General features: G+C 45.2%; 1 protein-coding gene across 1 annotated transcript; it reads left to right on the forward strand.

The window, feature by feature from the left end:
• Positions 1–11,301: 11,301 nt before the first annotated feature.
• LOC130109953 (regulator of G-protein signaling 21-like) lies at positions 11,302–60,398 on the forward strand. Its single transcript, XM_056276918.1, has 5 exons — positions 11,302–11,362; positions 12,010–12,067; positions 57,857–57,930; positions 59,506–59,672; positions 60,222–60,398. The coding sequence occupies exons 1-5, from the start codon at positions 11,302–11,304 to the stop codon at positions 60,396–60,398; spliced, it is 537 nt and encodes a 178-aa protein (XP_056132893.1).
• Positions 60,399–70,085: the final 9,687 nt, after the last annotated feature.

The raw sequence follows: 70,085 nt of genomic DNA on the forward strand, positions 1-70,085 counted from the left end.
ATCCCATGTTGACTGTATCCTCCACTGACCTGTTTGCTTGGTAGGCAAACTGCAGGGGGCCTGTGATTTCCTTCAGGTGGACCAACAACAGTCTCTCGAAGGAATTCATGACCACAGATGTTAGGGCAATTGGCCTGTTGTCATTTAATCCTGTGATACAGGATTTCTTGGGGACCGGGATGATAGTGGCACTCTTGAAGCAGGAGGAGACTTCACACCGCTCCAGTGATCTGTTGAAGATCAGTGGGAAAATGAGAGCCAGCTGGTCAACACAGACTTTAAGACAGGAGGGCGACACGCCATCCGGGCCTGGTGCCTTCCTGGTCTTCTGTCTCTGGAAAAGTAAGTACAATTTTATTTATATAGCACTTTTAAAAACACGGTTGCAAAGTGCTTTCCACTCGATACAGAAAATACTAATAAATACATAAAATAAATTGAATGAATATAAAACATGGCATAAGGTGTAACAGACCAAGAAAAAATGAACCAAAACAGAAGGCAGGGCATGTGTACTACTCACAGAGGATTTAGGAATGTTTGCAATCGTAGCATTGTAAGGTGGCGAAAGGATGAATGCTGGTTTGAACGGGAAGTCAAAGAGGCCATATCTTAAGAGGGAATGACCATCCCTGAACCTGGCTGCCAGCTAAAACCACACGTGTATGACTATGCATTCAGAAGTTGAACAGTCATGAAAAAAGTTAGAGAAAAGAGCGAGCCACTATCCTACAGCTGCCGCCGCTTTCGAGTTGTGCCTCCGACCAAGACCAACGTGACCAAGCAGATTTTAGAATTTAAAATGTTGAATACATCCTTGGGCTCATAGATGGTATTTTAATTACTGATATATGTTCTTCAGTTAGGTTGAGTCACACCTCTGTTTGGCTGAAGAATGGACACTAAGTAAAAAGTTCAGGGTCAGAAAGTGGAAGCTGAGGTTCTTGCCAGCCCTGTTTAAAAATGATTGAAAATGGTTATATTTTTTTGAAAAGAAGAGACGGCATTTTATCAAGTGGAATGGGCCTATGGTGAAGGTATTGGAGGAATTTGGGCTTGAGAGCCAATTTTTCTTTTGGATTACAACATTGTCTGCTCACCCATCCTCGCAAACCAAGAAAGATCAGTGCCATTCTTATTACATTGGGGGACACGCCTGGGGTGTCCCATCAGCCCATTGCTCTTTGCAGTGACTATTGAGCCCCTTGCCATTAGTATTAGGAATCAACCTTCTATTGCGCTGCTCAGGCAGGTCTTTTTTAACTGTTCCTCAGCCAGCTCTATTACTAAAGGCTACAGACCGGACATTTTCTTTAAGAGCCCCACAGCTGTGGAACTCCCAACTGAGGAAATTAGGCTACCAAACTCAGCCTTCTTTTAAATCACTTCTTAAATCTTACTTTTACAGGAAGGTTTTTTATGGTAAATCCGTAGTACCATTTTTATATTTTTATATTTATATCTTAAACTATCATAATTTTACATTTTCATTATATTTTTATAGCCCTGTGATGGTTTGGCGGCCTGTCCAGGGTGTCTCCTTGCATACCGCCCTATGACTGCTAGGATAGGCTCCAGCATCCCCGCGACCCTTTGTTGTAACAATGCTTCTTGGCAATAAATCCTATATCAGGCACCTGATTGTCAGTACCTGGGGTACCAGAAGCTCAAAACAAGAGTCAATACCAAAATAAGCTGTTTGGCATTGGCAGAGAAGATTTGGCAAATTTTTCATGGGTGCAACCCACATACTCAGCTTTGCTGCTCATCCCACAAATGCATGTTCCTTACAAATGTGGCACCATTTAAAAGAGAAATAAACAGGCTTTCCAACAGTATAAGATTTATTGCCAAGAAGCATTGTTATAACAAAGAAATAATCTACCAAACACACATTTCCTTACTTTTTGTGCTAAGTATACATTGGTTTTTTTATCTTGACTGTGCATTTTATCCTGTTGTGTAAGGCACCTTGTAGCGCTGTTCAGAAATGTGTGATAAATAAAGTTTATTATTATTGTTGTTAATTTTGTTATTATTGAACCCATCCGATTGGGGAATGTGGCTCATCACATTTCCCCATACACGGATGATATTGTCCTCTTCTATCACAACCTGAGAAATTTGTTCCCATTTTGCTAGATCATGTAAGGTCATTTGGTGAAGTTTGGCAGAAGAGTGAATTTATCTCACTGGATGCTGAACTTAACACTGAATTTCTGCATAATCTCCCTTTCAAAAGTATTAAATATCTTGGAGTAGTTCTGCCGAAAGACCCTAAACTAATTTTTAAGATGAACTTTCTTGAAAAAGTGGAAAAACTGAGGGGACACATTGAAAAATGGAGGACTCTTTATCTTTCTATGGTGGGTCGTATAAATGCCATCAAAATGGTCTCTCTGCCGAGATTCTTGTCTCTTTCAAAATTACCCATCTTTTTTGACAGTCCTTTTTCAAATCATTAAACTTAATAGTTGCGCCTTTTGTCTGGGGTTTTAAAGCTCACAGAATATCAAAAATTCATTTCAGAAAACCAAGAGAGATTGGTGGACTAGGACTACTGTACTTCCTGCATTATTACTGGGCAGCGAATACGAGGGTCCTTATCTATTGGCAGGAAGGCTATATAATGGAAGTATCCACCGAGACTCCCTCTTGGGTTGCCATTGAAAAGAGTGTCAAAAACTGTTCTCTTCCAGCACTTCCTTTCTCAGTACCCAGATCCCCTGCAAATACTAAGGTGGATAACTTAATCATTCTGAATTGCTTGAAAATATGGCAGCAAATTAAGGACTGCAGATCACTAGGCACTTCTAGTCATAACCTAGTATATCACAATCATGCATTCCCCTGCTCTCTTAGAAGCATCTTTTGACAGTTGGAGGTTAAAGGTATGGTCATTTTGAAAGATTTGTATATTAACAAGCAATTTGCCTCATTTACTCAGTTAAAAAAAACAAGTGCTTTCTTCCCACAACACATTTTTTTCTGATACAGATTAGGAATTATGTCCGTCGGAGCTTGTCTTAGTCTCTCCCTGAAGGAAGAATGATTTATAGGCTTTTGTTGGGCCCACCTGAATCCAGAAAAAAAAATGGTCACAGCCCTTGTAAATATATTTTCTGAACAAGGGAATTATGCTACATACTCTCTGAAAAATGCCTGGGAGGAAGAACTGGGTATACAGATTGGGGATGATGTTTGGGAGGAGGACCTTAATGGAACCCGATCTTGTTCTATTATAAGCATCAATTAATCCAATTCAAGGTGATGTGCAGGTTTCATTATTCAAAAACTAAATTGCACGGAATCTTTCCTAGAATTTCCTCTATGTGTGTAAATCTGCAGATTGCTGTCAGACCCACCTTTTCTGGACATGCCCAAAACTATCATTTTTGGTGTGATATATTCAGGTGGTTGTCTGACATGTACAGCTGTGTGTTTGAACTTGATCCTGAGATTGCACTATTTGGGTTTTCTCTTTCTCTACTAAATCAGTGTATCCGTGCAAAGCACTATTATGTATGGAATGGTAATAACAAAGAAAGTAATTTTAAGGCTACACAATATTAGGCAGTTGGTTTAGGTGTTCTTGTGACTAACTGGCAACGAGTATGCCCCTGTGAGTCCTCTGTGTTTTCATCAGCAAGAGCCATTCTCATATCTAGGGTCAGTTTAGTATTCAGTTCTGTACCAGAGGATCTACTGTTTTCAATTTTTTTAATAAATGCAGGTGATGAACAGGCAGCTCATCTACTTTATTGATACTGTGAGTTCCCACTCAACACAATGTGCTCTCAATCTCATGAATGACTCCAGCAAACAGCTGAAGTACTATCCAGTATGTCATGCTTCCATGAAGCACTCACCATATGGTCAGTACATATTTTGAAAATGTAGTTTAACCAGCTCATGAATTCTTCAGATCATTAGCAGAAACCTCAGCCCACATTAATGTATGAATAAGCAATAGCAAGGATCAGCATCTCATTAATATAAGATTAGAATGGGAGCACTTTTCAGCTGATTGTTAATGCATTTTTAGTTTTAATTGAAGCACGAGAGCCACAATTCCCGATGTAACAACGTGCCACCAATAGTTTGTGGGAAGCAACAAATGCTGTCTTCTTCCACATTTTCTGAATGTCCTCTGCAGTTTTGTTTAATGCCTCTCAACCCAATTTTCCCAAATTCACATTCTCTGCACAGGCTCATTTTCAATCTTCATCCTTCTGCTGTGGCGTCCGAGGGAGGTTTTCTGTGTCCATTAAGCTTTTAATGCCCAGGAAACAATCTTTTCCCTTTCAGCAGTGTCCCCTTCACTGTGCATTACCTCTGACCCTTCTCAGCTTGACAAATTTCCTGCCGTGATTCCTGGAGTTGAGAGGTGTAGACGTAACGGGCTCTGGGAAGAGACCCAAAAAGGGTCACTGGATTTGACACCTCGGATTCGACAAAAGAATACGGCTCGTCTCGCCGTGAGCAGAATTCGATGTTAAAACAGTGGAGTGCCGATGAAAGACATTTGTTTCTTTATGTGGCGAGTCCAATTTGTAGTTCACAAAGTACATTGAAAGAAAAATGACTGCCCAGTTAAACCAGTGATTCTCGTGGTTATTAGTGATGTCCCTGAATGATACATACATGGTTTTGTTAGGCTGTAAAGCATACTTCTGGTTTTAGCCACCACTCCCGAGGAAACCTATAAGCCCATTAAAGCCACTCATTGAATGAGGCTCATCCTACGGCAGGTCTCCGAAAACAACTCATAACAGTGTTTTTGATGCTGCAGTACGCCTACTGTTCAAAGAAGGAAGTGATCGTTGCTTCAGAGGGACATTATTAGATGAAGATAGCTGATTTGACTTCCTGCTACCTAATCTTAACCCTAAATTTAACCGCTGCCTTAACTAAACCCAAAACTTAACCGCAACTTAACACTACTTATCATTAACGTTAACTGCTACCTAATTTTAACCCTAAATTTAGCCACTGTACTTGTGGCTGCTACTAGTCTATTCACTTGCCATGACAGCTTAGAAGGGGAAGAGATCGCCTCCTAACTAATAAGCATGGTGGGGTTTTTTTTGGGGGGGGGGGCAGATGTAATTGTGGATGTAATTACCCATCGTTTTTTGCTGCTCCAGACAATCTGTTTCGTAGAATTTATCCCCTTGTACTGAATCCACATTGAATTCACTTGTCTTCTAGACTGAAAATAATTCCCACCCATGTTAATAAGCCAAGTACATTAAACATGTTAAAAGGGCAAGGCTTATGGTTTGAATAAACGAATAGACAAGAGAATGATGATGAGGTCTGATTAAATGAGGGTTTTTTTGGGGGGTTTTTTTACAATTCACGATGAGGTGGCAAGTAGTTTGACGGCAAACACAATGTGAGGTGAAGCTAGACGACTAAATAAATACACAATTATGCCAAATTCTAATTATGCAAAGCACCCCTCTCCCACAACCTTTCCAAATCAGTTCTGTTTGCATTTGCCCCCCAAGCAAAAACAGGGTGTTTTGCAACTCGATTACTTATTGAAAGCAGGATGCTTGAGAATATGGGGCCTCTATCACCAGCTAATGGGCAGCTAATGGCTCCAAACATCCAAAACCTGGCACTCTGTTTCCTCTGCCTTTGCTGATGTGTGCCACTCTCCAGTGACTCATTTGTTATTTGGGTGACTGCAAGGAAAAGAGAACAGAATGACCTCTTTATTTACCCAAATACTTCAACAAGGTGATGTTCTGCTTCACAGCCGGTACACCATAGATGTGGTCTTTAAAATAGTATAAATAGGAAGAAAAATTGTTGGTTAATTTTTTGTGGAGAATATTGGATGCCTTGGATTTAGGGACTGTAATGGCAGCTATAGAACTTTGTTCAGTAGAACCTTGTGTGTGTGTGTGTGTGTGCACGTGCACACGTGCACGGATAGGGGTTTTTGCTTTTTCCCCCATACGTGTCAGCAAGTTCAGAGAAGGCAAGACTGAAGAAGGAACATGATGATATGTAAATCTGAATATGCACTTAAAGTGAAGAATACTGTTTTGCAGTTGATATCTAGTTTCTCAGCTATGAGTGATGTGACTTTTAAGCAGTTAATTTCCAAGGACGACTGGGTGGTGGGATTTTTTTCAGAGACACACACCATCAGACAGACAGCCGATATGGGCATATGTCACACAAGAATCTGTCAAAGCAATCTCTTATCTATAAAGACAAAATCTCTCAAGGCTTCCCGAAAAGCTTTGAAATAGGGGGAAAAAAGTGCAATCAGTATGAATCAAACGTATCCAAATTACACACTGTCACCAAGTGTGCTTACTCTCATCAATCTCACAATGAAGCCAGGATATGAAGTCAGTGATAGAACACACACCCTGGTGTACTTCCCGGCCTGAATGGAGAAAACGCACATTTGGATGTAAAGGGGGCTTTTCAATAACACCTTTTTTTTTCCATATTTTTTTCAGATTGGTGCCTGGATCCATTCCCATCAACATGCAAGGACTGATGAATCAATATCGTAAGGTGTTTATTTCATCGTTTACCTGTTAACGTTCATAGATTAAGGGTTATTTGATGAAAATGTGCTTCATAAATTAATATTTATAATGTTATAATATATTTGTATTTACAAATACAAGCGTGAACCCACAAATCAGGTGCATTCCCACTGAAAAATGTTTTGGAGGGAATTTCCTATAAATAGTGAGATCTGGCCCCGTGATGGCCTGGCAGCCTGTCCAGGGTGTCTTCCCGCCTGCCGCCCAATGACTGCTGGGTTAGGCTCCAGCATCCCCGCGACCCTGAGAGCAGGATAAAGCGGTTTGGATAATGGATGGATAGTGCATTGGTGACCTTGAAGCATGGACTCCACACAGAGCATCAGGCCTCTAAACTGGAAGAGACTGGTTTCAAATCCCACTTTAAAGGTGCTATACACTAGATTTTGAACATGGATATAACAGCAAACAGCTGTGTTCCAGCAGCGAATGAAGTCACACTCCCTCTGTGTGTGCTGTAATCCAGATTTCTCTGTTCTTTGTTTTGGAAGCCGGTCCAACCGCGCATGCATGTTAGTGCATGTGAGGTAGCTAGCGATAGCAGGATAGCTAGCAAGCTCATAATTATATTACACGGATGTAGGTCACTCGGCAGATCGAATAAATAGCTCATTACTATGCCGAATACATTACTAATGTTAATAGAATAATTCTATGCTGTAAAAATCCATATTCCCACCAAACGGAACAAAATAACAACCAAGAACATGAAGGGAACGGGAAGGTTTGTTTTGTTTTGGTCTGAGATGCTGGTGCTGACTATCATACACCTTTGAAAGCTCATCTATAGTCCCTCACATTTGAGTCTACTGATAGATGGGTAGGAAGCGTTTGTTGAAGCTGCCATTTGGTGTATCCGTGGCCCCTGAAATAGACCAGTGAAAACCGCATGAACTACTGGCAGGGCTCAGTGGTGTGGAACCCATCGCAGACGACTTACTAATAGCTGGCTGTGGGGAGACAGATGAGGACGCCATACAGGATCATGACACAAAGATGATAGCACTCCTGGAGAGGTGCAGAGGTGTCAAACTGAGACTGAGTCTAAAGAAGCTACACTTCATGGTCAAAGAGGTCAAGTTTCATGGGCACATTCTGTCGAAAAGAAGGACTCGGGGCAGACCAGGAAAAAATCAGGGCAATTCAAGAAATGCCCCACCCCACAGACACCAAGGCAGTGCAACGGTTCATAGGGTTTGTGACCTACCTTGCAAAGTTCATGTCACGCCTTTCTGAGGTATGTGAGCTGCTACAGAGACTACTAGACAAGGACGTGACATGGCACTGTCTACCCAAGCATGAAGCAGCAGTTGAGGAAATCCAGCAACAGCAGCCCCAATCCTGAGTTATTATGATGTGACCAAGCCATTAACCATACAGAATGATGCGAGTCAGAAAGGACTTGGCTGTTGTCTACTACAGGAAGGTCAGCCAGTTGTTTTTTCATCCCGAGCATTAACACCAACAGAACAAAATTATGCACAGATCGAAAAGGAGTGCCTGAGCATTGTGTTTGCATGCCAGCGCTTTCACTATTATATTTATGGGAGAGGGGAGATCACAGCAGAAACAGACCACAAGCCACTTGTCTCTATCTTTAACAATCCCCTCCTCAGCACACCAAGTGACTCCAGAGCATGCTGCTCACTCTTCAGGACTACAGCCTCAACGTAGTGTACAAGCCAGTCCTGGGCGTGCACATCAGCGACACAATGAGCAGAGCCACTGCACCATCAAAGAAAACAGACACAGCATATACACGTCATGCAGTTTGCAACCTACAGAGGGCACTGAACAGATAAATCAAGCTGATTACCTAAATGTCACCAGCCAGCACCTGATTCAAATCAGGAAGCATACAGAGGGAGATGAAAACCTCCAGATACTGAAAGCGGTAGTGCTACAGGGGTGGCCGGACCACCGAGAGGAAACTCCCCTAGCAATCAGAGAATACTGGTCAATCCAGGATGAGATTAGTGAACAAGATGGAGTGCTTTTCAAAAGGCAATGAGTGATATTTCCAAAATCACTGCGCGCAGAAATGCTGAGACCCATCCACGCCAGTCGTGTAAGAGGTGAAGTATGCGACAGACAGGCCAGAGATACACTGTACTGGCCCCACATACAAGGTGAGATCAAGGACTATGTGAGCCAGTGCTCAGCATGTAATGAATACTCACATGAACAACAGCGAGAAACAATGATGTCACATGCACTTCCCACACGTCCATGGCAGATCCTTAGCATGGACCTGTTCAGACAAACGGGCAAAGACTTTCTGCTCACGGTAGACCATTACTCAGATTTCTGGGAAATAGAGCTGCTCCCAGATCTCTCGGCAGAAACCATAGTACTGAGGTGCAAAGCCTAATTTGCATGACACAGGCAGCCTGACCAGGTGAGTACAGACCGTGGATCCCAGTTTGGCTGTGAAACATTCAGGAAGTTTGCAAAGGAATGGGATTTTGAACATGTTGCACCCAAATTCGAATGGGAAACCTGAGTCAGCTGTGAAGATGGTAAAAAAAAACAAAGCAATAAAGCAGCCAGTGCAGGTAATGACCCATGGATTGCCATTCCACCATGGAGAAACACACCCACAGAAGGCATGCATAGCAGTCCAGCACAAAAACTAATGGCTCGAAGACTGAAGACTCCTCTCCCAGTCTCTGACGCACTCTTGGAGCTAAGTGTTATCACAGGAGTCCCTGAAAGGCTGCGGGTTAAACACCAAATAGCCAAATTTGGTACAACAAGTTGGCCAGAAATCTGCCCGGGCTGTCTATCAGCCAAGACATCCAGAATGAAGCCTCTACCTCGAGACAGGATGGGCAGGTGGAGGAAAGGAGTATGCCTTCAACAGGTGGGCCCCAGATCATACCTGGTGGATGTAGAGGGGACACACTACCGATGCAACTGTGTGGATCTGAGACCAGCGGAGAGGGAGGCTCTCAGACACTACCCTGAGCAACACAGCAAGCAGCAGAGTAGTCCGGCCCAAACCACAATGGGCAAGGATAAGGACGGTGACACTGTGGACAGTGACACGAGCGACCAAGAACTCAGCCCAGTCCGGCAAACTGACCTGCCCCAGCCCATAGGCAGCTAGCTCACCACTCACAGCGCACTACAGGACAGCCGGTGGCAGGTTAGTGAAAGCACCAAACAGACTGAACCTACAGAAAAGACTGGATTCTGGGTTATGGGTTTTGTTAAAGTTAGAAAAGTTGAAAGGGGGGGGGAGTTCTGAATCTGAAAAATATGGTTTATTGAGAGACTTAAACTCAGTGTATAGGTGGTTTACTCTTACATTGGAGGCACTCAGGGAATCAGTCATATAAGGGTTAGTGTTAGCTATAACACTAACCCTTATATGACTGAACATGTTAGATGGGACTGTTAGATGGGACTGTTGGTCAAAGCCCCTCCCCGAGCGCTGTGTGTGAATTGTACACCCCAGCAGGGAATAGGGATTGGGGTGTTACGTTATACTCATGCAGCTAAAATAAAGCAGTCATACCTTGTACATAGTATGCTGCGGTCTCCATTGTGATTATTTACACAAACATCTACATGTGGCGCGATCTGTCATGTACCTTTACTGAGCTGTGTTCCATTTTATCCACGGCCTTATTTATTCATGTTGTTAAACATTTTGTCTCCTTTTATATTGACATTGTGCAGCACTTTGGTCAGCATTGGTTGTTTTTCTCTGTGCTCTAAAATAAACTTGACTTGTGGGCCCCACTTGATGCCTCGTCTTTACTCCGTTTTGACAAACACTCAAATCTCTGTGTCGACCTTCTCGATAACCCTTTTGCCTGCACGTAGGATGTTCTATTTTATTTATTTTTTGAACTTCTTTATCAGTTTGAAGCTGCTACGGGGAGTTCTGGACTACTATTGACTTTCCGTACCCTTGTGGACAAAAGCGGTACTGTTTTGCAGAACTATGACTTCATTTTACATAAGCGTTGCCTATCGCCACAAAGACCTACGTTCACCTTTTGTTAGCTTGTGCATTTGTTCTGAAGAGTGGGAGATGTAATGGTGTTTGGAGGGGGGGGGAAACAGGTATTTGCAAGATGTACAGCGATGAGTTGAGGCATATCCAGTCATGGCTTTGTATCCCGTCTGTGTGCCGTTAATAGTTTCATCAGGTTTCATTGGGGAAACTAACACAGAGACAAGCATTTGGTGTCATCATATAGCAAATAACTTACTATGGTCTCATTTGTTTATGTCAGTCATACAGAGGCATGAAAATTACACTGAGACTAATCAGTTAAAATGTCCTCATACCAGCAGTGTGTCGCTTTCTTAAAGGGGCAGTCAGCTTTTATTTATTTATTTACATTTTCAAGCAGAAAACCTGTTGGCGTTGCCCCAGAATGGTAGAACTTAGGGCTGGGAGATATAGTTGGAAATGTAACATGATAAAATGTTTCTTTTCAGTCGTTATTGATCATTTATAATGACCTATTTTTAATAAAGACCAGGAGAAAAAGGTTTGAATTTAACCACTTTATCTTTAATTTGACCACCACAGTGTTCTGATGTCAGACTTTAAAAACTAAACAAAAAAGCCATACCTGTCCTTTTTATCAACGATGTCCTCGCCGTCTGCACTCCTTCTCACTCCACACTGTTTCTGTTGCGTCACTTGTCGACGGTACAAACGAGCAACACACCCGTGAAGTGATTGGCTGTTGGCGTGTCAGTCATGGCACACTCCATTATCAAGGGATATGAATGGCTGTTTATGAGCCAGGGAGGGAGCACACGTATTGGCTATGTGCTTTTATGGCCCTTTGCATACATTCAAGTGAAACTATTGAATATTATATTGAACAATTTTCCCATCCTTATTGATGACATGTCTGTCACCAGTGTACATCACTATCGTTGTATCGCCCAGGTCTAGTAGAACTGATCTCCTTCATGATAAAATAAATAAGTGAACATTATCGAGACGCATTACACCGCTGCTTTGTGGGAGAAAATCTATGCTTTTTCTTACATCCGGGAGAAAACGTATACTTCGATTAACCCCCAACAAATCACCTTCATCATATTCGTATGGGTCCATGAAAGACAAAAGAGACCTGTGTGACGTTGGAGACACACATGGAGTGGAGGGCTTTAGACTAATAAAACATAAGGTGGATAGAAAGGTGACACGCCGTTGTTAGAGGGCTGTCATGTCTACAGAAAAGTGAGAAATTCGCTTTGATATCAGTTTTTCAAGGCAATCGAGGACGTCACGTTGTTTAGGGCGAGGTGGCGCCCCTCAAATTTAGGTTTGCTTCTCAGCTACTGGAGAGACATGAGAAGAAGAGGCGAGTGCTTGCATTGGACCTTATTTATAAGTGGGACACTGCCAAGATAGGGGACTCCTCCATTTTTGGACTTTTGTCAAGGTCATCCCCAGATTTCTATTGGCTGATAGCACAACTTCCCAAGTCAGAGTTCACCAACTTTGTGCGAAGGTAAAGGGGTGATGGTATTTTTTTTGCCTCTCACGTGGTTTTGGATGATAGTGAGTGGTTGGCAGAACTAACACCTATTTAGACAAGTAAACTCTCTGGTTAGACTTGTGAGAAACGGGCCGAGATGTTCAACTACAACACGGCCAGCTTCACAGGACCATCACTGTCCTCTACAGCCACACCGCTTTTTTTAATCCCTTCTTAAAACATGCATAAACACAAAGGCAGAAAAATCAGCGTTAACTTACTCTTTAACCGTCAATCCTAAAAAAATAGATAAATCATTAATTCATTTTTATGTACAGACTAAACAGAGTAAGTACAGAGTAATGCTCAACTCTGAGACACTTGCACAAACCGTCCCCTCCGAGGTTCGTGCACACAGGCACGTGCTCCCCCACACATAGACAGGCCATCTGCCATTTCTGGCTACTGTCAAAAGGTTTGCTATCTGCCATCACACGCTGTAAATCTTTCGACAAATTGGCAAATTTGACAAGTATTTGAAAAAGAATATGAATATGAATACTACTGGCCACTGCAGCATCCTCTGCGGGGTTGAACATTATGAAAGATAAGAGAAAAAAATGATTTGAGCAAAGATTATGAAGCATAATTAAAGAGAATTGTTTTGGAAGAAAAAAAACCCCTTTATTAAAATCTCCACCTAACACAAATACTGACCGACATGTTTTTGAACACTAGAGTGCAGAGGATATTGTGCTGGCGTGGGCCAATAAAATATTGTTTATGCTTGATTTGACTGTTTGTAGTATTTGCATATTTATTATTCATAGTAAGCACTGTAGTTACTTTAGGACTTGCTTGCTGTAACTTGGCTTACTGGTTATTTCTCTATAACATTATCGCTGCACCATCACTCATCTAAGTGACCTCTTCAGTCTCAGCTGACTGCAGGTACCCCCCCCCCACCCACCCTTATAAACAATACATACAGTGGCATAACAACCGAAAACAATGATCAGTTTCATGTGCAAATTGCCATGAGCATTAACTAGAGTTACAGTGGCCATGTGTACTATTGATAGAGGATTGGGGAATAGTTGCAATCACAGCATTGTAGGATGGTGACAGATGTACTCTTCACCCCCACCCCCCCGTCGGTTCAGGGATGGTCGTTCCCTCGTCACATAGATGGCCTCTTTGACTCCCCGTTCTTCCCTATCAAGGATGTGCACATCCTCATCCTTGAAAGAGTGGCCACTGGCCTGTAGATGGTGTGTAGACTGCGGAGTCCTGGCCTGACGTGTTAGCTCTCCTGTGTTGTGCCACCCTCTTGGCCAGCATGTGTTTGGTTTCCACGATGTACAAGTCACGGCAATCCTCCTGGCACTTAACAGCATACACAATATTGCTCTGTTTGTGCCGGGGGACCCGATCCTTGGCCATTGTAACTCTAGTTAATTGTCATGGCAATTTGCATGAAACCGGTCATTGATTTCAGTCATTAAGCCACTGTATTGTTCATAAGGTTGGGGATACCTGCAGTCAGCTGAGACTGAAGAGTTGTGTCCACATGAACTGATTCAACTTTCTGTTATTTCCTTACCTGGATTATTGAGCACGCATAAAGACATTGTCACTGCTAGCTGCCCGCCATAAGCGTGAACATAAAACTAAATGTAGAGGTGAGTTTTTTTATCGTCATTTAAACTGACAAGGGAGCACACAATTGGCAGTAGGAAGCAATTACCCTCTCATCGTTTTCAGGGTCTGCATGTGGAATTTCTCAGTAATACTATGTTGCGATGCAGGACCTCATAAAAACCCGTGGGATCCTGCTGACATGTTATAGCGATTTGCAGCTGGGCGTTGACACGGCGGTAAATTGATTGTGAATAAATTTTTTTATTCATATTCAAAATCCATACAAGTCGGCGCTTGTGTCTCTCTTAATTTGAAGCTGCAAGGAGAACGGAGAGAGAGAGACAGAGATAGATAGAGTGTGAGAGAGAGAGAGAGAGAGAGAGAGAGAGAGAGAGAGAGAGAGAGAGAGCGAGAGAGAAGGAAAACAGCTCCTGTTCCCCTAGTGAGTAAGACAAATTGATTTTATTATTTTTGCCTCTTGGCAGTCGGTTTGACATAATGTTATGAAATATAAAATACAATGAAAACAAAATACATCCATAGGAGCAGCAGGCAGTAAATGCGTCACAGTAGGGTGATGTGATGATAGTTACCATTTTGAAGCGAGCATATACATTTAGTTACGATTCGGTCCATGCCAGCTCTCCTACAACCGTGGAAATGACAGCTGCGGGGATGGTATTCAAAATAATAGCAGGGGGAAAAAAAAGTCAAAATAATATAAATTTGTGCTGTTTACATAGCTTCAAAATATGATGGAAGGCAGCGGGGATTGGAAAAACGATTACTCGGTGAAGGCACTTTCACAAAGAGTCTTGAATGTAGGGGAGCAAGGAGAACACTAGCACTCACGGCTGTAAAATCAGATTTTGGAAATAACATTCTCCATGCAACTAGACTACAGTAATGTCACAGTTAAAACAAAAGGAGCTGGATTTTATATGTATCTATGGCACGGTGGCCCAGTGGTTAGCACTGTTGCCTCACAGCAAGAAGGTCCTGGGCTTGAACCCCAGGCCATCCCAGGTCCTCTCTGTGTGGAATTTGCATATACTCCATATGTCTGCGTGGGTTTGCTCCGGGTGCTCTGGTTTCCTCCCACCATCAAAAAGACATGCATGTTAGGGTTAATACTCCTGCCTGTGCCCCTGACCAAGGCAATGGAAAGAAGAACTGGAGTTGGTCCCCGGAAGCTGCAGCTGCTGCCCACTGTTCCTATATAACAGGGTGGGTTAAATGCGGAGAACACATTAATTGTAAGAATACAATTCGTTGTAAGAATACAATGACCAAATAAAGGTGCTTTCTTCTATACATATATATATAAATCTCCATCTCACTCTTTTTTTCTGGTGGTGTGTCTCTTCCTCAAGGTCAGGTCCTCTACCAGAGGTCTGGGAGTTTGAGGGTTCTGTGCTGTATCTTAGCTGTTCCTAGGACCACACTCTTCTGGACAGAGACCTCAGATGTCGTTCCTGGAATCTGCTGGAGCCACTCTCCCACTTTGGGGGTCACAGCCCCTAGTGCTCCTATTACCATTGGGACTACTGTGGATTTCACCTTCCACATCTGATCTAGTTCTTCCCTCAGCCCTTGGTATTTCTCTAGCTTCTCGTGCTCTTTCTTCCTAATGTTGCCGTCACTCGCGATTGCTCCATCGATCACCACTGCCGTCTTCTGTTCCTCATCGACCACCACAATGCCTGGTTGGTTAGCCAGCACCTGCTTGTCAGTCTGGGACTTGAAGTCTCACAGGATCTTAGCTCTCTCAACCACCTTTGGCGGTGCCTCCTGTTTGGACTGCCAGTCTGTATTCAGTGCAGATATTCCTGTACACTATCCCAGCCACTTGGTTATGCCTTTCATTGTATGCTTTTCCAGCGAGCATCTTGGACCCTGCTGAGTGCTGTACTGTCCCATATATATATATATATATATAGAGAGAGAGAGAGAGAGAGAGAGAGAGAGAGAGAGAGAGATGCACATATCAATGAGTTTGAGTGACCCGGTGGATTATGAGATTGAGTGAAATTATCAAGAGGCAATCTATAATCTTAGAATCCCCTTCAGCACCTCTTAAAATAACAGCAATGCATCCGTTTAACCAGAGTGGCCCAGAACCCAATCGGCGGGGGTATTTATTCAGCTCATCGGTTCTCATGTAGCGCGGTGTAAACTCTACAAAAAAAGGAAAATTTTATTAAAACGTCTCCTCGGGCCATAATTTAACATCGCCCAGCAAGCGTGGAGAAAGGCCAATGTGTTTAGGATTCATTTTCTCACTCGCAAGCGCCCATTCAAAACAATGGCGGTTCTGATCCATCTGTAATTGGCACAGGCAGTTTTAAACCTCTTACATTTGCCGTACAACCTAAAGGGATCAGGTGATTGACCCTGGGTACGCGGCGTGTACGTACGCTGTGGAGGTTTGTTTGTGTGCGGTAACTGCTGTCGAGAGGAGGACTGAGTCATGTTGTCCCAGCGCTCATCTCCGCCGCTGCTGTTGTGCTGACACGAGCCCATGGGAGCCGACTGATCCCGGGCATGAATGCAGGAAGTGTCACGGGTGAAATATGATTTGAATGCTTGTACTGAAATGGGAAATATCACATTAGAAGCATACAGTATTTGTTTCCATGCCCTTAAGATACAGGGGTTCATTATACACCAGCTTTGATGCATTTGAATCTCAGTGTTTATAGTTGTGTTTTCCCTGTCCCAAAGTGTGCATTAATATCACACGCTCTTGCTGTTGTTTCTGCTGCTGAACTATATGGCATGGATAACCGTGGCCCCATTTATCTGCCACGCCTTTCTCTTTCTTGGCTCAACAGAAAATAGAAGGTGAATTGTGTCCAAGCACTACGAGTTGGGGATTTGTTCCAATTTGTAAGATAGAGGAAATCAATAGTTTATTCATTTTCTGAGGGGAGATGTAGCTTCAGCAATAGACCCGTGGGTAAGTGAGCAGTGTCACAAAGAAAAAGAAAAAACGAGACGAAGATTAGGATTATACGTTTTGCCTCATGCATTTTGCAGCCTGATAGGTCCAATCATTGCAGTTTAAGGGGGTTTATACACTCAACACAGCCAGCAGACCCACATCAACAGTGCTGCATCACTGAGGGGAACAAGAGCTTGCAGCTGAGACAAGAAGCCCATTTTAAACCACTTGAAAAGAAAAAGTCCCTCTCTGCATACTAAACCAAAACAGTTTCATATAAATACATATATATGTATATTTTTTTAATTTCAATTTTATATATATATATATATATATATATATATATATATATATATATATATATATATATATATATATATATATATATATATATATATATATTAGCAGCTGATGAGTGCAAGACGCACGAAACAGGCCTGTACTGCTGTGTATTAAAATCTTTTTTCCTGTATCTGTGTTGATATTCCGCTCCTCATTAGTCGAGCACTCAACACCATTGATGGTTTCGGAAAAAAACGCTATATATATATACACATACACACACACACATATATATACATACATACACAAACACACACACATACTATATATATACATACACACACACATATATATATACATATATACATATACATGCATGCATGCATGCATGCATACATATAGCTATGTGTATGTGTGTGTGTGTGTATGTATGTATGTATGTATATATATATATATATACACACACACACGCACACACAGTTAAGGTCAAAATTATTAGCCCCCAAGGACCTATGGAACATCTCCCTAAAATTCTACCCAACGTTTGCATCATTCATAAAACTTTACATAGTAAAGCATTCATTAATGTTAAGGCCCCTATTTGGCACATTTTGGAATGTAAAATAAATCTTCAGGTTTGCTTTATACCAAATGTAATGAATATTGAGGTTGTCAAACTTATTAGCCTCCATGTGATTTTTTCGCTTTATAAACACCTCTGAACAATCAATCAGCTTTCAAACCACACCTGAACAATCAATCAGCATTGAGCTTTACTTAAGGGACTCCAGTGAACAGGGCTAGTGGCACTTGAACACTTGATTGAGAGGGACTACTCTTAAATGCTTGGTAAGAAGTAATTTCATCATGCCAAAAAGTAAAGATATCAGTCTGGAACTCAGAAAGAAGATGGTGGATGCTCATCTTAAGGGGGACGACTATATTACCATTGCCAAGCGTTTCACAGTGTCTAGAACAGCTGTGTGTTGCATCATTGCAAAGCACAAGGAGACAAATTCTATTAGAAACAAACCTGGGCCTGGTCCAAAGTGCAAGATTTCAAAAACTTTGGAGAGGAAAACAGTCCGCAACAATCCCCGGATCTCTGCCAAGATGACTGTTGCTGAACTGGCCTCTTCTGGACTTGATGTTTCAAGGAAGACTGTTGTGAGGGCTCTTCATCGTGGTGGGCTTCGAGGTCATCGTCCAAGAGAAACTCCATTGCTCACACAGCGGCACATCAGAGCCAGACTGAAGTTTGCCCGTGAACATCTGAAACATGGGCATGAGTTTTGGAAGTCTGTGCTTTGGTCTGATGAGACTAAACTTGAGCTGTTTGGGCACTTGGATGTTGGTTTTGTTTGGCGAAGGAAGGGAGAGGCCTTCAACCCTAAAAACACAGTTGCCACAGTTAAACATGGTGGTGGGAGCATAATGCTGTGGGGCTGTTTTGCTGCTTCAGGCACAGGGAACCTTGTTCGGGTGCATGGGATCATGAAGAAAGAAGATTATGTTGACATTTTGAAGGCTAATGTAAAGAAATCTGCTGCCAGTCTAGCTTTATGTCGCTGCTGGGTCTCCCAGCAAGACAATGACCCGAAGCATACATCCAAGTTGGTCCAAAACTTTTTGAAGGACACCAAAATCAAGGTTCTGGAGTGGCCCTCTCAGAGCCCAGATCTCAATCCTATTGAGAATCTGTGGCGGGAGCTCAAGGTTAATGGCCATGCTGGAAAACCACACAATTTGGATGAGCTGGAACAATTTGCCATGGCAGAATGGGCTGAGATCCCTCAAGAGACATGTGCCAACCTAGTTAGGAACTACCATAAGAGGGTGTTGTCAGTTGTGAGTCAGAAAGGTTACACTATTGACTATTAATTGTCAGAGGGCTAATAATTTTGGCCTTGTCATTTTTTGTTTTTTCTTGTTTCAATTCAGCGCATGAGTAAAATATCTTAATCAAGCTTAGTGGAGATTTGGTCTTTGTTCTTTTGGAAGCAAACTATAAACCATAACACTTTTTGGTTATGGTCATTGCCATAAAGGGGACTAATAATTTTGACCTTAACTGTGTGTGTGTGTATATATATATATATATATATATATATATATATATATATATATATATATATATATATATGTATATATATGTATATATATATATATATATATATGTATATATATATATATATATATATATATAGATGTAGGAAAAAACTTTTAATATATAGCGGTACAAGCTTGTTTCGTGCGTCGCGCACTCAGCTGCTAATGTGATTAAACAAAGAAAACACATAATATAGATCGCCCCGCCCCCACGTCACGCCCCTAATTTCAGTGGACAGCAACCAATGAGAGGAGAAAACATTTTAACTATTACAACCAATGGGGTAGGTAGTTATGGGTACAGGTAGTAGGTAGTCACTTTTATCAACACCATTGACAGTTTCCGGGGGGGGGGGTTATACAGCATTTCTTATGGTGTTGGTAAGAGTGCTCAGCAAATGAGGAGCGGGATATTAAGATAGATGTAGGAAAAAACTGTAATTCATAGCAGAACAAGCACTCATCAGTTGCCAAAATGGTTTATATATATATATATAGAGAGAGAGAGAGAGAGAGAGAGAGAGAGAGAGAGAGAGAGAGAGAGAGAGAGAGAGAGAGCGAGCGAGCGAGCCAGCAGCCATACCAACATGTAGCCTAGTTATGCTGAATGACAAAAGCTAAGCAGATGTGGGCTTGGCTAGGAGACTTTCTGGGAAAACTGAGGTGCTGCAGGAAGTGGTGTTGGGCAGGTAGGGGGCAGTCTTCCCTCTTGCCCTAATAAAAACAACAAAAAAAATTCCAATGCCTCAGTGCAGTGACGGGGACACTGTGCTGTAGGAGATACTGTCCTTCAGTTGAGAGGTCAAACCAAGGTCCTGACTCACTGTGGTCATTAAAGATCCCATGGCACTTATCGCAAAGAGTAGGGGGAGGGGGGGTCCTTCCTGGTGTCCTGGCAAAATTCCCAACCTGGCTCTCTCCATCTGGCCACCTAATCATCCCCCCGTGTAATTCACTCAATGATTCCTCCCTCTCCACCTCAAGCAGCTGTGTGGTGAGGGTTCTGGAGCAAAATGGCTGCTGTGCATCACCCAGGTGGTGCTACACATTGGTGGTGGTTGAAGTGAGTTACCCCCTGCACTGTGTAGCGCTTTGGGTGTCAAGATAAAGCGCTATATAAATGTAATCCATTTTATGTATATTAGTGCTGTCAAAAATTAACACATTAATTTGACATATTTAACACGTTAAATGAATTAATGCAATCAGCCCAACTACGTTTTGTTTACTTCCTGTGGCGGCTATGCGAGGCTGTTTCACAGGCATATTGGGGACATCGTTGCCAGATGTATGATGCTTATCTTATTTGTATGATAAGTTTGCCCTCTGTACGATCAGTAATGCCAAAAGTCCCATAATGTATGATAACTTGATCATTTTGTCACGTTTCATATCGCTAGTTTTAATCCGTGTAGGCGATCTCATTTTAATTCATTTTCCGACATGGTGAGGATTTTAAATATGGATCCTACATCTGTGTTACGCAGCTCTCCAATGTCTTTCCAGCCAATTAAGAAACTCATCATTGTACATACTACCGCTTATCCTGCTGTCAGGGTTCTGGGATAATGGATGGATAATGATGGAAAAAATTCCAACATTAATTCTTAAGTGAAAATATCAGCCTTCGTTATGTATATAATAAACAAATTTAAAACAATGACCGCAAACTTCTTTGTAGTGGACTCGGTGCCATCGCTGACGGGTCCGTCGCAGCCTCTGTCTGGCCAGTGCAGCCCAGTGTGATGTCCAGGAGTTATGAGCGCAGGGCCTCAGTGAGTTTGCCTTGCTCCGGGGCCCCTGGCCAGGCACGCCAAACAGTTACAGCGAGAAATGCATTTGCACGTCCTTGCTGTACTAGAAGCTTGGCGATCAAAAACACTAAACACAATGAAATGACGGAAAGATAAATTATGTACCACCTACTGCTGCTGCATGACTGAAGGCAAACCATTCTGCATATATTATGTGTCGCAATTTATATTCTGACAGAGCGCAATAGTAGGAAAGTGGATGACATGACGCTGCTAAAATGTTGGACTCTCCCTAGCAACCGTTCCGTCAGAGCCCAAAACAGTCAAGGCAGTTTTGCTATTGGTGGAGGGTGGGAATAAGCATGTTAAATTACACCAGAGTTAAAGGTTTAGGCGAAGGCATTGCACAAATTTACTTGAGTAAATGAGTTGATTTCAGTGCAACATATCACTGACGTAGTATTTGCTGGTGTGACCGGAGCCTTATTAAGGCCAGCTGTATGCAGCCTGTTCCTCACTGTCCTGTCTCTGATGCAGGCATCGTGTCTGTCGGTAGTTTCAGTTTCAGTGAAGTTGCAGATCTGAAATGGTCTATCACATGGTCTGATGTTCTGGTCCCGCCCTAGTGTAGTCATTCAAAGGCAACCAGATCTTGTACGGTCTTCTGTCATGCCAGCCTTGTCTTCAGTCTGCAGCATGCCAATGGCCCACTCCCTTACTTCTCATGATATTCAAGGTATTACAGGGGACTAACTGGGGCCGACTTCTTGCACTGACCCAAACTTTTGAAATAAGTTCTTTTAAAGGAGACCTTAATGAGGCATTGCTCCAGCTGGAGCTTGTTAGGGAAGAGTGCCTTTCGAGTTGCAATGGCTCACTGCACAAGATGTATTGCTGGTCATATGGTATAAAACACATTTACAACTTTCTGTAAAAGTACACAACCTATAACTATAGTTTTCTTGTTCCAGAAAATGGCACGTTTCGTTTTCCATCAATTTAGAGAGAGAGAGATGAGTTTGAGCAACCCAGTGGATTATGAGACCGAGTGCAGTGGCGATGCTAGGGTCTGTTGGGGCCCTAAGCAAAAATTCTCAGGATGGGCCCCCAACCAGTGTTCATTGCAATTATGTTATATGTAATCCAACAACAACAAAAAATATACAAAATATGAACTTTTTTTTATTCCAAATGTGCACATAATGTAACTTTCAAAATATAAAGAACAATAAAAACCAGAACATTGTCACACTATAAATATATAAATTATACGGCTAGCACAAATGCTGCCACTCACATCAAAATAAAATAAGAAACAAGTTGGCACAATATACATATATAGAACAATAAAGCACTCAACTTAACCACTGTCTTTCTTTTTTCCTCTTCATTTTTTCTGCTCCCGAGGGATGACTTCTCTTCATTTCCCTTTATTGACTTACCTTGGTGTGGACGCAGGGAGTAACTTCCACTTTCGAACAGCGGCAGGCAGTGCACTTGCAACGCAATGACATGGGGCCCCTATAAGGGAGGCTTCCTACTGTGATGTGATGTCATTGCAAATTGTCCATTGGTTGTTTAAAGCAGAAGGGGGGTTGCGGTCACTGCTTTGGAGTAAAGTCTGTCAGCTCTTGGGGGCCCCCTACTGCCTGGGGCTCCAAGCAGTTGCCTGGCTTGCCTATTCAGAAGCTTCGCCTCTGATCTGAGTAAAACCAATCTCGGAACCCAGGGGGGGCTAGATCGTCTGATGATGATTTAGCCTCTGGGGACAATGGCCAATATTTCGGGGCTTCCTGTGTAGCCGCTGGCTTTCCTACGAAGACTTCCTCTTCCGTGTGCGCGCCATCGTTTACAGTCGGATTAGCAATTTGAGACTCGAGATTGGAGTTGGGGTTGAGAGACGTCTACGACCGGATTGTTTCACAAGTAGTCGACGCGAGTCAGATGTTTCTCCACACAATACACAAACAACAATACTTTTCGTAAGTGCTTTTGGTCCAGACGACATTTTGGACTGTTTTCTTGCATGCGACCAAAGCATGTTCTTGTGGAACTCTCCTTCTGCTCAAGCGTGATTGGTCAATACTACCCGGACTACAACGGAAACTGGAACGCTTCCGATACCAAAATCTTGTCCCGTGCCTACAGAAATTAGAGTGAAACTATCATCTGGATGATATGAAAAATATTATTGTGATGTTTAGCGCTACATATTAAGCGCTCAGCCCTGTGATGGCCTGGCGGCCTCTCCAGGGTGTCTCCCTGCCTGCCGCCCAATGACTGCTGGGATAGGCTCCAGCATCCCCGTGACCCAGAGAGCAGGATAAGCGGTTCGGATGGATGGATGGGTGGATAATCATAGGAGAGTTTACAAATTTGTTGTTTGCTGTTTGGTAATGTAAACCACAATACCGAACCCCAACTAGTTTTCAAATAATATTGTTTCAAACATTTTCAGACCACATTTCTTTTAGAAAATTCAGGTAATAGATTCTCATTCTCATTAATTTAGACGACAAAACTTAATTTCAAACTAAATTTCTGCCCTATACAATACCACTGAAAGAGCCAGTCAGACTAGCTTGGTCTAGTCAGAAAGGCACGAACTGATGAAGCCTCTTGGATGAGAGGCGAAACGTCTTCACGGATTTTTACCAAGTCCAGTTGCACTCGATTCAATTCCTTTGGATAACCACTGAAAGACAATAATGGATACTATTGAATTATTGCCCAGTCCTCATATCACATTTCTAGCTAGCTAGCTAGCTAGATCGATAAATAGATAGATAGAGAGTAATTTTCAATTCTTAGCTATCAGACCTTTCTCATCCAACATCCTACGGTCTCCTAATCTCCTTTCATAGTTTCTAGTGGTTTAACAGGCACATTTTAAGATGTAGCAGGATCAGCGCAGGATCTGCCTTGATGTGGAATATCTTCAAGTAGCGTTCAAGGCTTTTGTAAACTAACAAAATAGACCAACTACATGAGATTGCAGTATACATATGAGAATCTGATTTATTTATTTTCTTTCTTTTTTTTTTGTTTTTCCCCTTATTTTAATTAATGAAAACAACAGGGTAAGCGTTATCAGCCCGCCCGTCTAGGGGACTCCAACAACCACTTTGCTATCAGGGGGCGATCGAGGCACTGTGACCAGATTACATGGGGGTAACCCGGGAGGCTTCCCCTGTAATTACTTCGCTGATTGGAAAAATAAGAGCCTCCTAACAAGCTCTGTCAATCAAACATGTACCACTTTCCAGAACAGTTACGGAGGGTGTCTAGCATGCTGCTTGTTTTTGCTTTTGTACAGTCCGTGAACCACAGGGAACACCTAAAGATTGACCAGTTTACCAATTTCACCAACAAATCATGGATGATACATAAAACTCTGCATAAATAAACATGAGTTTCAGCTTGAGTGCATCTATTACCAAGCTCACATGCAAACAGAGTTTGTGCACATGTGTGTGTGTGTGTGTGTGTGTGTGTGTGTACAGTATATTCATGAGCACTGTTCATGCATGTCTATGCCCGAGAGTATGTGTGTGTTCACAGGGAATCTAGCGTTGGTCGGTGTGTTTGTGTATGAAACTTAATCCAAGGGAAAGTGTTTGTTTATTCATGTTCTACCCACAGTGGCGCGCTCTCATAATAATCCCTTTCTGAGGACGTTTCCTAGTCTGTTGTTTGGGGTCAGACTCCAGACTTCATAGCGAAGCTTAGCAGAAGAAAACCTTTCTCCCTCTTGCCAGATCTTCCATTGATGCATGCCGTTAGGAGCAACGTGTGCAATTGTGCGCAGGCAGCAGGGTGTTTCTCAGCAGACTGCATGCACACAGAAAAGCTGCAGCGTGAGGAGGTCACACACTGAACACTCGAGTGTCTCCGTGTTTGTCAGCTGTACTTGAAATGTGCTGCCAATAAAGTTTGATAGGGAATGTTACGTCACTTGGAAAAGGCACCTTTCCATTCAGCACCACTTGTGTATGTTTCATGGTGTCTCTGTGCAACCTCCACGTTATGACTTACAAACAGCCCACTGACAGTGGCAAGTGGTGTCCGTCTGGGATAGGACTTTGCCATGGGAGCTCTTATGTGCGGCCTAAAAGGAGAGGCTGTTTAGCAGCATTGACGATTTCTGGGTAATTCTTATTACTTGTTTCTTGTCCTCTCATCTTCTCCTCTTTTCTTTTTTTTTTTTCCTCGAAATGATTCATCGAGTCCGAATTTGTTAAGCAAAAGCTGCTCTTGTGTGTTATCGCGGCTCTTATCTCTTATGGAATCTTGAGTGCTCCCAGCCCGACCCACCAAACCCCACGACAACTGCACTCACACACACACACATGCACACACAAACACATGCACACGCACACAAACATGCACACACAGACATACTCACACAAACAGACACATGCCCACACACACAGCACACATGCACACACACAGTCACACACACAGACACACACAAACATGCATGCACACACACACAAACACACACACACATCCCCCTTTGGTGCAGTCATTTTGGCTATAAATAGTGACACAAAATGCTTTGCCCTTGAAAAGGGGGTCTTCGGCAAGCGGAGCAAGTGACACAAAGAGAGTGCTGTACTCCTCAAATGTCTTGGGAAGCACTGACAGCCACCGGTCCCACAGAAAAATTCATATTACTCTGCCAAGACCGCTTTAAAAAGGACACAACTCCCCGACAAACAAACATCAGAACGCGGCTAACCAAAACAACTGATGAAATTGAGCAGCAATGAAGCCTAATTCAGACAGCAAGCAGGACCACAGACGTGGAGAGACTGCGCTCACATAGTTAGTATTCACACTTAGATCTTCCTCCGCCGAGACTGCTTCTGCCACGTGCTGTTTGTTCTCCGCAATGGGGGAGAGAAAAAGGAACATTTGCACAAGAGAAACTTTTGGTCCCGACTTCCTGACGATCAACCCGCTGTTATAAGTCGAAACAGCAGTTTCAAAGGACAATGAAAACACAACACCCCGGCACTGCATCGTGTCTGTGGCACGGATGGAAATGGTTCCTGTTGTCCAATGTGGACCTATGGACCTTACGGTGGATCTAGAAGTAAAGCGGATCATCATTTGGTGCAAAGGCTTGTTACATATTTTTCGCTGTGGTCAAACACAGGTCAACTTTTATCCAGAAACGACAATATTTCCAAAGCCCCCCCCCCTCCACCAATGGCAGAAAAAGAGGAAGAAGACTTTATATTGCGGAACCACAGAATCTGAGTGAGAAGTCTTCAGTTTGTTTTCCGGTAAAGACAAAGAATACCAGTAAAGGGAAATTTAATTGACAATTAATTACAATAATATTTGATAATTAATTGGTGGCATGGTGGCCCAGTGGTTAGTGCTGTCACCTCACAGCAAGAAGGTCCTGGGTTCGAACCCCGGGGTTGTCTAGCCTTGGGGGGAGGGGTCATCCCAGGTCGTCCTCTGTGTGGAGTTTGCATGTTCTCCCCGTGTCTGCGGTGGGTTTTCTCCGGGTGCTCCGGTTTCCCCCACCATGCATGTTGGGGTTAATACTGCTTGTCTGTGCCCCTGACTGAGGCATGGCAAGACGAACTGGAGGTGGTCCCCGGGTGCTGCACGGTGCTGCCCACTGCTCCTAGCTACACAGCTAGGATGGGTTAAATGCAGAGGAAGAATTTCCCTACGGGGATCAATAAAGTATCTCAAAATTTAACAAAAAATCAATCCTCTGAACTGCTCAGTTGTTGCCAGGACAAAAGTGTTGATTCTACTCGGCTGCTATTAACCACTACATCACCACCCCATCCACAAGCATACTTTATTTTCTATTGTTTAAAACTGTGCCAATTATGTCATTCATTCATCATCAGCCGCTTTTCCGGGGTCGGGTCGCGGTGGCAACAAGCTAAGTAGGCCACTCCAGACATCCCTCTCCCCAGCAACACCCTCCAGCTCCTCCTGGGGGATCCCAAGGCATTCCCAGTCCAGATTGGACATGCAGTCCCTCCAGCGAGTTCTGGGTCTACCCCGGGGTCTCCTCCCAGCTGGCCGTGCCCGGTAAACCTCCAAAGGAAGGCGCCCAGCAGGCGTCCTAATCGGATGCCCGAACCACCTCAGCTGGCTCCTTTCGACGCGAAGGAGCAGCGGCTCCCTCTGGATGTCCGAGCTCCCTCACCCTATCTCTAAGGCCGAGCCCAGACCTCCCTATGGAGGAAACTAATTTCAGCCGCTTGTATCTGCGATCTCACCCTTTCAGTCACAATTATATCATGTTGTGTGAAATTGTGTTTGAGACTGTTGCCACAATCACAATATATGTCACAGATAAGCCCGTTGTTAATCACCTAAGTGTCACATGATGACCTTTTTTTCCTTCATTGAAGACATTTTCAGTTGTTGCATCCTTTTTACTATCCCCACCAAGCAGATAGACTGGTTTGTGTGTGTGTGTGTGTGTGTGTGTCGGGGGCGAAAAGCTGATATCAGCTTTGGAGGGGACAATTACATGAAATTTTCTCAAGCACAATTCCTGAGGGGGGCACCAAAAGTAGTGTTGTAACACACAGCCTACGTTGTAATATGTTAAATGTATATTGAGGAACCACAATTACTACTACTGGATAATTGATAGGTAGTTAATTAAAGGGTTGTCCCAACTTGTTCAAACGTTTAAATCACTGTACTACTACTAATAATAATAATAATATACTAAGCACAAAAAGTAAGGAAATTTGTGTTTGGTAGATTATTTCTTTGTTGTAACAATGCTTCTTGGCAATAAATGCTATACTGTTGGAAAGGCTGTTTATTTCCCTTTTAAATGGGGCCATATTTGTAAGGAACATGCATTTGTGGGATGAGCAGCAGAGCTGAGTATGTGGGTTGTGCCCATGAAAAATTTGCCAAATCTTCTCTGCCAATGCCAAACAGCTTATTTTGCTGTTGCTATTGACTCTTCTTTTGAGCTTCTGGTACCCCAGGTGCTGACAATCAGGTGCCTGATATAAGATTTATTGCCAAGAAGCATTGTTACAACAAAGACATAATCTACCAAACACACATTTCCTTACTTTTTGTGCTAAGTTTAGTTATAGCAGTGTTCCTTACCAGTCCCGTATGTATGCAGGTATTTGTATTTACAACCAGCAATACCAAGAAAGTCCAGTAGGTGGCAATGATCCAGGGGTGTCAAACTCCAGGCCTCGAAGGCCGCAGTGTCTGCAGGTGTTTGTTGCAACCGTGCACTACACCACCTGATTTCACTAATTAGCTCACCTCCTGGATCAAGGAGGGAAAGGAACTAGTTTAATCAGGTGGTGTCGTGCATGGTTGCAACAAATACCTGCAGACACTGCGGCCCTCGAGGCCTGGAGTTTGACACCCCTGCGTACACTGTATGGGTGCAGTTTTCGTAAATATAAGCATGGTGTGAGCTCATCTAAAAGAATCTCCATTGAGAAACTTCACAAAGTAGGTCTCAGTATTGGGGGGGGGGGGGATATATCATATTTTTCCCAGGATGGGGGGGGTATCATGTCCCCCCGGTATTTCCGCCTATGGTGTGTGTGTGTGTGTGTGTGTGTGTGTGTCCACGACTCATCTCGCAAACTACCGGACCTATCAGCCAGATCTTTTGTGCCCACTTACGACTATATGATGAAGAACCTCTCGTGGTTGCGGTGATTCAAAGCCTTCGAAAAAAGTATGTTTTCGCTATCGCCGCTCCCTCTTTTCATTCACTCTCTAGCTCGCTCGACCAACGCTGCTCTCCGGCATGATCAAAAGTTGTTAAAAATGGTTGATAATCAAAAAAATGCAAAAAATTACAAAGGAACGACTTCCTCTAAGTTGCAGTCAAAACAGGAAGTGCTGCATATTCTTGTTGCTGCCCGATCTGAGTCAACCGTAGATGTGAGTCGTGCACGCACGAGTCTAAGCGGTTTACCCAGCTTTATTATATCATGAAAATAAAGACAGGGTTAGGGTTAGACCAGAATGGCTGCCAAGCAAACCTTTTCATTTTGGAAAGTGCAAGTTCATAGTAGACTTGGTCACATTCGTGCGAGGGTCCGCCTAAGAGGCTGCACATCCACAGACTGACAGGCAACATGTTTTTATGTGGTAGATTTGTTTTGGGGTTTTTTTTAGCTTGAGTGCTGCATATTAAAAACTCATTTTGTTTTCCATATTTTCCATTCCATAGACTTGGGCTGTGTGCAAAAGTGATATAATGCCAGGAAACTGTGTGTATCTGTCCACTACTAGGCTGACATGCTACTGGGCCTGTCAGCCTAATAGTTTTTATGCACAGTTATGACTGTATGACCGTGGACCTGTCGAGGTTGTGGTGATTAGAAACCTTTGAAAAATCCGTTGTATATCACAATTGAGTACTAAGTCCGAGCACCACAGAAGGGGAACCATGCCTGGCGGGGATCTGCATTCGTCTGGTCGTTCATAAAATAACACAAAATGATTTATTCCCTACGTTTACATGATAGGGGCTTCTAATCAAATGTCCTTTGTTCAAAGCAGCCCACCTACTAAGCTGGAGTTATGGGGGAAAACAGGTAAGGAAAAGACAAATACGTGTGATTTGTGGTATGAAATGGTCCTTATTCAAGACAGATTGCAAGAAAATCTCTAATTAGATGGCTGTATATGTGCTATTTTAGAATTTGCATGTAAATGCATGTTATTTCAATCAACACGAGTGTAGCGAGCCAGTCAAATAGTTCAGTGAAGTATACAGAATTTTTCCTTACTTGGGTTCCATTAGCAAGGGTTGTGATGGCAAAAAGAAAGCTAATATATAATTTTTTTTTTCAAAGTCCCCCCCTCCCCCCTACCATTGCTCTTACATGGCACTGCAACACTAAAATCTGCAGTAGGAATGAGCGCAGGATCCCTCAAGTCCTGTGCAATTTATCATGTTATAAAAAGCCCTTGATGAAAACTTTGCAACTCCATACATGTACTACATGAGGTTAGGGTACGAAGTTTATAAAACGAGGTAAGAATCGTGGTGTCCGAAGGTTGAATACATCAGGACTTAAGGGGTGCCATAAACATCGATGGAAATGTAATGACCCACATGTACAAATATGAAAACGTACACGACATCCCAACTTGTTTGGCTTCATGATAGGGTTCTTAAAAGAAATCAAGTTGCTCCCATACTTGGAAATTGCAGGGTGGGTGAGAAGTTGAATTGGTCTTGTGTGATGCCTTTATCTATCTGTCTATCTGTCTATCTATCTGTCTATCTGTCTATCTATCTATCTATCTATCTATCTATCTATCTATCTATCTATCTATCTATCTATCTATCTAGTATCTATCTATCTATCTATCTGTCTGTCTGTCTATCTATCTATCTATCTATCTATCTATCTATCTATCTATCTGTCTATCTATCTGTCTATCTATCTGTCTATCTGTTTATCTATCTATCTATCTATCTATCTGTCTATCTATCTGTCTATCTGTTTATCTATCTATCTATCTATCTGTCTATCTATCTGTCTATCTATCTATCTGTCTAATCTGTTTTCGAATTCATTTATTTATTAATCATTTTTTTCATCCTCCTAATTGATTCTGCCTAGCTAAAGTTTCAGGCGTATTTCAGCGATTATGAGAAAGTTGTGTTTTTGTATCATTTGTCTATTGCCACTAGGAGGCGCCATGCAGCCTGCTGGAAGAGTGACGTGTGCCGTCACATAGACCTTAACACTAAGAAACTTTTGAGAACTTTTGTTTTTTTTAGAATTTTTTTCCTTCTTCTTTGATTTGGTGGGGGGGGGGGTCTGTAGGCTGGAAGCCATGCCAGAGCCTACAGGTTACCTCACCATTTTCCGTCTCGTCCACCTGTGTTTTCATTTTTTCATTCTTATCCTCTTTGATTCTCTAGAGTTCGATGGGTTTGTAAAATATTTTATTTCCCTATTGGTTTAAATATACTGCTCAAAAAAATAAAGGGAACACCTAAAAACACAATATAGACCTCGATGAATGAAATATTTCAGCTGAAAATCTTTATTTATTAGACAGAGGAATGTGTTTAGAGCAAAATAACCTAAGAATGATCAATGGAAATCAAAATCATTAGCCCATTAAGGTCTGGATTCAGGATCATACTCAAAATCAAAGTGGAAAATGAGAACATAGGCTGATCCAACTTCTGTGGAAATTCCTCAAGACGATTCAAAATGAGGCTCAGTAGTGTGTGTGGCCTCCACGTGCCTGTATGCACTCCCTACAACGTCTGGGCATGCTCCTGATGAGACGACGGATGGTCTCCTGAGGGATCTCCTCCCAGACCTGGATCGGGGCATCGTTCAACTCCTGGACAGTCTGTGGTGCGACATCGCGTTGGCGGATGGTACGAGACATGATGTCCCAGAGGTGCTCGATTGGATTCAGGTCTGGGGAACGTGCAGGCCAGTCCATAGCATCAATGCACTCGACATACAGGAACTGCTGACACACTCTGGCCACATGAGGACGAGCATTGTCATGCATGAGCAGGAACCCAGGGCCCACATCACCAGCATATGGTCTGACAATGGGTCTGAGGATCTCATCCCGGTACCTAATGGCAGTCATGGTACCTCTGGCTAGCACGTAGAGGTCTGTGCGGCCCTCCAAGGATATGCCTCCCCAGACCATCACTGACCCACCGCCAAACCGGTCATCCTGGAGGATGTTGCAGGCAGCAGAACGTTCTCCACAGCGTCTCCAGACTCTCTCACGTCTGTCACATGTGTTCAGTGTGAACCTGCTCTCATCTGTGAAGAGCACAGGGCGCCAATGGCGAATCTGCCAACCAAGATGTTCTCTGGCAAAGGTCAATCGGGCTGCACGGTGTTGGGCTGTGAGCACAGGCCCCAATTGTGGACGTCGGGCCCTCATACCATCCTCATGCATTCTGTTTCTCACTGTTTGAGCAGAAACCTGCACATTAGTGGCCTGTTGAAGGTCGTTTTGTAGGGCTCCGGCAGTGCTCCTCCTGTTCCTCCTTGCACAAAGGACCAGATAGCGGTCCTGCTGCGGGGTTGGAGTCCTCCTGCGGCCCCCTCCACGTCTCCTGGTGTACTGGCCTGTCTCCTGGTACCTCCTCCATGCTCTGGACACTGTGCTGGGAGACACATCAAATCTTCTTGCCACAGCACGCATTGATGTGCCATCCTGGATGAGCTGCACTACCTGAGCAACTTCTGTAGGTTGCAGATACCGCCTCATGCCACCTCTAGTGGTGAGGGCACTAGCAAAATGAAAAACTAACCAAAGATCGGCCAGAAAAGATGAGGACAGGCAAATGGTCTGTGGCCACCACCTGCAAATCCATTCCTTTTATAGGGGGTGTCTTGCAAATTGTCTAATTTCCACCTGGTGGAAATTAGACAATTTACCAAAAGGTGAAATTGATTCACAAATCAGTGTTGCTTCCTAACTGGACAGGTTGATATCTCAAAAGTGTGATTGACTTGGAGCTACATTGCATTGCTTATGTGTTCCCTTTATTTTTTTGAGCAGTGTATATTGTAACGTGCATGGATAAGAAGACACGTTGGCCGCTAGCTGGTCAGTCTGACTCTGACTCTTTAGTCGAGCGGTTAGCGATGCCTCCTGCGGTGCGGGCGATACGGGTTCGCGTCCCGGCCGCGGCGCTTCCTGTGGTTGCGTTGTTCCCCCGAATTCGCTACAATATGTCTAATGTATTTCCGTTGTTTTTCTATAAAATAAAAGAGAAAAGAGAGAGATACCGCGTGCTAAGAAAGGGAAGAAGAAGAAATAACACTGAGAAACTCCACCTGTAGTATATCTCCAATGCAGAAGAGACTAAACGCTCAAGCCCAAATCCGTTTCCACACACAAGGCGGAAAGTGACCGGGAAGCGGTCCCGGGAGTAACGGGATACAGTAACGGGCGTTACGTAATCAGGATACAAAAAAGAATATATGCGTCTGTGCTCCAGTGTACAGTTACAGAAAATAAAATGACGTCATCAGATTACCGGTACAAGTTTTAAAAAACGGGGATTATTTTTCAGGAGTGGATTTAAAAAAATATGTAAAATAAATGTTTGCCCCCCCTCCCCGACCTCCCCCCCCCCACGGCACCGCAACAACCGAGGCTGTGAACTGTGCGTCGCAAACTGTGGTCACGCGCTCATGGACGACCTGAGAGCGACGCTTAGCAGGACACGCGCTTGTTAGGCTTTGATATATTAACTATATACATTTCAAAATTCCTCAGGCTGATAATAATCTAACTGAAATGGAAGGAGTCTGTCTGTCTGTCTGTCTGTCTGTCTGTCTGTCTGTCTGTCTGTCTGTCTGTCTGTCTGTCCGTCTGTCTGTCTCTGTCTGTCTCTCTGTCTGTCTCTCTGTCTTTCTCTGTCTGTCTGCCTGTCTCTCTGTCTCTGTCTGTCTGTCTGTCTCTGTCTGTCTGTCTGTCTCTGTCTGTCTGCCTGTCTCTCTGTCTCTGTCTGTCTGTCTGTCTCTGTCTGTCTGTCTGTCTCTGTCTGTCTGTCTCTGTCTGTCTGTCTGTCTCTCTGTCTCTGTCTGTCTGTCTGTCTCTCTGTCTCTGTCTGTCTGTCTGTCTGTCTCTCTGTCTGTCTGTCTCTGTCTGTCTCTCTGTCTGTCTGTCTGTCTGTCTGTCTGTCTGTCTGTCTGTCTGTCTGTCTCTGTCTGTCTGTCTGTCAGATCTGATCGCCTTCACGCTTGGCGGATGTGCTGTGGGTCTGGATGGTTTCGTGCTTGTTTATACCCCCCCGCCCCCGGTCCCTTAAATCCTCCTGTATTCTAGAAGGGAACTATTTGTTCCTCGCTGAACCTTAACGGAGTGTGATTTGTTCCGTATCCTCACAACCGGAGAAGGAGGAAATATGCCGGAAGTGCCTCCGTATTTCTCCCTTCTCCGCCACCTGAAGCCTGCGGCGGTTCGCCGGAGAAGTTCCCCCGGTGTACCAGGGGCACATGACCCAAGTCCTAAAACTCAACATTTATTAGTAAATCAAATAATATAATTGTGTTACGAAATAAAAGAGTACATTGTAAATGTGTACAATGGTGAATTATGTTGATTGAATTTATTTTGTGTGTTGCTTTTGTTTGCCAATGAGGCCCTTAGCTGAGACATGACGAGTCTGTTTTCCAGAGACGTGTGACTCTGGCAGGTCTACTTAGTGTAGGCGGGTGTGTGTCCAGCCTACTGTATATTCCCCTTTTACATGAACCCTTCAAGCCTGGCACATTCTGAACTACTACCACGCTGTGTGTGCGTCCATACAATCAGAGAAATTGTTTATTTGAAGAAAAAAAACCCCAACCTTTTCAATTGAGGCGGGGGGTCATGGGGTCTAAGTAGGGGCCGTGGGAGTTGAGATGGGATGGGATAGGGTTAAAGGTGGTAACCCCACTGATGGGCTGCCCAAATGTGTCTCTGTGGCACCTTCTCGTACTCTGGCTCGCATGCAGGGTGACCAGATGCCAACAAACCAGATGTGGGACAAATAGTGTGTTTGTGTGGGACAATGTGTGAGACGTATAGACATCACCTACACTTTAATGTGGAATCCATTGGCCTACTGTCTGAATCTATTTTATGATGTTCTTCTTGACACCTGGTTTGTTGATTTAAAAAAAACACCATGGCTACTCTTAATTCAGAACCAGAACCAGAACCAATTTATTGTCATCTCCGTCATGTGCTTTCATACACGAAAGAGACAGAACTCCGTGTCTCCCAGCCCACAGCGGTGCAACACAAAAGACAAAAAACACGCATCCAAAAGAAAACGACACCACCAAAAACACACACAACCGGAGAGAACAAGGTAAAAAACACACACAAACACACACAGTCCACAACACAGTCCATTCAGCACATTAGGCGGAATTCACACAGCAGGCCTCAGAGAGAGGGTGTGGGTGCCTTTAATTTGTATATTAAACCAAAACAACGTTGTGTGTTTGCCGTTTTGCCACATGTGTTGATGCTTGACCGCCCGGTGTCCCCCCCTTGTCCTTTCTAAAGCTGCATTGTGTTGTCGTCTTACAAAAAGCACGTCATTGTCACCTTTCCTTTTGTCTCCTTTCATAGTTGACATGGAGCCAACCCGAAACTAAGTGCCCAGATTGCGTTCCTCTGTTACTGCGGTGGGTGGAGTAAGTTCCTGAGTGAAATCTCCAACAGGTAAGTGTAACTGAACACATTTGTAACCCCGCCGGGGAGGCAGGAAGCATGAAGGAGACTAATTGCCCGGTCACACCGACTGCATTAATAAGTAACTCCACGGCGGAAGTTCATTTAGTGTCACAGCGAGGGACCGCGTTACCTCCGCGTCGCTGCATCGTCGTCGCAATGGCCTCTTGCTACTTTTGCGTTGAAAGTGTTGACGGGTTAACTAAACGCGTCGTAACAAAGTGACACTTTTCTTTGATGTTATTCCCATGTTGTTTTTCACGTTTCCCCCTTCGCAAAGAAAGATTAAGCTATATAAATCCAAACTGTGCAGCTCACCAGATGGCGACTGTGCGAGACTTTACGGCTCGTGTGTTATGTCACGCTCGTGCGACCGATGGATGTGTGTGACCGCGGCCTAACTGTCATTTAACTCGGGGTAACGGGTTTGTGTGATGTGTTACGATCTCATTGCCTCAAGTTTTATTTGCTGTGTGCTGAGCCGACACGATGTCAGAGCATTTACACAAGTGGTGGTGGTGGTGGTGTTGGGTGGGGTGGGGTGGGCGGGGGGGTTCTCTGAGCGGTTACACTCAAGACACTCTAATTCCTTACATTCTGGGCATTAGGGGAAAGTTAGTTTTTGGATGGAGACACAGACACTTTATTATTTGTCATTGTACATACATACATACATACATACATACATACATACATACATACACATACATAAATACATACAATGAATCTGAGAGTTAATACAACACAAGCAAGGATGCAGCCAGGAGGTGACAATGCAAGTAAATGTAAAAAAAAGAATTTTTTAAAAACTAGGTTCAAGTCCGATAGGACATAGGCGTTAACGGGCGGTGCACAAAAGCAATGCATAGGGTGCATAGGAGTGAACATGTTTTGTATTAGTACCATCAGGTGTGGAGGTGGTCGAGAAAGAGCTGGGTCTGTAGCGTCTTCTGGAGTTCGGTGACTCGTCCCACCACCGGGGAACTACAGAAGACAGGAGTCTGGCGAGCGACTTAGGGCCCCGCTGTGGCGGAAGGGCCAGGCGCCTTTCATTTGCAGAGCGTCGTGAGCGGGACTGAGTGTAGACCTGAATGAGGGAGTTCAGGTAGGCGGGAGCCGTTTTAGTTGCTGTTTTGTAAGCCAGCATAAAGCTTTTATCTATCTGTCTGTCTATCTAATCTATCTGTCTATCTATCTGTCTGTCTATCTAATCTATCTATCTATCTATCTATCTATCTATCTATCTATCTATCTATCTATCTATCTATCTATCTATCTATCTATCTGTCTGTCTGTCTATCTAATCTATCTGTCTATCTATCTATCTATCTATCTATCTATCTATCTATCTATCTATCTATCTATCTATCTATCTATCTATCTATCTATCTATCTATCTATCTATCTATCTGTCTATCTATCTATCTATCTGTCTATCTAATCTATCTGTCTATCTATCTATCTATCTGTCTATCTAATCTATCTGTCTATCTAATCTATCTATCTATCTGTCTATCTATCTGTCTGTCTATCTAATCTATCTGTCTATCTATCTATCTGTCTGTCTGTCTGTCGCATTTAACCCATCCTATAGTATAGTGTAATGTAGTGTAGTATAATATAGTGTAGCGTAGTATAGTATAGTGTAATGTAGTGTAGTATTGTATAGTGTAGCGTAGTGTATTTTTGCATACTATACTGTAGCGTAGTATAGTGTATTAGTATAGTATAGTGTAATGTAGTGTAGTATAGTGTAGTGTAGTATAGTATAATATAGTATAGTATATTATAGTATAGTGTTATGTAGTGTAGTATAATATAGTGTAGCGTAGTATAATATAGTATAGTATAGTGTAGCGTAGTGTAGTATAGTATAGTATAGCGTAGTATAGTGTAGTATAGGAGTATAGGAGTTGGTCCCTGGGCAGCTGCAGAGCCCGGGGACCAACTCCAGTTCTTCTTTCCATTGCCTTGCTCAGGGGCACAGACAGGAGTATCAACCCTAACATGCATGTCTTGTTGATGGTGGGAGGAAACCGGAGCACCCCAAACAAACCCACACAGACACGGGGAGAACATACAAACTCCACACAGAAGGGACCCGGGACGGCCTGGGGTTCGAACCCCGGGACCTTCTTCCTGTGAGGCAACGGCGCTAACCACCGGGCCACCGTGCCGCCCTGAAAAGCAACTGCCTCGTATAACTTGTGCTGTCTTACATACTTCCCTTTCCATGTTCCAGTCACACGTTCAGGAAACATTTGCCAGGGGACGCTGTCGGCTCTCAGGGTAACACAACAGTTAAATGATGGAAGTGCCGACAGCAAATTACAACATGACTCGGTGGAGTCCATGAGAGACTTTTTGACAAATGAGACAATCACGCTTGGCTCGCGAAATGAGCGACGCACAGACTGATTGAGATCAGGAAACAAGTGTGTGCTTGTTAGGGGGAAACAGACGATGTATCTTTTCTGGGTATCTAAAATCCAGCGCGCGTTAATTCGCCCCTTAACTCCTGATTTATGGGCCTCCCCGGGGGCCGCCATTGCGGCACGCCAGCGGCGGATCTCTCGTAAACTTTTAAGCGAGCCTTAATGGCTATTTTCTTTTAAAAAGCCCCAAAAAACACCCACAAGGTTTTATCTCGGTACTCGTGAGCCTCGCCAGTGAAATTAATCTCGTTGATACGGCGTCCAGCCTCTCTCTCCAGACCATCAAATTTGTGCTGAGGACTTGGTTCGGCTGTTGGCTCCCGGCGCCGACGGCTACTGGACAAGCTGACATTAACTACACAAAGACAGCTACTACTAATATTTACATGTGGCCCTGACAGATAAACACATGACTGATTACATTATTCCTCAGCCCCCGTCCCACTCACAGAAGCCATTAACGTGAGGTAATTAGTCGTGATTTGCATCATTAAAGAGAAAACAATAGCATAATCATTTATGGATACTCAATCAGAGGATAATTACCTAGTCAGGTTCTGCATCTTCAGGCTGGAGAGGAGGAAAATGCAAAACAGGGAGGAGACCCTTTGTTGTTTAACAGCAACAGTAGGAGACTCGCTCTCTCTCCGTTCTCTCTCTCTCTGTGTTCTCTCTTGCTCTCTCTGTTCTCTCTCTCTCTCTGTGTTCTCTCTTGCTCTCTCCGTTCTCTCTCTCTCTGTTCTCTCTCTCTCTCTCCGTTCTCTCTCTCTCTGTGTTTTCTCTCTCTCTCTCCGTTCTCTCTCTCTCTCTGTTCTCTCTTGCTCTCTCCGTTCTCTCTCTCTCTGTTCTCTCTCTCTCTCTCCGTTCTCTCTCTCTCTGTGTTTTCTCTCTCTCTCTCCGTTCTCTCTCTCTCTCTGTTCTCTCTTGCTCTCTCCGTTCTCTCTCTCTCTGTTCTCTCTCCGTTCTCTCTCTCTCTGTGTTCTCTCTTGCTCTCTCCGTTCTCTCTCTCTCTGTTCTCTCTTGCTCTCTCCGTTCTCTCTCTCTCTGTGTTCTCTCTCTCTCTCTCCATTCTCTCTCTCTCTGTTCTCTCTTGCTCTCTCCGTTCTCTCTCTCTCTGTGTTCTCTCTCTCTCTCTCTCTCCGTTCTCTCTCTCTCTGTTCTCTCTTGCTCTCTCCGTTCTCTCTCTCTCTGTGTTCTCTCTCTCTCTCTCCGTTCTCTCTCTCTCTGTTCTCTCTTGCTCTCTCCGTTCTCTCTCTCTCTCTCTCTCTCCGTTCTCTCTCTCTGTTCTCTTGCTCTCTCCGTTCTCTCTCTCTGTGTTCTCTCTCTCCGTTCTCTCTCTCTCTGTTCTCTCTCTCCGTTCTCTCTCTCTTTCTCTCCGTTCTCTCTCTCTCTGTTCTCTCTCCGTTCTCTCGCTCTCTCTCTGTGTTCTCTCTCCGTTCTCTCTCTCTGTTCTCTCTCCGTTCTCTCTTGCTCTCTGTTCTCTCTCTCTCTCTGTTCTCTCTTGCTCTCTCCGTTCTTTCTCTCTCTGTTCTCTCTTTCTCTGTTCTCTCTCTCTCTCTGTTCTCTCTTGCTCTCTCCGTTCTCTCTCTCTCTGTTCTCTCTCTCTCTCTCTGTTCTCTCTTGCTCTCTCCGTCTCTCTCTCTCTCCGTTCTCTCTCTCTCTGTTCTCTCTCTCTTTGTTCTCTCTCTCTCTCTGTTCTCTCTTGCTCTCTCCATTCTCTCTCTCTCTTTCTCTCTGTTCTCTCTGTTCTCCCTCACCGTTTTCTCGCTCTCTCACCGTTCTCTCTCTCTCGCTTTCTCGCTCGCTCTCTCCATTCTCTCTCTCTGTTCTCTCGCACTCTCTCCGTTACCTCTCTCTCTTGCTTTCTCTCTCTCTCTCCGTTCTCTCTCTCTCTCCGTTCTCTCTCTCTCTCTGTTCTCTCTCTGTGTTCTCTCTTGCTCTCTGTTCTCTCTCTCTCTGTTCTCTCTCTGTGTTCTCTCTTGCTCTCTGTTCTCTCTCTCTCTCTGTTCTCTCTCTCTGTTCTCTCTTGCTCTCTGTTCTCTCTCTCTCTCTCTCTGTTCTCTCTCTGTGTTCTCTCTTGCTCTCTGTTCTCTCTCTCTCTCTGTTCTCTCTCTCTGTTCTCTCTTGCTCTCTCCGTTCTTTCTCTCTCTGTTCTCTCTCTCTCTCTGTTCTCTCTTGCTCTCTCCGTTCTCTCTCTCTCCGTTCTCTCTCTCTCTGTTCTCTCTCTCTTTGTTCTCTCTCTCTCTTGCTCTCTCCGTTCTCTCTCTCTCTTTCTCTCTGTTCTCTCTGTTCTCCTCACCGTTTTCTCGCTCTCTCACCGTTCTCTCTCTCTCGCTTTCTCGCTCACTCTCTCCATTCTCTCTCTCCGTTCTCTCGCACTCTCTCCGTTACTTCTCTCTCTTGCTTTCTCTCTCTCTCTCCATTCTCTCTCTCTCTCTCTCTCTCTCTCCGTTCTCTCTCTCTCTCTCTCTCTCTCCATTCTTTCAGCTTAAACAAACAGTCGCTCAGCTGGAATCCTAGTTTAATGGCTGCTGGCCTTTTTTGGGAAGGGAAAAGTAAACAGCAAAGCGAGCCCTTTCTTCCTGTGTCGGAGGCGGTATGACTTGGCCTGACAGGATGACACCTTCTTTGTTGGTGCTGAAAGTGAAGATCATTAGCAAGCGAAAGCGAGTAATGAGAAAAGTACTGGACAGAGATACCGGGCCTCATTCATCAATCGTTCGTAGGTACAAATGTGTTCTTACCCAACCATGGCTTCTTTTTTTTTTAAATTTTATTTTTAGCTGTCAAGATTGTTTGACGGCCAGAAGCGAGGCCTAATGGTTATTTGTAAGTCCTTCCTCCTCACATCCGTTGTCTACCTCTTGCAACAAGCGATCACCCCGGCCTGCAAAGACGTCAGTGTTAGCCAGCTGGCGTCTAAATTCAGGGGTTACACAAGTTCGACACCGGTCTGTGAGACAAACTGCAGGGCTGAAAAACCCCGTGGGTGTGTAAGAACACATTTGCACAGACGACCGATGAATGATGCCCGTTGTTCTTGGCCCCCATGTGTGGTTTTCGAGTGTGTGTGTTTTTGAATGTGTGTTTACATGCAAATATGTTTATACTATCACCCACTTGTGCAGTATATGAACGTATACACGTCTATATGTCTGTTTCGAAGTGCTGTACTGTGTATCTTGTATACTGTATGCGTCTGCATATCTTTTGGTGTGCACAGGTATCTGAATCGGTATGTTTGTGTATGCGTTTCTGTGGGTGTGTGCTTGTTAATGTGCATCGGGGGGTCTGTGTGTGCAGCCACGGCTTTATCCATAGCCAGGACCCAGGTATAAAAGCTGAGGGGCACGGCTATACAGGAGGTTAATAACTGCATATGGATGGAAATTGACAGGCAAAATATGCCCCCTACACCCCGCACACCCACACACACACACCCCCCCGCACACACACATACATGCAACATGTGCATACATACAGGCTCACATTTGCATGCATGCCAAACCATCCACCCACACACAGTCACACACCCTCCCTCCCCCAAAACCCACCCCAGATGGCGCGTCCAAGCCACAGCTCCAGCGCCAAGCAGTAAGGCCATAGAGCGTCGGTCCAAGGGACACTGGCCCTCCCAGCTGAGCTTTTAACACGAGAAACAACGGCCCAAAGCCACTGCGTATAATACTCCGTGCCACGGAGGGCAAGGAGTAGGCAACACGGAGAGAACGGCGAGAGAAAGACAAGAGATATCAGAAGGGAGCGAGGGGAAGCAGACAGAGACACAGCTCCCCACAGTGGATGGCTGCGGTACAGTCTGTGAGATACGAAACGGGCCACGGCACTCACACAACAACACAAGTCCTCTCCACTGAACGAGCTCTCCAATACCCCCGCCACTCGTGCTCAAGAGGGCATTATTCGGCCTAGAAAAGGTAAATATGTGGAAAGGGTTGCATGTTTCCGCCGCCAAGCTCTGGCCGACGCCTCGTCTTTCCACCTGCTCACAGAATTTGATGAGATTTTCCTTTTTTTTAATATGTTGCTGATGCACAAACAGGCACACGTGGGGGCACAAACGTAACCGCCTACACAAAAGGGATAAAAATAGGATGCACGGACTGTGTGTTAAAAACACCCACATGCAAACACACACACAGGCTCACAGAGGCAGACACACACAGTTTCATTAACATCATTTATGTTCTGCCCTCTCATGAGGTCCTGCACAAAACAACATAGTCAGACTTCTCTCAGTGAGCCCCATTGGTTTGTTTATTGCAGCAGAGTTGTCCGACAGGTAGGGGTGTGTGTGTGTGTGTGTGTGTGTGTGTGTGTGTGTGTGTGTGTGTGTGTGTGGTCTGTTTGCAGCATGGCAATGATGAATGTGCTGCGAGCATGATGTTAAATGAATTATTCTCTGCCCTTGGAAAGTTTTCAATCCTTCACATATTTTTACCATTACAGACTAAATTCAAATGGATGTAAATCCTCTGACTGTCCTTGGTGTCTTTACAACTTTTTTTTTTTTTTTTTTTTGCAGTCCTTCTGTGGTCATCATGATTGATCAGACAGGAGACGCGGTATTTATTTAAGTACTATTTCGTGGCGAAGCGTGTTACAGAATGTCCGAGGAAAGCCGCGGCTCTCTGGCGGAGAGAGGCGGGCGACGGGGGTCACCGCTGCCTGCCCCAGCCGAGGTGCGAGCCCAGCCCGACCGACCCGGTTGTCCGGCGGTGCTGCTGCAGCCGTCAAAAGCACAAGTCCCAACCATTGCATCAAATTTGAAAATGATGAAACAATATAACTGTAACTTATTGTAAATTGAGAGAAATTCAAAGAGTTGGTAGAAAATGTAATAAAGGTGCAAGGTTAGCGAGTAAACTCTGTGAATGATGAGGATCAGCATATTGTAGCAATGAGTGCGGTTTCACAAGCTCACACTCAAGGGTGGGGCTGGGGGAGGTGGGTCGCCCACCTCTGATTAGAGGGCATTAACTTTTTTTTTTATGTTACGTAGACAAAGGCATGCAGGTCAGGGGAATCGGCCGCACTAAATTGTCCCTAGGTATGAATGTATGTGGGCCCTGTGTGATGGTCTGGCGGCCTGTCCAGGGTGTCTCCCCACCTGCCGCCCAATGACTGCTGGGATAGGCTCCAGCATCCCCGCGACCCTGAGAGCAGGATAAGAGGTTAGGATAATGGACGGATGGATGTTACATAGATAAGTTGCAACCGGCCGACTCTACGTCAGCATTGGCCTTGCAAGGTCCAGGGCTGATTTAAAACAGTAGATGGGGTGTTGAGCCATTTTCAAACCCTGAAATGCCGAGTTTTACAAATGTGGTAAGAAATGTCAATACTAACACCAGCATGGATGGATTTCATCACTGTACAGTTATATCATTCAGTTTACAGCTCAAAAAAACACATTTAATGGTTTAGTACTTTAAAGTCTATGCTCGCGTGCATCGCACAAGCCAATGGAGACACCGTAGGTTAATATAAGTAGCTAACTATGTGGCTATTTAATACACTTTATTATGTTACCTTCAAAGTTTCGGAATTAGATTGTGCCAAGTGTCTATGGATGAATGCTAACATTAGCTAGTTTCTACCTTTTGCCCCAAGTTACAGTTTAGCTAACAGTTCCCTTACCTAAAATTAGCTAACTAATGTTAGCTAGCTGAGAGTTTGACCTTTCATTTCCAATTTTGGCTTAATAGCTAGCTAGCTGTGCCTGTGGCTTGGCATTTCATTATCAGAATCAGAATACTTTATTTATCCCCGAGGGGAAACTTCCAATATAAAATGTCATATGTTATCTTATGTTAGCTAACACTGGTACTCAGTCATGAGCAGTGAGACAATGGAGGATTAGTTGTTGTGGAGATATGTTTTGACATCAATATAGAGTTTATTATTTCATTTAAATAGTCTTTGGTGTGAGATTCTGGGTATACTGGGAGAAGGATGCTGAATATGGAGCTGCCAGGGAAGAGGAAAAGAGGAAGGCCAAAGAGGAGGTTTATGGATGTGGTGAGGGAGGACATGCAGGTGGCTGCTGTGACAGAGGAAGATGCAGAGGACAGGAAGAGTGTGAGATGGATGATCCGCTGTGGCGACCCCTAACAGGAGCAGCCGAAAGTAGTAGTAGTAGTAGTAGTAGCAGTAGTAGTAGTGGTAGTAGTAGTCTTTTGTGTGGCTGTGGTGTTTAGTTAGTCTTTTGTCTTTTTGATATTGGCTTTTATAATAGGCACCCCCTTTGTTTTCACTCAGGAATGCAGGAGTTTTACCTGGTTGGGCAATTCAACAATATTACAGACCATGTGTGCTGAATAATTGCAGTAGTTCAAATGTGCTACTTTACTGAACTCAGATTAGATTTCATTCAAAGTCAACATGAGCGAGAGGAGATATCCGGCACTTCTTTTGGTGCTAAAAATGCAGCCTGTATTTTTTGTGATGGTCATGCAGGCTTAATACTGAGCAGGATAATATGGATGATGGTGAGTTTTATATTAATGTGCTTTTGTATTAAGGGGGCAGAGGGAGGTCAGGAGGATAGTTAGCAGACAGGACCTGGTAGCAAAGACGTGAGTTACAAAGGAGACTGCACTTAAAGGTGTATGCCATCATACCAGATATTTAGGCAAATAGTACTTTCAGAAACTGATGGGATGCACCCCAATCATACCCCACTGTTCTCAACTAATATGCAAGGACTTTTAATAAAGTGTTACGCTACTGATAGTAAAGAATGATGATGTTGAATGAGATGATGTAGAATGCTGATTAATTTTTTCTATTAGACTATTTTCACAGCAAGAAAACAGCTGAAAATCTTAGACCATTTGGGTGGTCTCTGCCTTTAATGTTAGTCAGGAACAGGCTGAGATGCTGTATGGTAATAACAGATCTGCCTACCTCTTTCGCATCTTGATACCGTCTTTGGTTCTGGTACAGCATTGTGTGGGTCTGTGTTTGAGCGGAAATGATGAGCTGCTGTTATTGGTGTGTACGCGTGTGCGTGGGTCTGACTTGTTGGCGGTTTTGCTCTAGAATACTTTGATGGTGACCCTTTACTGCAAAAGTTGTTGTGTAGTATGTGCCCCATCAGGTGGAGTAATGGGTTTGACTTATCATCATCTACAGACTGCAGATATTACGTTAAGTAAGCAAGATAAATTAAGGATTGTAAGACTTCAGTCCACTGAAGCTTGTGCCTGCACTGTACTGGGTTCCCTTAATGCCCTGGAGAAGAAGTTGCCCCCCCCCCCACATTGTATAATTCACATTCCGGCCCTGGAGACGGATTTGAGACGAGGCATAGATCTGAGAAGGGGTCTAAAATAATTTCTCAAGTGTGGAGGTTAAAAAGTACCGACGCTTTCGTTATTATGTGAAAGGAAAAAAATAATACAAAGCTATCCAGACTTTGACAGAATAACCCAAAGACCAATCCACAAGATCTAAAGAGCTGCTTGACTGGGGTGGGTGTTTTTGCCTGTAGGACAACAATCAGTGAAAGCCCTTCACAAAATCTGGGCTGTGTTGAAGAGAGGCCAGCAAGAGAACACGTGACAGCATGCCCGGAGTTTGTACAGAAGCACATGAAAGACTCCGAGAGATTGAGGCAAAACAATTCTGTGGTCTGATGAAACAAATCTCGATCTTGCCCGCTGTAATGTAAAGCGCTGTGTCTGGCAGACACCCGGCCCAGAGAGCACTGTCTCTTCCTTGCTCCAAGGGGATGCCGGCTTCAAGCCTCCAGGAATCTAAAGCCGCTTTCACACTGCAGGCAGTTGTGCTCCATTCCAAACTGTGGATTGGATCCGAAGTGTTGGGGTTTTTTTAGGTGACTTTTCCTTTCCATTTGAAAATGTGATTTATATGACGTATATCCAGGGCTGGGCAATAATTCACCATTATCGTTCAATGACTTTCAGTGCCATTGTATCAGGATGAAATCTGGATATTGTTACATCATGAATTTTTTTTTTTGTCTAAAATATTGATAAGAATTTAAAATTTCTCACAAAATTTGATCTGAAATAATTGAGGGAGTGAGAACTAATTTTGGTTTAACATATTTTATATTACACCGCGCAGTTCTATGTGAGGAACTTGGATGCTGGATTCTTAAAAGTGGTATTTTTGTATATGTACGCGGATATTGGGGTATATTGTCTTAAATTCAAGACGAGTATTATGATCATATTTTACATGTTACACAGCTCTGCCTATATCTGAAACCAATGTGACATTGGGTAGATTAGCAATAACAAAAAAAAGCCACATGACAAAACATTCATTTTGCCCACGCTACTTTGGCCAATCCTGGATGTTGCTAAATGATATGTCTTTATCTTCTGGATTTTGATGTATTTGCTTGCAAATCAGTGACAACTTCAATATCATTTCATAAATATCAATATCATAAATTCCGCTTCCATTGTGGGGAGATGGCGGCGCAAATTCATGTTTGCTGCGGCCTTACCCAGTACCAATGTGGGAAGATGGTGGCGTGAATTCACATTTGCAACGGCCTCATCCAGTACTGATGTGGTGTGAATTCACGTTTGCAGTGGCCTCACCCAGTACCGATGTGGGAAGATGGCAGTGTGAATTCACGTTTGCAGTGGCCTCACCCAGTACCGTCCATGCAGTGTCTTTGTCCACATCTAAGTTTGTCTTTGTTTGATGGCTGGGAGAGCCTGGTCTGCTGCGTCCTGTGGGCCCAGGGACCACGGCCTGCCTGTTGTGCCTGAAGAGGTAACACCAAGGGCGGTCTGACAGGATGCGGAAGCAGGGCTGGCTAAGATAACTGCTAAGCCCATACAGACAGGCAGTACCGACAGTCATCCTGGCTGGCTGACGTTCACGCTCCTGGACAGTGATTTTTTTTTTTTAGTTTAGTTTAGATATATGTGTTAAAGTGCATGAAATGAAATTACAAAGTGTTTCTGATTCTAAATATCAGGTGATACAGGCAAGAAAGATAACTTTGCAAAGGCCATAGTCCTCCCCATATGTCTTCTTCTCACTGCCACTTCTGTGAGGAGAGGCATCTGGGTCAGAGACAAAACCAAGAACGGCTGGATAAGAACCTAACAAGATTTTCTGAAAATGAACTCTACACCAACTTCAGAATTTCAAGGGCTACTTTCAATTTACTGTGTAAGCTCCTCGCCATGATATATGAGCAGAAAAATTCAAACTTCTGAGGCCCCTTGTCAGTCAGCAAACATGCGGCAGTCGGCTTTTAGTTGGCTTGCTGCTGGAGCAGCGTATCACATAATGTCAAACCTTTTTTGAATTTGGCAATTCAGATGTTTGTGTTTTTATCCATGACTTCTGCAAGGCGGTACAAAAAGTCCTGATGCCAGAGTGTACGGTGGGATCTCAAGTTCACGATGTAAAGTTAACTCATATCCATTGCTGTCCTGAAAAAAGTCCAGTGTCAATGTTCAAATTCAAGTCGCATCCCTGAGAATCAGAATTCACATCAGATATCAGCCTGGCCTTGATCAGATTTGTAAAAGTGTGACTCCTCTGCAGCTTTTTGCTGTTTATGTTGATTTTAAATAGATTTTTCTCTTGAAGGAAAGAAAAATCAGACTCGAGAGACTTTCAGCTGCAGTATGATTGCAGCATTATACAAAAAAAAACATGCTTAAATTACACATACGTTAATTCATTAAATTAAACAATTAAATAATCCATCCATCCATCATCTGAACCGCTTATCCTGCTCTCAGTCACAGGGATGTTTCAGCCTATTTTAGTAGCCACTGGCCGGCAGGCGGGGCGATTAAATTATAATTAAATTAAAATAAGAATCCAGCATCCAAGTTCCTCACATTGAACTGCATGGTGTAATATAAAATATAATATTAACCAAAATCAGTTCTCAGAAAAACTTAAAATTACACTTAAAGCTATTACACATAGTGGTTGCACAGAGCATTGTTTGCACACATCCTCAAAAATGAGTGCTTTATGTCCACAAGATGCAATACCCACATGAAGTGTGGGGACAGTATACAGGCAGTAACCATTAGTTTAGAGCAGTTCATGCAGTGTGACTAATATGTTGATGACAGATGGCAGAAACATTAGAAGAGAAGCTGACAGACCTTGTCCCTGACCTGCCCCCTGGTGAATATGCCATTTAAACCTCCAGACAGACTTTTAAGTATGAAGATGATGATGGGAACAGTGCTGCTTGCATGGTAACCGCTTTGCATAGTATGCATAGTGTATTTAAAGTATGTTTAATCCATTAGAGACTTCTACAATCAGAGGGAACAACGAAAATATTAGAGAGAGAGAGAGCTTCAAAGTGCAAATGACCTTAATCTGGGATATATTTTACAGTCCAACAGTACAGGGACCTTGGATTTACGGTCAAGGGGGGCTCAGGAGGTAGAGCGGGTCGTCTAGTAATCGGAAGGTCGCTGGTTCGATCCCCGGCTCCCGTGGCGAGCGTGTCAAAATGTCCTCGAGCAAGACACTGAACCCTTAACTGCTCCCGATGAGCAAATCGGCACCTTGCATGGCAGCCTGATTGCATGTATGGGTGAATGTGAGGCATACACTGTAAAGCACTTTGAGTGGTCGGGAGACTAGAAAAGAGCCATTTATACGCGGTCCATTTACCATTTATTTATCATAATACCAGAATGAATTCAGAACAAGAATGGGAAGGTATTTGAGCGGCCAAGCAAAAGGCTAGACTTAAATCCTTTTGTCAATATGTGAAATAACAGCGATAGGGGGAGGGATGGATATTCATTGTCACCCCTCCCCATTCAACTTGACTGAGCTGGAGCAAATCTACAAGGAATACCAGGAGAAAGTTTCCCAATCCAGATGTGCCAGCTGATACAGACATGTTTAAGAAGACTTAAACCTGTAATCGCTGCCAAAGGTGACTCTAGGAAGTATTGACTTGGTTGGGCGAATAGTTTCTCTTGGCACTGTAATTAAGAATAGGGTGACCACAGCCCAACTGGGGTGAGGGAGGCTAATCAACTCTCCAAGTCAGCCTCCATCACTACTCAGCAAGAGAGAGAGAGATTGATTTGATAAAGAAATCCCAAACCAATGAGCATTAGATGAAACGTTAATTAGGTTTAAAATTATCATCAGATTCAAACTTGCACTCATTTCACTGTTCTCTGCACTTCTTTTCCAGTCTCCTTGACTTCATCTTAGAACGTTTTGCTTCAGAAAGACTTAACTGGAAGTAGATCATGAGACATAAGGAGTGTCAATATTTAAATAGCAACTGCACAAGTTGAAAATGTAGAGTTAAACTGTTTTTGGGACGCGCTTTTGCAAGCATAAGTATACATATGTAAGTGAGCTTTACGAGACTTGCACCGGGGAGATTGAATCATAAAAAATTAACTAGTCCTTGTGTTATCCACCACAACCAGCATGTAGAGAGCATGTTTTTTGAGTTGATGGGTTATCATTTGGACAAGTTTCTTTCACATACTGGTGCAAATGAAGATTTTGCAGATGCAAGGTTTTCTGATCGCCTCAAACGAGGGTAGCACAGATAACAGTGACTTACCGGAGACATCGGTAAAACATTTTAAGTCCCGATGTATACTACATGGCCAAAATATGCGGACACCCAAACATCATACCCATATGTGCTTGCTGAACATCTCATTCTAAAACCATGGGCATTAATGTGGAGTTGCCCCCCCCCCCTTTGCTGCGATAACAGACTCCACCCTTCTGGGAAGGCTTTCAACCAGATGTTGGAACATGCCTGCGGGGTTTCGCTCCCTTTCAGCCACAAGAGCATTAGTGAGGTCGGGCACTGATGTTGGGGAGAACTTCTGGCTCGCTGTCAGTGTTCCAATCCATCTCCAAGGGCGTTAGATGAGGTTGAGGTCAGGGCTCTGGTCCAGGCAAGTTATTCCACACCAAACTCAACAAACTGTCTTTATGGACCTTGCTTTGTGCATGGGGGCATATCACGCGGAAATAGGGAGGGCCCTTCCCCAAACTGTTGCCCTTCCCCAAACTGTTGCCACAAAGTTGGAAGCACACAGTTCTCTAGAATGGCATTGTATACTGTAGTATTAAGATTCCCCTTCACTGGAGCCGATCCCAAACCATGACAAACAGTCTCAGACCGTTATACCTCCTCTGCCAAACTTCACTGTTGGTACTATGCATTCGGGTAGGTAGCGTTTTCCTAGCACCCGCCAAACCCAAATCTCTCTGTTAATCTTCCAGATAGTGACGCGTGATCCATCACTCCAGGTGTCCACTGCTCCAGAGTCCAATGGTATTGTGCTTTGGCATTGCGCATGGTGATCTTAGGCTTGTGTGCTGGGCCATGAAAACCCATTTCATGAAGCTCCTGAAAAAGTGAAGTTCTTGTGCTGATGCTGCTTCCGGGGGCAGTTTGGAACTCGGTAATGAGTGTTGCAACCGAGAACAGACAATTGTTTTTTCCCTTTTTTCTCAACAATTGTATCCGGCCAATTGCCCTACTCTTCTGAGCCGTCCCGGTCGCTGCTCCACCCCCTCTGCTGAACCAGGGAGGGCTGCAGAATTCCACATGCCTCCTCTGATACATGTGGCGTCACCAGCCGCTTCTTTTCACCTGACAGTGAGGAGTTTCGCCAGGGGGGCGTAGCGCGTGGGAGGATCACGCTGTTCCCCCAGTTCCCCCTCACCCTCCCCAACAGGCACCCTGACTGACCAGAGGAGGCGCTAGTGCAGCGACCAGGACACATACCCACATCTGGCTTCCTACCCGTAGACACGGCCAATTATGTCTGTAGGGATGACCGACCAAACCGGAGGTAACACGTGGATTTGAACTGGCGAGCCCCATGTTGGTAGGCAATGGAATAGACCGCCATGCCACCCGGACGCCCAGAACAGACGATTTTTACGTGCTACGTTTCAGCACGTGGTGGTCCTGTTCTTTGAGCTTGTATGGCCTACCCTTCACAACAGCAGACTTACAGCTGACCGGGGCAGATCTAGCAGGGCAGAAATCTGACCAACTGTCTTGTTGGAAAGGTGGCATCCTATGAGAGTGCCACACTGGTAGTCACTGAACTCTTCAGTATGACCCATTCTACTGCCGATGTTTCTCTGTGGCTCTATGCTTGATTTTTTTTCCCCCACCTTTTAGCAGTGGATGTGGCTGAAATAGCTGAACCCAATAATTCCACATGCTTTTGGGCATGTAGTGTATGTGTTGTCAATCAAACAAGATGAACAAGGGTCAGCAAATGTAAAAAAAAACAACTATTCAATTAATCACAGTAAAGCACGGTGTTGTAGTCGAGTCACTAAACCTCGAGTCCAAGTCGAGTGTTGAGTACCCAGTGTTCGAGTCCGAGTCCCCAAAGAAGAGTCCAAGTCAGGTCCCCATTACCTGAGTCTGAGTCCGAGTCATCAAGGTTGAGTCTGAGTCGAGTTCCAAGATGGGCTCCAGGTCTCTACTCTGGCACCGTAAAAAAGCTGACATACAAACAAAAAAGGTCCACATGAAACAAAATGACACAGCTGTCACCACTTCAAAGGGAGTTTATTTACTCTGTGACACAACAGCCAAACAAAAAAAACAGTCTTTATTCATTAACAAGTCCGAGTCCTCATCTCCAACTTCGGAGTCCGAATGCAGTCAATGCTCGAGTCCAAGTCCGAGTCATCGGTGCTCAAGTCCAAGTCAAGTCACGAGTCCTGAAAATCAGGACTTGAGTCGGACTCGAGTCCGAGTCCTGGAATCGAGTACTACAACACTGGTAAAGCATTACTGACAGCTTTCATCTCGTCAGTGACTACATGGATAAACAACAAGGTCGGGCGGGCTTCTGTTGGGTTGTGATTACTCTGTATAAAGACGGTCTTCCGTTTATCCCATCCCTCCGAACCTCGGGTCATGGTTAATGGGAGTAAATGGTCTATGGATCAAGTTTATTCTCGCCGTCAAGCTTTCCGTCTGCGAAATGGTGCATTATAAGAGAAAAATCTTGATAACAGAGTACACTTTATATGTAGACCCCTTTACCTGTCCGCAGCTTTAACAGCTATGCATTGATTAAAAGAACATACTTTATGCATGGACTACAGCCCCATAGAATAAAAAGCTCTTTCTCTTCCCTCGTCTAGGAAAAATAAAAGGACCTCTCAAAACAGTTTAGGAATGAACGCTATCTAGACACCTCGACTGCTTGAATGACCAAAGACAAGCAAATACCAAAAATCCATTTGCAGTGCAAAATGTGTACGTGTTAAATCACATCATGCGGATGAAATGGTTATGAATTGTCTGCCACAATGAAATTGGGAGTAGGTGCTGTGGAATTATGGTCTGTCTGTTTGTCTGTTTTACGCAGTGATATTTCAAACACCACTGATCAGATTCAAACAAAACTTGGGGAGATGATCACGCTGCACTACGAAAGTCAGGGAACGCTTTGCAAGTTCATAAAACTGTGAAAGCGATTTCATTCAGGGTCACTGCATTATGCAAAGGGGTATTGGAAATGAGAGCAAATCAAATCATGTAGTCAAAGTACACCATCCTGTGAAAATCCCTGCACACCATAAACTCTTGACTGTTTAACTGGCGGAAATGTGAGCTGGTTGTGAACGTCTTGTTGCTCTTGCATCTTTAGATTTGAGGCCTAATCAAATGCTATGTAACCGCTGAACGTGATATTCACCATTTGCGTGTCACACAGTCCCCAGTGACATTATTCCCCAACGCATTTTAGATGAGAGCGTGCGGCTGTCATGTATACACTGCAAAAAATGAAATCTTAACAAGTGAAAATATCTTGTATTTGGTACAATAAGTCCAATATTGAGTAGAATTATCTTGAATTATCGTATTCCACTGGCAGATAATTTTGCTTATTTCAAGTTTTGGTTTTGTTTTTTTCTCCTTATTTTGGTCAATTAAATCTTGTTTTATGAAAACAAGATTAACATTTATTTAAAACAAGATTAAATTGACCAAAATCAAGGAAAAACTGGAAATAAGCAAAATTATCTGCCAGTGGAATAAGACAATTCAAGATTATTCTACTTAATACTGGGCTTATTGTACCAAACACAAGATATTTTCACTTGATAAGATTTCATTTTTTTGCAGTGTAAATTAGCAACCAATGTTCCCGACTGCCAAATTCCAACCTGTCAAAAACCACGGAGAACGTCCAGGGGTGAAAGATGGGCTGCTGCGATTCTCGTTTCTCAGAGATCTGCTCCTTCATGAGCGACACAGCAATGAGCGTGGGATTCTCCTCCTGTGCCGTTTTCAGAGCTGCATTATAAATCAAGATTTTAGTAAAAGCTAAACCCTTTCCTCTGACGACAACTCCAGTACCTGGATGAGCTATTTGCTCTATATTCGATGTCTTATGCCCTCTGCCGATCCGGGGAGGGCTGCAGACTACCACATGCCCCCTTCCAATACACGTGGAGTCGCCAGCTGCTTCTTTTCACCTGACAGTGAGGAGTTTCACCAGGGGGAGGTAGCACGTGAGAGGATGCCCTCGAACTGGCGCCCCGACCGACCAGAGGAGGCGCTAGTGCAGCAACCAGGGTACATACCCACATCCGGTTTCCCGCCCCCCAGACACGGTTGTGTCTGTAGGGACGCCCGACCGAGCCGGAGGCAACACGGGGATTCGAACCGCAGATCCCTGTGTTGGTAGGCAACAGAATAGACCGCTACGCTACCCGGACGCCCAGTTCTGTTGTATTTATTGTTTTGTTTTTCACTTCCATGGACCAGCATCCAAAGTTATGATTGGACTGTTTGCTCTGTGGCCAAAACCATGATGTGTATATATATATATGTTACACAGTGGTGGATCTAGAGATTTTTTCCTGGGGTGGCAAAGGGGTGGCAAGACTGTGTCCCAGAGGTGGCAGCTTCCACCCCTTGCCACCCTGTAGATCCGCCCCTGTGAGGGGGAGGGGGGATGCTAAATCGGCGACTTCTGTTTGAGATGAGTTTGGTGCGGGGTCTCTCTGACCTTCACCATGCATGTACATAATATATACTTTAAAAACATATTATCTGATTTATAAATGGGGTGGCAACAGGGGTGGCAAGACTGTGTCCCAGAGGTGGCAGCTGCCCCCCCCTGTTGCCACCCTGTAGATCCGCCCCTGATGTTACATAATACATGAAGTCTGTGTACGTCTGCACAAAGCAAAGCACTTGAGACACGAGATGTGCTCGTCCAGTTAAAGTGGTTCATATCCTGTCATGAATAAAACGGAAAACAGCAGGTGAAAATGCACAGTCGAACAGCGGCGGAAATTAATTGTGTGTGTGGGGGGGTGGGGGGGGGGCTCTGCTGGTAAACTGGGCCGCCAGGAGCCCAGCAGGCCCACGAGGTTACGGATTTGGCAGGTAACTGTAGCTCGCAGCTGAGATAGTGACGAACGCTGTGCAGACTCCTCACCTGCCAGGCGTTTGCATGGGAAATCACACTTGCGGCCTCTCCGGCGGATTCGTTGCGCGCCCAAACCCCCAAAGCCGCGGCGGTGTTTTACGACACCTGTCCGTGTTTTCCGGGGCCGGCCCTGGTGGGCGTCCTGTCGAGGGCTTGCAAATCAAGCGGAACGCGGGAGAGGGGCGGACAGGTAGACCCGCTTAGCCGTCTGCGTCTCCCCTCGCTCTCAAACCCTCCATCACCGCTCTGCCATTTGTTCTTTCATCAGTCATTTTCATGGCCCCGTCTCTCTCTCCCGTGATCTCTTGTCTCCGCATGTGAAATGATGGCATTCTGGCCCACCCATATCTGACAGCTAACGGGCCTGCTTCTCTTTGCCTCTCGTTTCCTCTCTGGAGGATGTTACCGGTGTAGACTCAGAGTGAACTGGGACAGAGAGCTTCCTGATTCCAAGATGGTTGGTCTCCTCTTTCACACGGTGCCAAACAAGAAATATTGTGCATTTAAAATATATATATATATATATTGTGGCATAGTGGTTTGGAGACAGTGGCACTGACGAAAAGACAGGAGGTGGAGTTGGAGGTGCTAAGATTTTCACTGGGAGTAACGAAGAAGGACAGGATTAGGAACGAGTATATCAGAGGGACCGCTCAGGTTGGACGGTTTGGAGACAAAGCAAGAAAGGCAAGATGGAGATGGTTTGGACATGTGTGGAGGAGAGATGCTGAGTATATTGGGAGAAGGATGCTGAATATGGAGCTGCCAGGGAAGAGGAGAAGAGGAAGGCCAAAGAGGAGGTTTATGGATGTGGTGAGGGAGGACATGCAGGTGGCTGGTGTGACAGAGGAAGATGCAGAGGACAGGAAGAGATGGAAACGGATGATCCGCTGTGGCGCCCCCTAACGGGAGCAGCCGAAAGTAGTAGTAGTAGATTGTGGCACAGTGGTTAGCATGGTCGCCTCACAGCAAGAAGGTCCTGGGTTCGAGCCCCGGGGTAGTCCAACCTTGGGGGTCGTCCCGGGTCGTCCTCTGTGTGGAGTTTGCATGTTCTCCCTGTGTCTGCGTGGGTTTCCTCCGGGGGCTCCGGTTTCCTCCCACAGTCCAAAGACATGTAGGTCAGGTGAATCGGCCGTACTACATTGTCCCTAGGTGTGAACATGTGTGTGTATATATATAAATCCAGTGAGTCAGGTAAATTCTTTATGAGACAGTACAAGCCTGTTTCATGTCATAAGGAATCATCAGCTGATGAAACAGGAAGTTAGTCCAAAACATGAAAAAAAACAGCAAACATCAATATTCAACAGTCGTTAAAAGACAACGAAAAAGAGCAGATAAAATACAGTAGTATTTCAACACCGAGGCAGATGTGCTACTGATAAAGTAATGTAAAACTCAGAAATGAAACGCTTCCGCTAGCGACCCCATGGTAGCACATTCTTCTGATGGCCGTAGTACCTCCCTCACGCCTCCGGGCGCACGCGCTTTCCGATGGCCTCGCGGTCACGCCACCCCACTTCTGACACCAGTGTAGCGAATTCAGGGGGGGGCAGCCCGGGAACCGCCGCAGCCGGGACGCGAACCCGGGTCTCCCGCACCGCGGGCGACTACGTTAACCACCGATCTTCACCGAAAAACACCCCGATTTTTTTAAAAGGAGCCGATCGGTTTAAACCGATTTCCACCCGGATTTCATGTTTCCACGGATCCAAAAGTTGTTCCTGTTCGTGCGAGGTTATGCAACAGTGCCCTCTGGTGGCGAATTTCGGCACGGTGGATGGCTTTGAAAAATAAAAACCGAAAACGCCGAGCCTTGCCAAGTCAACTAAAGGGTCCGACCCTGACCTCATTGTCAGATATATGGACTTACCCATAAAGAGTAAGATAAACCGGGTCAAACGGTGTTCTGGTGTGCCTCAGGGTGAGTATGGCCCACACGCACAGCCGGGCCACTTTCACTGGCTTGGAATTATTTAATCTACTTTGCATAGTAAACCACTGGGGTGGAAGGCTCGTTTGAAATGCTCAGCATTGTTTTCCGGGCTGATGGTTTGGGGTACCTGGGGTACCTCCTGTTGAAAATCCCCGCAGTCAAAAGTTTGCAATTAAGTTTTGTTTTTGTTTTTTTTAGTTATGCCTTTTCTGACAGGCTAAAACCTCTGTGGGAACCTTTGTCAGAGTCTAGCATGCACAGACCTGCATGCAGTATGCAGGGTGGGTATGTCATGCAAGAACAAAAAAACAAAAAAAGTCTTGAGGTGAAAAGCAAACCTGGCCTCGCCGCGGTTGTTGCTGGCCGCTCGTCTCCGCCCGCTTGAGGAATATTACTGGAAGACTTTTGGGCGAGAAAGGGGAAAAACAGATGTTGTAAGTAGGAGCCACAAAACCGGCTTGATACGCCGGAGAGGCGAGTCGCCAGACTGGTTAAACGTTCGCAGTGCTTTGCTTTCCCTTCTGCTCGGCCTTGTTCTTCGGTAATAAGGGGGCTTTTTCCCCTCTCATCTCGGCCCCGGCGTGTTCCTTAAATAAACCAGGGATGTGATTCGGGGCCCGATTCTCTTGTCTGCAATTTTGTGAGCGGGCGTTTCTGGTGGGGGCCCTCTATCATCCCGGCTGTTTTTATACAACGTTTCTCTCGGCTTTCAGCGCTGCGCTCATCTCTCCGGCCCTTTTATTTCCCCTCCCTTCCCCGAGCAGACATGAAACAGGCCCGAAGACAAGTTAGACTTCTTTCGGCTGAACATGTTCTCTATGATGCAATCCAAAAGACTGCATAAGCCGCACGACAAGATTTGCCTTTCTTGTGATTCTCCAAGAGACTTCTTTATGCGCCGCTCCTTAAAAAAAGCTAAGTACAGTCGGCCTTTTCGTCGAGCGCTGCAAACTTCTTCTTCTTCTTCTTCTTCTTCTTCTTCTTCCCTTTTTTCTCTTCATCCAGCTTCCTCTGAGCACTCCGCTTTCCAGCCTCGCGCTTCTTAAGAGCAAAACCATACAATTAAAGAAGGCGGACAGAAGGGTTTCATTAGTGTGAGCGATGAGTCACGAGAGCGAAGCCCCCCCCCGCCCCCCCCCAGAAAAAACCAGAACCACTGAGGGACGGGGACTTGTGAATCTGCAACAAAAAAAACAAAAAAACGGTTGCTTTTATCTGCAAATTAGCGTGGTGCTCTTTTCAGCCGTGAAACAGAAGAAAAGTTTTCATCCGTTTCCTGTTTGACTCTGCGGAAGACAACTGGCCCGAGACCTCAGTAATGAAGAGGTTTTGCAAAAGTTACGGTTCGACTTAGGGCTTCTAAAATGAATCTCAAGTGGAGCCAGAATAAATGCAACATTGGTTTTTAATTGGCTTTTTTTATATTTTTTAAAAAAAACCCGTATAATCATCATCCGTGAACATGAACATTACATGACAAATATCCAATATTGTTTTAGCCCCCCCTCCTCCTCCTCCCCAATTGCATCCGGCCAATTACCCCGCTCTTCCAATCTCTGCTCCGCCCCCTCTGCCGAGCCGGGGAGCGCTGCAGACTACCACGGGCCTCCTCCGACACGTGTGGAGTCGCCAGCCGCTCCTTTTCACCTGACAGTGAGGAGTTTCGCCAGGGGGACGCAGCACGTGGGAGGATCACGCCATTCCCCCCAGTTCCCTCCTCCTCCCTGAACAGGCGCCCTGACCGACCAGAGGAGGCGCTAGTGCAGCGACCAGGACACACACCCCCACCCGGCCAATTGTGTCTGCAGGGACGCCCGACCTAGCCGGAGGCAACACGGGGATTCGAACCGGCGATCCCCGTGTAGGGTAGGCAACGGAATAGACCGCCACGCCACCCGGACGCCCAGATATCCGATATTTTGTATGTATAGCAGCGGGGTTTCGTCCCCAAATCGGGGGAGTGACGTCCGACTTGGGTTTCAGATTGCTTCCAACTGTCAGGCAAACCTGTAAACCCAAAGCTCTAATCCTGTCTCCGCAGGGCCGCCGCCGGGGACGCCGCCGCCGCCGCCGCCGCGTGGGGGGAGTCGCTCGGCCATCTCCTGGGGAGTAAAAGTAAGACGGCTCGTGGATTTTATTCCCCATCTATCTTCTAGAGAGGGTGCTCTCTCTCTCTCTCTCTCTCTCTCTCTCCCTCCCCCATTCTCTGCAGCTCTTCATATCCAGCTTGGACGGCCCTCAGGCTGGCACCGCCTGTCTATTGCAGGGCGGAGCACACATTCATCTCTCAACTTCATCACATCCATTTGGAAGATGTATTTGAGGTGGATGACCCAAGCGGAGATAAGCGCTTTAATCTGAGCCGCCAGAACAGATACGGCGAGTCCGGCCATCTCCCTCTCGTTTACCAGAAGGCCGACACTCTCGGATGGCTTCCACCGGGCCGTACCCCGCGCCTCGGTTTGAAAGCGATTCAAAGGGGCGGATGGCTTCCGGTTCTCCTGCTCCCCCGTGTTTGTCATCGGCTCTTTGAAATAGATTCGGATGACCAGCGGTGGCCCCGCCCCTTTGTCTTATGACAGTTTGAAGATGAGCGCAGTCTTGCGTCCCAGTGGGGCCCGTTTCTCATTAAAGGAAACCTAATGACATATATGACAAATGGGTCACCCGCCGGTGAACAACAAATAGTCCCACACGCGTGGATTTGCAGTCAGTTGGCTCACATCCCATCTGATAGGATTTCACACAGGTTTATTATCATTATTATTATGATTATTATTATGATTATATTATGTGATTGATGGTGGGTAGCGGTCAGGAGTCATTTGAAGAGGAAAACAACCTGCCCTCGGCCATTTCTGTTTTTCCTGTCAATTATTGTCGTCTCGTCACCTGTGATTGAGGTGAACCAATTTGCGGTGCAGCACACCCCGTATCGAATCCCGCACCGGGCAAGAAAATAACCCGTTACAAAAGTATAAATACATGTTATACTGGTGTTGCTGTGCTTCGGGGATTGCATGACACCGTTTGACAAGTAGGACCTATCTACGCTTGAACGATTTAGCAGCTCGAAATGCGCCGGCTAGCTAACGTTAGCATTGACACCTTTTGCTAGCAATGCGGGAATCAATGGACCATGAGCGAGTTTTTGTGTCCCACCCACTAAAAATAAGAGAACCGCCCCTTGGGACCTTTGCTTTTGCGACACCCTTTAACAGTATGGCAAAGCTAGTCATTCCAAGCACATATTTATTTTAACTATTTGCAAAAATCACCTTTTGTGAATTTAGGCCCCCTGCCCCTCTTCTGCACGTCCCTGAGCACAATACTCTGCACTCCTTCTGTAATGAAATGTTGGGGAATTTCGGCTTTAACAGCAACTATATGGAGTTAAAGAGAATATGAATTTCAGAGCAGAATGGCTTCCCCGCTCAACCCAGAATCCATAGTGTGATTAAACTCGGTGTTTTGTAATTGCCACGTTTCATTGTGGGCTCATTGTGCTGTAATTATAGGAAGGCAGAAACTTTAAATTAACAAAAAATTCTAACAAACTGAGGAAGCCAGGTCCTTCAAACATCCAGGACCGTGAAGTATTTGTGAAATTAGTCCATAATTTATGTCAGACGAACTGAAATCAGAGTGTTCAAGTGTGTCTACTCGTCCGTCTGTCTCCTCTGGGTGCAGGGGGACGGCTGGTTTTCGAGGACTTTTTAAGGACCGAATACAGTGAGGAGAACCTGTTGTTTTGGCTGGCCTGTGAGGACTACAAAAAGCTGACCAGCGAGGCGGAAATTCTCACCATTGCCCAACAGATCTACGCAGAGTTTGTCCAGGTGGATGCCGCAAGACAGGTACGGTTAAGTGACACAAAAGTCCGTTTGGACATGATGTCATGTCAATCAAAACCAATTGCTTTTTTTCTTTTTCGTGTCTCTGTCTCTCCATACTTTCACTCACCTTTAGGTAACACTTTATTTTAGGGGGGGGTCAGAAATTACCTAGTAATTTCCTAGAAATAAGGTGGTAGTTTTTACAGGTAATGTTACAGCTAACCCTAACCCAAATTACGAGGTAAGTTCAACCGTATTTCTAAGAAATTACACGATAATTACCACCAAATTACTAGGTAATTTCTGATCCCCCAAAATAAAGTGTTACCCTCTTTTACTATGAAATACTTGAATGCTTACGGGAGATGCTGTGAATTTTGAGTTTGTGTGTGTTTGTTTGTGCGTACAGCATTCAATATTTTACTACATCCATATACTTGTCTTTCTTAACGCAGTTCTCTCGCTCGGTCGCTCCCTCTGGGCATGTTGTTAGAATATCGCCGTAATACAAGTTTTCAAATAAACTGCATAAAGGAGAATGTTGTGAAAATGTGTTCTTTCTCAACGCAGATAAACATTGACTGCATGACCAGAGAGGACATCAGCAGGAACATCTGTCAGCCGAGCACAAATTCCTTCGACAAGGCGCAGAAAGTGATATATGGCCTGATGGAAAAGGACTGCTACCCTCGGTTCCTGAAATCAGAGCTCTTCCAAGACCTTCTGCAACAGTCTGAACAGAGGTGAAGGGGCGGTGTGATGAATACAAAAAAACAAAAAAACCACTGAATGCTTCTTTTTAAATGAGTGATTCTGCCCTTCAAGTCCTTTCGCCTTGGAAACTCGACAGTCTTAACAGAGGAGGCTTGCCTATCAGGGAAAGCCAAAGTGAACGTGGGGAAAGCCCTCCTCCGCATGCGAACTGACAGCATCTCGAAGCCAAGACGGGATCTAAATAATACATTAAGGCGTTCTCGGCAGTTGTTCGCGTTTGCGTTGATGTAAAGCGGCGCGGCGTGTTGCCTGCTTCAGCAGATGGGGGATAAAAGCTGTTTGTGTGCTTTCTTGTCAGTCGCTCGAGGAGCTCCTGTATCACATAGCGTATCGATATTCAATATAAATCACCGATTCTGAGATCACACTGTCACGTACCTGGGGGAAAAAAACCATCATCTCCACATCTGCCACGGGAAAAACGGAGATGATGCACCCACCCACCCTCTTTCTCTCCCCCCCGCCCCCCCCCCCGGACAGGAAATTGAATTGTACTCGCGAAGTATTGATTTGCTTTGATTGATGGCCGGCACTGAGTCAATATGCAAGACTGTTCCAGGATGTGTGCGTTCACCACGAGCGCACAACACAACACATAGGCGCTATTTAGCGTCCGCGTATTTTACTGTATCTCGACGCACAATTCACAGTTTAATTTATTTGACAACACGGGAAATTTATTCATCGAGTCGGCCCATCAGTTTGTCAGTCAGTCACGTTACCCTGCACGGTCCGCCAGTCAGACGGGGAAGTCAGATCAAACTCGGTAATGAAGGCCTGTTTTTAGCCTCGGCGTGTGGTGACATTGAGGAGAGGGTGAGCTGCGGAGAAGTGAACTTGAAAAAGAGTTTCTTCCTGTTAAAAGAAATAGAAATGGGAGACAAGCAAGAGCGAGGCTACTTGACTCCGTGTCCTCTTTACTGCACACGCGCCGAGAAGGGATTTTGCTCACAGGCGCCTTGTTTGACTTCTTTACCCGCCCGGCTGAATCCGGTGGCGTCTTCGGTTTACATCTTTATTTATGAGGGGTTGCAGATCTGAGTGAGGTGGTGCAGGCGGGCTTCATACAGAACGTGGCTTTCTCGGGACATGAGGTTGTCTCTAAGAAACCCGGTGCTGCGGGGGGGGGGATGGTCCGGTCTCTCCTCGGAGGCGCGATCCTGTTTCCATGCTGCGGTCACAGAAATTGCAGCGAGACCTGGCAGCAGAAACCTCACCTCTGAACTTTGGCCTCTAATGAGCCTCGAAGCAATCCATCTCTCACCAGCCTAACGAATAGGGGTTCATCTTTGAGATAAAAAATTCAATATTTTCGCACCCGGGTGGCGTGGCGGTCTATGCCGTTGCCTACCAACACGGGGGATCGACGGTTCGAATCCCCCGTGTTGCCTCCGGCTTGGTCGGGCGTCCCTACAGACACAGGTGGGAAGCCGGATGTGGGTGTGTGTCCTGGTCGCTGCTCTCGCGCCTCATCTGGTCGGTCGGGGCACCTGTTCAGAGGGGTGGGGGGTGGAACTGAGGGGGGGGAATAGCTTGATCCTCCCACGCGCTACGTCCCCCTGGTGAAACTCCTCACTGTCAGGTGAAAAGAAGCGGCTGGCGACTCCACATGTATGGGAGGAGGCGTGTGGTAGTCTGCAGAGGGGGTTGAGCAGCGATCGGGACGGCTCGGAAGAGTGGGGCAATTGGCCGGATACAATTGGGGAGAAAACAATGGGGGGGGGGGTCCATTTAAAAAAAAAAACAAGAAAGTTATATATTTTGGTGTCAACATGAAGTAAATCGAACCACTTCTGACAAGTTACGACCGGGACCCCATCAGGACCCTTCCTCCAGAACCGTTAAAAGTTACACATCGTCTGCTTGCAGACAAACAAACATACTGCATGCTGCGGGGTGCTGGTTGTGGTTTAATTTATGGATATCTGTTTTACAGCACTTCGCTGAAACAGTTTTCAAAGCTTTTCACCAACAGCATTAAATACACCGAGGTGAACGAATGCAAGAAAAACGACGGGAGAAACTAGAAGACCAAGCGGTGAGGGTGTGGTCGCGGTAGTGCCCTGGTTATTTAGTAAGGAGCTTGCCAGCGGCCGACAACTGCCACGCTGAGAAGCTGAAGCAGAAAATGTAAAAAAAAAAAAAAAAAAAACTCCTTCATCCCAAAGGACACGTAGCGAGAAACTGTTAAGTGCACAGGAGCCATTTTGGGTCAAGGACATGCGGTTTTGGGGCCTTCTTGGTCACGCTGACTGACAGCCTTTATCTATCAAGAGAGTTGTGGGGCGCGGAGCTTTTTGCTCCTTTTTGCTCCACCACAGCCTCAACCCGCATCTCCGGTCACAAAAGCCAGGCTGAGTTCCCTGGAAATATGCAAAAAACCAACAAAAGAAATTGTGTATGGGTCTAAGGCAAGCCAGGGTTGCCGGTGACGTCCATAATGTATCGGGGGAAAAAAGAAACATGATGTATCAGACCCACATAAAACTCGGGGAAATCAAAGCAACATTCCAGCAGGCCAGCGGGAAATTTACATAATGCTCCCTGAAAATTCCAGGATTTGGGAGAGATTAAGATTTCCACTACCACTTGGTGGACCGACCTGTGAGACTGGCGGGGGGGAGAAAAAAAAATCTATTTATACTTTATACTTTGCTCTGTGGGGAACATAGATAATAATGCAAATATGTTCCCACCAATAAAAATGTAAGCCTGGCACTAACACTTCTTCTCTTTTTTCTCTCTCCCAAGGAACCGAGTCCTCTACGTGACCGGAAAATCTGACACCCTGCCGGAAACTAATTAGGAAACGAGAGAGACAGAAAAAGGGGACTTGGTCAAATCTAAAAACATGAATATATAGATATATAGATATAGATATATAGATATAGATAGATAGATAGATAGATAGATAGATATAGATATATATAGATATAGATATAGATATATATAGCAGTTACAGACATAGATATAAGCACCTATTTTTAATTATAAATAAATCATGACAATTAGGGTTGCCGACCGTTCCTTATTATATAATATATACTATATATGAATAATATTTTGGGGGGGGGGTATTGTCACACTCTATTAAGAAATTTGTATGTATTACTTTGTGTGTGCATGAGTGGGTTTTTTTGTGAGAGTGTGTATTAGTGTTACATGTGGACACACACACACCCTTCACGCCCTAACTCCATGTAAACACACACATTCAGTGGAGCATCTGTGAAGGAAAATGCACATTTGCTACCCTGATTACATAACAATAATAACGATAATCATCAGCTTCCTCTTCTTCTTCATCATCCTCATCATCTTACAGTATCACACATTTCAAAACAATGTGGAGATGAAGTCCGGGACCGGGGTCGAGAGGGTTAAAATAAGTTTAAAGAAAACTCGCCTGTCAACAAAGATGAGTCAATAGAAGCCAAAAACAAACAAAGGCAAAGAAAAAAAACAACACATCTTAATGATAATGTCACATTTGATTCTGGGGCCAGGGCAATAATTCAGTATTGTCGTTTCTAATCTTTCAGTGGTGTTTTATTTGGAGGAAATTCGGATATAGTCATGTTGTGATGGGCAAGTTTGCTGTCTAAATCCTTAATAATGAGAATCTAGTACCTGAAAGTTCTCAACAAAGAAGGTCTAAAATATTCATGGGAGTATTATTTGACCCCCCCCCCCTCACACACACACACACACCACACAAACTCATATGCAGACAAAAACACTGCACGGTCGACGCTAGGCAAGGCCGGCGCCTGTGTTTCCTCTCGGGCAGGGCCCTGGGCTAGCACTTAGCTTAGCCTTCCCCGCTTCCGCGTGGGAGTCAGCGGGGAGGTGTGTCCAAGGTGTCTGGCTGGAGAGCTGACGTTGGATCGGTTGAGGGAGCCTGGTCTGCTGCATCCGATGGGCCCAAGGACCACGGCCCTGCCTGGAGCTGTGCCTGAGGAGGAAACACCGAGGGCGGTCTGACAGGACGCGGAAGCGGGGCAGGCTAGCTGGCGTTCGTTCTCTGGACGGTGGCGTTGTTGGACTGTGTTGCACTGGGTGGACTGTGTTGCACTGGGTGGACTGTGTTGCACTGGGTGGATTGTGTTGTTGGCTGTTGGTGGTTTGTTTGTTCTCTTTGCCCTGTGATGGCCTGGTGGCCTATCCAGGGTGTCTCCCCGCCTGTCGCCCAATGACTGCTGGGATAGACTCCAGTATCCCCGCGACCCTGAGAGCAGGATAAGCGGTTCGGATAATGGATGGATGATCCCCCCCCCTTTTCTTCAAAATTGTACTTGGCCAATTACCCCACTCTTCCAAGCCGCCCCGGTCGCTGCTCCACCCCCTCTGCCGATCCGGGGAGGGCTGCAGACTACCGCATGCCTCCTTCGATACACGTGGAGTCGCCAGCCGCTTCTTTTCACCTGACAGTGAGGAGTTTCACCAGGGGATGTAACATGTGGGAGGATCATGCGCCCTGACCGACCAGAGGAGGCGCTAGTGCAACAACCAGGACACATACCCACAGTATGATGAGCATCAGTTAGATGATGAACATCATAGCTTTGCATATTTAAGCAGGTATCAATATCATGTAAACTATGGTTATTGTGATAATCGCCCAGTTATTACGTGGCATGTGGTGCCTGTCTGAGCTCCGGGGGTGGGTCCGTCCATGTCCTCGGCAGCCTGACCTGCCTTCTGGCAGGATCCGATGGGACTGGCCTAAAAGGGACTCCATACAGGATGTCTGTCACGCAGGCGCTGACCCGTGGAGAGGTCGGCAGTTCAGAGAGATAACCAGAGGCAACGCTAGGCGAAGCTTCACAAGTTATCGATGAAGTCTCGAAACCACTTCTAGGACGCAGCTGTTCCCAGACAGACCGCTGAAAGGCTGCTTAAATAGGGGGAGATAAGGTCCCCGGTCTTTCTGCTCTGGTTAAAAGCTTTTCTGTCAACGTTTAAACACGTCAGAGCCATTCTGTCTCTTGTCAGTTGAGGCAGATAAACGGTTGGTCTGACGTCTTCTTTAGGAAACGGGTCTACGATGGCATCAAGGAGATTTCAAACTTCGCCCCCTGTGTTTGTTTGGGGAATTGTGTCCCCATTGTTGTCTTTATGCACGCTCAATAATCCAGGTAAGAAAATCAAGAGAAAGTTGAATCAGTTCCATCTGTTGGCATACGTTTCATCACTCATCTAAGTGACCTCTTCAGTCTCAACTGACTGCAGGTATCCCCACCCTTATAAACAATCAAGGCTGGATTACGGACCGGGCATGCCGGGCGAGTGCCCTGGGGCCCCGGACCATAAGGTCAGGGGTATTGTGTCCGCGTATAGTAGGGATCCCCAATCATACCCTACAAGGGACGTTTGTTCCAACCCTGCGTCGCGATGCAGGGCCCAAGCTAGTCTCTATTGATGCAGGGGCCCCAAACTACAGTCTCTACTGATGCAGGGCCCAAGCTAGTCTCTATTGATGTGGGGACCCCATGCAGATTGGCATAGTGTCGTCTACCATGTTGGTTATTTGCATTAGTTTTACATTTAACAATGTTTAGTATTGTTTGCGTAGCCTATCTGGCAGGGCGGCAGGGGGGGCAATGGGCGTGCGTGCCCCGGGGCCCCCTGCTGGGTTAATCCGGCCATGTAAACAATACAGTGGCATGACGACCGAAACCGGGGCCCCGGACCATAAGGTCAGGGGTATTGTGTTTGCGTATAGTAGGGATCCCCAATCATACCCTACAAGGGACGTTTGTTCCAACCCTGCGTCGCGATGCAGGGCCCAAGCTAGTCTCTATTGATGCAGGGGCCCCAAACTACAGTCTCTACTGATGCAGGGCCCAAGCTAGTCTCTATTGATGCAGGGGCCCCAAACTACAGTCTCTACTGATGCAGGGCCCAAGCTAGTCTCTATTGATGCGGGGGCCCCAAACTACAGTCTCTACTGATGCAGGGCCCAAGCTAGTCTCTATTGATGCGGGGGCCCCAAACTACAGTGTCTACAGATGCAGGGCCCAAGCTAGTCTCTATTGATGTGGGGACCCCATGCAGATTGGCATAGTGTCGTCTACCATGTTGGTTATTTGCATTAGTTTTACATTTAACAATGTTTAGTATTGTTTGCGTAGCCTATCTGGCAGGGCGGCAGGGGGGGCAATGGGCGTGCGTGCCCCGGGGCCCCCTGGTGGGTTAATCCGGCCATGTAAACAATACAGTGGCATGACGACCGAAACCAACAATCAAGTCTGCAGACTCCACAGTCTACACCCATCTACAGGCCAGTGGCCACTCTTTCAAGGATGAGGATGTGCACATCCTTGATAGGGGGGAACGCCGGTTTGAACAGGGGAGTCAAAGAGGCCGTCTATGTGAAGTGGGAACGACCATCCCTGAACCGGGAGGGGGGAGGGCTAAGGGTACATCTGTCACCATCTCACAATACTGGTTGCAACTATTTCCCAATCCTCTGTGAACAGTAAACATGGCCACTGTAACTCTAGGTAATAGTCACGGCAATTTGCACATGAAACTGATCGTTGGTTTCGGTCGTTATGTCACTGCATCGTTTATAAGGGTGGGTAAGAGGTCGCTTAGATGAGCGATGACAGGTATCTGTCAATAAACGTTGCATCCAGATGAACTGATTCAACTTCCTTTGACTTCCTCACTGCTGGTTTTGCGTACATGCAAACACAAAACTGCTGTCCCCGTTGAGTTTCTTTGTACTAATCTATCCCAGCATGCATGAGAGAGAGAGAGAGATACTTTGATGAATTTCCCCACGGGGATTAATAAAGTATATCTCTCTCTTGTGCATGCTATGATAGATTAGTCCGAAGAAACTCAATGGGAACAGCAGGTCCTGGTGGCAATGGAGAGAAAGAATGGTGCCTCGGTAACAACCGCCGCCCCCTTTCTAAACGTCTGCCATCGGGTGACATATGGTTAATGGTGAAAGACCTTTTTTTTTCTTAATGTATTCAAATAGTTTGAAAGCTCAGAAAAAAAAGCCTCTCTGGTCTTCTGCTTTAGTTTCGTGATTAGACTCCTCTTTTGTTTATGTTATTGCGCAGCATATTTTTTGGGGGGTAATTTCAAATTCATTACACATTTGACTGCGTTATCGTTTCATTACAATATTCACTTACTTCAACGGTCAAAGAACATTGTATACCAAATAACCCACAAACTATAGTTCAAATTGGAGTGATTACTCATTTGCAAATGTAGTGAAGTTTCTTGGTTAAGATATATCACATCAGCCATGAACACCATTAACCCAGGAGGGGACGGAAGGGGGGAAGGTGGTGGATTGCAGTTTTACAAAGGGGGTTGTGTTTTGCTGATTTGTTTAACGAGGTGGGCATCTGGACACACACCCTTCCTCTGGGCATGCATGCTTGTGTGTGTGTGTGTGTGTGTGTCCTCTCCTTGACTGCCACCTTGCTGTGGTGGAGAAGCTCGTGTGTACCAATGATCCCAAGAGCTATGCCGTCCGGAGCTTGGCTCCTGGTAGGGTCACCCAGGGCGGATAGGTCAAGGGCGGAGGTTCCAGACGAAGTGCGATCCAACAAAAAGAGACCTCAACGGCGGAACTGGCGGGAGACGGTGCAAGTTGAAGGCTGCGACGGAGGGTGGTCTCCAATCGTCTTGGTTCTCCATGCCATTGGAGTCTGGCCAGCCCCCTGCCAAGGACCCTGTGGTGGCTGCAGGAGCATCAGACACGCCACGTAAAAAGCTGTCACGTGCAGGCGGCCCACCGCCAGCATACCCCACAAGGACCTAGATGGAGGACAGTCATACTCGGGCCCCAGGTGACCACCGATGATGATGATGATGGTGCAGTGTGTGTGTGTGTGTGTGGTTCCAGCCTTGATTTCTGAGTCCGTGTAGAAGTCCCAACGTTCTGACTTTATATGTCAAGATTCTGCTGCAGACTAAAACAACACGGTTGCATAACGACCGAAACCAACGATCAGTTTCATATGCAAATTGCCGTGACCACTAACTAGCGTTACAATGGTCATGTGTACTATTCACAGGATTGGGGAATAGTTGCAATCGCAGCATTGTAAGATGGTGACAAAGGCACTCTTAGGACCCCTCCCCCCCCCGGCTCGGGGATGGTAGTTCCCACTTCACATAGACGGCCTCTTTGACTCCCCCATTCAAACCAGCACTCCTCCCTAGAAAGGACGTGCACATCCTCATCCTTGAAAGAGTGGCCACTGGCCTGTAGATGGGTGTAGACTGTGGTCTACACCCATCTACAGGCCATTTCACAGGTCCACCCATCCACATCCTTGATAGGGAGGAATGCTGGTTTGAACGGGGAGTCAAAGAGGCCGTCTATGTGAAGAGGGACCGACCATCCCTGAACCGGGGGGGGGGGGGGGGCTAAGAGTAGTAAATGGTCACGGCAATTTGCATAAACTGGTTGCTGGTTTCAGTAGTTGGGCAACTGTCTTGTTTATAAGGGTGGGGATACCTGCCGTCAGTTGAGGCTGACGAGGTCACTTAGATGAGCGATGAAACGCTTCTCTCAGTGAACTTTGTGTCCAGATGAACTGATTCAACGTTCTGGGATAAACTTTGACTGGTCTGATTGCGAGGCCTGTGTGTTATCTGATTTTATTTCCCCCCGGCCCAGGTGGGACTTAGTATGAATGTAATGCTCTGGAGAGATAGGGCAGATAAGAGAGGAGGGGGTGGGCGAATCGGTGAAGCATGGAGGGAGGGAGGGAGGGAGGGGGAGAAAGTGAGGCAGAGCAATAAAGGGTGAAGGGGAATGGAAAGGATAAAGGGCGGTGAAAGGAGGGAAGGAGAGAAATGACGTCAAGGGTTGCAGTACTCGATTCTGGACTTGGTCTCCGGTCCACACTTTGAAGGTGCCGGTCCGGTCTCGACTTCACGGCACAATCAGTCGGACTTGACTCGGTCTCGGCCAGCGTGGACTCATGATAATGTTTTCAAGACGAGTCGAGTCGAACATCATAATGTCCTTTTTTAAATTGTTTTAATCCGTAACAATCTTCCCCTGGGGAGCTCAGTAACGTGTAATCTAATTTGTTTCTTCTTTTATTATCAATCCGTATCTCTGAAACACTGGAATATTAAACATCACATTATTAGTGGCAGGAAAAAAACCCTAAATAAATCTTAAGAGTGTAGTGACAATTAGACTTCTACAATCATAATGAACTACTACTGCTACAGGCACGGTGATAATTGGACTTGCTCAGTCTTCCTAAGTTTTTGTCCCCAGTGGTCTTAAACCGGACTTGCCGCCTCAAAGTGCTAGACTTGATTTGGACCTCCTCTCCCCAAAGACTTGGATGGTCCTGACTACCAAGGCCATGTCAAGGAGAGGACAAAAGGGATGGGGGTAAGAGCAAGGAGGCTGCAAGTACGGGGAAATGGAGGCAGAGAAAGGGTGGAAAGAAAGGAGAGGTGGGGGGTGGTGGAGGGAGGGAGGGGAAGCAAGAAGATGGGGAGGGAGGGAGGGAGTGATAGCTGTCGGTGGTGGTGGAGGCCCAGCAGGTAGTGAGCAGCAGAAGCTCAGATAATGCCGCAGGACTTTGGCGGTGGGGAAATGACAGCAGCGAAGCTCGCAGCGGGGAGGAGATAAGGAGTCTGCCGACTGCCACGGCTGGG

Source organism: Lampris incognitus, chromosome 3, assembly GCF_029633865.1.
Source record: "Lampris incognitus isolate fLamInc1 chromosome 3, fLamInc1.hap2, whole genome shotgun sequence".
NCBI classification, from domain to species: domain Eukaryota; kingdom Metazoa; phylum Chordata; class Actinopteri; order Lampriformes; family Lampridae; genus Lampris; species Lampris incognitus.

Excerpts from the sequence above, each read along its gene's own strand:
- LOC130109953 (XM_056276918.1), top strand. The coding sequence starts at position 11,302 with ATGGCACACTCCATTATCAAGGGATATGAATGGCTGTTTATGAGCCAG. Across the intron at positions 11,363-12,009 it reads GAGCCAGGGAGGGAGCACAC|ATTTCTATTGGCTGATAGCA; the intron begins GTATTGGCTATG and ends GGTCATCCCCAG. Across the intron at positions 12,068-57,856 it reads TTCACCAACTTTGTGCGAAG|GGCCGCCGCCGGGGACGCCG; the intron begins GTAAAGGGGTGA and ends CTGTCTCCGCAG.